The 72,089-nt window shown below is 35.0% G+C and overlaps 4 protein-coding genes and 1 non-coding gene across 6 annotated transcripts; 3 read left to right on the top strand and 2 right to left on the bottom strand.

The window, feature by feature from the left end:
* Positions 1 to 9,058: 9,058 nt before the first annotated feature.
* Positions 9,059 to 9,165, bottom strand: LOC139845877 (small nucleolar RNA R71). The gene has a single exon (XR_011758631.1). It is a non-coding gene; the product is annotated as a small nucleolar RNA R71 (small nucleolar RNA).
* A 21,525-nt stretch (positions 9,166 to 30,690) lies between these two features.
* On the top strand, positions 30,691 to 39,604 carry LOC139844090 (serine/threonine-protein kinase BRI1-like 2). 2 transcript variants are annotated; one of them, XM_071834305.1, is made up of 2 exons: positions 30,691 to 30,736; positions 36,329 to 39,604. In XM_071834305.1, the coding sequence occupies exons 1-2, from the start codon at positions 30,700 to 30,702 to the stop codon at positions 39,541 to 39,543; spliced, it is 3,252 nt and encodes a 1,083-aa protein (XP_071690406.1). In that variant the 5' UTR covers positions 30,691 to 30,699; the 3' UTR covers positions 39,544 to 39,604. The 2 variants fall into 2 exon arrangements, with proteins under 2 accessions (XP_071690406.1, XP_071690405.1); XM_071834304.1 differs by lacking the exon at positions 30,691 to 30,736 and having other exon boundaries at positions 36,208 to 39,604.
* Positions 39,605 to 42,562: 2,958 nt separating this feature from the next.
* Positions 42,563 to 46,901, top strand: LOC139841755 (AUGMIN subunit 7-like). Its single transcript, XM_071831960.1, has 9 exons — positions 42,563 to 42,696; positions 42,786 to 42,871; positions 43,539 to 43,600; positions 44,657 to 44,748; positions 45,198 to 45,323; positions 45,766 to 45,856; positions 45,935 to 46,042; positions 46,229 to 46,327; positions 46,683 to 46,901. The coding sequence occupies exons 1-9, from the start codon at positions 42,563 to 42,565 to the stop codon at positions 46,899 to 46,901; spliced, it is 1,017 nt and encodes a 338-aa protein (XP_071688061.1).
* Positions 46,902 to 49,137: 2,236 nt separating this feature from the next.
* Positions 49,138 to 50,454, top strand: LOC139841754 (aspartic proteinase CDR1-like). The gene has a single exon (XM_071831959.1). The coding sequence runs from the start codon at positions 49,138 to 49,140 to the stop codon at positions 50,452 to 50,454; it is 1,317 nt and encodes a 438-aa protein (XP_071688060.1).
* A 369-nt stretch (positions 50,455 to 50,823) lies between these two features.
* On the bottom strand, positions 50,824 to 52,235 carry LOC139841753 (probable glutathione S-transferase). The gene is made up of 2 exons (XM_071831958.1): positions 51,921 to 52,235; positions 50,824 to 51,174 (listed from the first exon to the last, which is right to left on the bottom strand). Exons 1-2 carry the CDS (start codon positions 52,233 to 52,235, stop codon positions 50,824 to 50,826), a joined length of 666 nt encoding a protein of 221 aa, XP_071688059.1.
* Between the last annotated feature and the right edge of the window lie 19,854 nt (positions 52,236 to 72,089).

Here is a 72,089-nt window from a genome sequence, read left to right as displayed (position 1 = left end):
TGATTTCGATGAACGGATTAAAAGATATGGTCAACTGAATTATGGTTAACGTTAATTGAAATTGTGTTTGAAACTATGAATTAATATTTAAACAACTTGTCTATGAGATTGATAAATTAGATTTTTAGATATTACTAATCGAGTAAATGAATTTCTATATAAGGCACGTTTTGTTTTGTTGATCAATTGTCAAAGTTGACTGTCTTATCATGTTTTAAAGTTTTATAAACACTATAATCTGATTTTACAAGTATTGAAAAACTAGGTGAAATAGTAAAGTATGTTCGATTGCCATGATAATTCAAATATAACATAGCTCCTGAAATAAATAATATTTTGAATTTGATAAACTATAAATTCGTTCAATTATCAAGACTTATACTATGTTAATAGACATGTATAGATTTAAAGATCATATTGTGTCAGATTAACTTTTGAGATGACTTTTGTATGTCGGTCTCGAGCATTAAGATTGTGATACACTATGACCTGACCTAGCTTGTTAGACATGTATTGACCAACATATGTTCTCTAGGTTGAGATCTATGGTTACTGTGCATTCCGAGTTTCGGTCACATTTCAGTGAATGACCTTATGTGCTGCTAAGGTGAGTTTCATTTGCTCCCTTTTTAATTGCTTTTGCAATATATATTTTGGCCTGAGAATACATGCACTTTATTTTAAATGTAATGGATATAAGTACATACTAAATTCTACACCGAGTTTGAACCAAAAATCCCTTAGCTTTGGTAACTAGTAACTGCCAGTTATAAGAACTGGTGGGCGCGAGTAGTTATATATGGATCCATAGGGCTTGACATCCCCGTCTATTCCAGGTATAGAAACCCTAGCCTGAACTATAAAACAGACGTATGCTATTTGAGTTTAGTACACGATTGGTTTGCGTGTATTGTACATGTTGGTTGCATGTATGTTAAAACAGGGGTACTTATTATAACGTTAAAGCTTAGTTACCAGGGTGCTCAATTTTGTAGAATATTTTGATAAACGTTTCTGGATGAAACAACTAAAATCTTGTGATCCACCTTTATATACAGATTATGCGCAACATTAAAACTATGAACTCACCAACCTTTGTGTTGACACTTTTAAGCATGTTTATTCTCAGGTTTCTAGAAGTCTTCCGCTGTTTGCTTATACGTTATACAAGCTATGTGCATGGATTCATACATGCTTTATTCAAGAAAACTTTGCATTCACAAAATCATCACCATGTATCTTATTTTGACTGCATTATCAACGGATGTAGTATTGTAAACTATTATATACGGTGATTGTCTATACATAGAAATCATCAGACGTTGAAAACCTTGGATTTATATATTCATTTATGGTGTGCCTTTTCAAAAGAATGCAATTTTTACAAAACGTATCATATAGAGGTCAAAACCTCACTATGAAATCGATGAATGATGTATCCGTCCAAAGGGATTTGGAAGGATCATCACATTTGGTATCATAGCTTGAGGTCATAGGAAACCAGAATTTGCATTAGTGTGTTTAACTGGTAATTGTTAGGATGCATTGGTGAGTCTGGACTATAACCGTATCTGTTTTTACCGAGTTTTACTTATCATTTCTTGTCGGAAATTAACTGCTTATCATTCCTAAGTCTAGACACGTCTTACTGCATTTACTGCATAGATAGTGTACCGACAAAATTCATATCTTAGCATGTCTGTTACTGTAAACTTTTCCTGACATCTTCCGAAAATTTCTCCGTAATTTACGGGATTTTGGTATTATATATACATATGTAAATTATGTATTGAAGAGTACCAATCTAAATTCTATAATCTATTTCATATCAAAAATTATCTCTCTAATTATACAAGATGGATCCCGTATCTAGTTCAAATTCCTTAAACTCCGACAGCTATTCCGATATGGATATTCACCTGAACTCCGAAGACAGTGTAACCGGAATGGATCAACCAATCAGCCATCACCTATTCTGGATGAATTGAGGATGGGTTCATAGCATACTTAATCATTGGAGACAAGAAGAAGGCGATCCCTTCCATCCACCACATTGCCCTCTTGGCGAAGAACCTGAAGCACTTACCGGCGAACCTATTCGTAATACCATTTTCTCTCTCATCTCCAGAGTATCTCATCATGATTATATACTCTCTCAAATTCTAGATCTTATTCATCCGCTCGTCCGAACCGCCAATCATCCCGATGTAGTAGAAGAAGTCAACGAGCTTCACGCTCGAGTATTGGCTTTAGAGAATATGATGCAGAACTTACAAGCATCACAGGCCCCACAACCACCAACTGCACCACCAGCATCAACACCAGCAGTACCATTACCACCACCAACAACATCCGCACCGCAAGCCTCAACATCACAATCTGTACCTCGAGCATCAACGTCATAAGCACCATAGATACCAAGGAGTACCAACAACAAACGATGAAGTATCGATTCATAACTTCATTGAAGAAATATTCTACGACGATTATGTAATCTCCAAAGTCTTAGAGATTATATGCTCTAACCTTAACCATTAATCAAATGGATGAACCAAAATGATAGAAGGAAGAATAGAAACCCTGACAAGAATGGTGCGTGATTTACAAGTTAGACTTGTTTTACCAGCAGCATCAACAGTACCGTTAGCATCACCAACACCGTCAGTACCGTCAGCATCATCAGCACTAGCAGCACCTATAACATCACAAGCACTGTCAGTTCAAGAATCACCGTGGACATCATTACGAATCGATAACGCGTATAGTGTATCAACGAGTTATGAAGTATTAACTCATTCCCTCTGAAGAAATTATGTGTATATTTTATATATATATATATATATATATATATATATATATATATATATATATATATATATATATATATATATATATATATATATATATATATATAAATTTTGAGATCAAAATAAATCTTTTCGTACTAAGCTATTATGTATGGATCTTAACTACTCGGTTAATTCATATTACTAATATGCAATGATGTACATCCTTCGTTAACGATTTTACCATTGTTAACTACAACCTCTTTTCCAAACTCAATGAATTCCAATTTATAATAATCAAGTGTATTAATCAATTACATGTTTGATTTTACACTTTCATTTTCGATGTACTCGAAACTTCCTAGAAACATCATTCATACCATGTGAAATCCACAAGAATCCCACGAACACCAACATCATTCACCAAGTAAATATCAATAAAAATGAATAATGAAGTATTGATTCATAATTTCATTTACGTTGAAGTAATAATCCACGAAGATTACGAAATTTCTAAAGTTTTAGAGATTATTCATTTCTAGTTCCAGCCGAAAAATCAAATGAGTTTAATTTAATATTAACTCATTAAATCTATGTTACATCTGAAGAAAATATATACATATATATATTTTTATAAAGACTGTAATAAAAATTCTTTTGTACAAAATATTAATTGTGAATTTTTTTTTAACGTGTAGGTAATACCCGAGAGATATATATAAATTCACAATTAATATGTCACATTCTCCGAATCTGATTCAGCAATCATCAAATATACTCACTACTTTCACAACAATATACATTCTTTCATAAAAATCAAAACAACCATTCTCATCCAAATTTAAGTACATATTCTGATTTTAACATATCAGAATCCAAGTCGAGATATAACTGATATCATCACTCTTAGATTCCTACATCTTTCAAAGCTGTACTTTGATTTCAAAATGTTGCTATAACATCATATGTATATTAACGATTACAATCGGTGTTCAACCCCTTCGAAATTCCTAAAGACACTTCAAATAATGAACAATCGAGATGATGATCCAACCACATGTTGCCCACAGTTATGTACCTGAAAAACTCTTGAAATCAAAGTCATAGTTTAACATGTATCCGTGTTTTATCCTTGTTAAACCCTTTGGCATTTATTAGCTAAAATAACTTTGCAATCCCTTTACAAAGTAGTCAGTTTTGTCACAGCTCCAGCAAGTCAACTTCGATTCTTCAGTCAAAACAGCCTTATTATAACCTTGATATATACGTTGCCCCTTTCGCTATCGTTACCGGGGAACCGTTTATGTTCCACCACATTAGCAATAAACTTACCAACAACTTCACTGATCTTTAACTTTTCGAAAAATTATTATATTTATTGAAACCCCATCATTTACTCATTTGCATCTTGTAACAAGAATTGTCTTGCTAATTACTGAGAATCAGTAATCAGTATTTTGAAATCTCGCAGCATGTCTACGCCAACAATTATATGTGTACATATAACATCTATCTCCTATACTTACGTACTTTGAATGTGAAGTTTCTGAAAAACACCCTAAAATGCGAACTAATTCTCGAAATTTTGAAAGATGCTGATGAAGCAGCAAAAACTGTAAACGACCTTAACAGTAAAAAATTTGATGATAAAGAAAAGTGTGTTGGCAAAGCTCAGAAAAGAGAAGGATTGGAACTGAAAAACAAATTGAGCAAAGTATGAAGGAGGCTGTGGACAAATCACAAAGACTAAACCTGCCTTCAAAGAATCCAAATGATTCAGTATCTGCTAAAGTCATTAAAGAAAACCTTGCTCCTGACTCTAAACCCTTGCGGACAATATTCTTCATCATCCTCTGATATTAGAAATTTTAAGATATCATCGTATCTTTCATTATAAATATCATCCATATTTCTGAAGATATTTTCATAATTATTCTTATCTGAAATCATTTATCTTTTCGCACCATCTGTATTATATCCTAAAAGAAACTATTTTAGTTTCTAAATTCGGAAACCTTCAGTTTAAAATATGAATGTTTTTGAAGTAGTGTTGGGAACTGAAGCATGAGTTAGTATAATATAATGACACTTGATCAACGTGATTATATTACAGTAAGTCATGCTGAGTTTCTAAATGGGTCATGACGATTCACAGACCATACCGTCATCATGTGCCATGTTACACAACTCTTGTATTCTACTTAAACTCTAAACATATCAAGAAAATATTTTTCTTGATGATTCGGTCTTTTCTGAGGTATTCTGGTAATTTGACAAATCAAGATTTTGCTATTACAATTTCATTCTTAGAACATTAACCATGTTCATTCCAAATTTCATATCTACGAATTCTGGGCCATTACATGCAATGCTTAATGGCAAGAAGAGAAAACAAAAGAATGAAGCACCAAAATAGAAATTGGAGTATAAATCGCAGCAAATAGGAGAAAACATTAACTGTGGATGTCAATGATTATAGAAAAACAGAAGTAGAGACATCGAAATATAAGGGAAGATACAAAACCTAACAACAAACCAGAAATTACAAACCATATATATCGATGCATATAGCAATATAAAGACACGGGAGAACTAAGAATACAATAAAACCAAGAGTATAGTAGAAGTAAGCTTTAACGTTATAATAAGTACCCCTGTTTTAACATACATGCAACCAACATGTACAATACACGCAAACCAATCGTGTACTAAACTCAAATAGCATACGTCTGTTTTATAGTTCAGGCTAGGGTTTCTATACCTGGAACAGACGGGGATGTCAAGCCATATGGATCCATATATAACTACTCGCACCCACCAGTTCTTATAATCGGCAGTTACTAATTACCAAAGCTAAGGGATTTTTGGTTCAAACTCGGTGTAGAATTTAGTATGTACTTGTATCCATTGCATTTAAAATAAAGTGCATGTATTCTCAGCCCAAAATATATATTGCAAGTTATGTTCAACCTTTTTAAATTAATGTCTCATAGCTAAGTTATTATTATGCTTATTTAATGCCAAAGTAATCGTGATGTTGGGCTAAATATTAAAATTGGGTAATTGGGCTTTGTACCATAATTGGGGTTTGGATAAAAGAACGACACTTGTGGAAATTAGACTATGGGCTATTAATGGGTTTTATATTAACTTAACGATACCTCGTTAATTTAATATAAAGGTTATAATTTGACATATTTATATATAACCACATACGCTTGACTGGGTACGATGGGCGGGATATCTATAAATACCAACAATTGTTCATTTTACCGGACACGGGACTGGATTAATAGTTAATGGACTAGTTAAAATAGGGGTGGATTACATTCAAGGGTAATTGGTGTAATTGTTAACAAAGTATTAAAACCTTGGTTTACACGCAGTCGATAACCTGGTGTATTCATTAAACAAAGTAATAAAACCTTGTTACAGTTCGAATCCCCAATTAGTTAAAATATTTGACTTCGAAAATAAGAATAATTTGACGAAGACTTCCGCACTTTATGATTATGACTGATGGACTATTATGGACAAATCCGTATGGACATATCGAAGAAATCCAGGACAAAGGACAATTAATCCATGGGAATAAACTAAAATCAACACGTCAAACATCATGATTACGGAAGTTTAAATAAGCATAATTTATATATTTCATATTTAATTGCACTTTTAATTATCGCACTTTTATTTACTGTCATTGTATTTAATTGAACTTTTAATTATCGTACTTTCTAATTATCGCACTTTATTTATTGTCATTTTATTTATCGCAATTCCATTATCGTTATTTACTTTACGCTTTAAATTAAGTTGTATTTATTTTTAATATTTTACATTAGGTTTTAACTACGACTAAAGTTTTAAAATCGACAAACCGGTCGTTAAACGGTAAAAACCCCCTTTTATAATAATAATACTACTTATATATATATATTTATATATTTACAAATATAGTTTTAAAAATATAGCGTTAGGCTTGGCTAAGATCCCTGTGGAACGAACCGGACTTACTAAAAATTACACTACTGTACGATTAGGTGCACTGCCTATAAGTGTTGTAGCAAGGTTTAGGTATATCCACTCTAAAAATAAATAAATAACTTGTGTAAAATTGTATCGTATTTAATAGTATTCCCTTTTAAAAATATAACTATTTTGTATACACCTCTACGCACATCAAGTATTTTTGGCGCCGCTGCCGGGGAGTTACAACGCCGAAAGCGCAACGCTATAAAAAAAAGATTTTTATTAAGTTCCTTTTTTTGTAAAAATATACGTTTTATATATTAAAAATACAAAAATATAAAAAGAAAAATAACAATATATATATATATATATATATATATATATATATATATATATATATATATATATATATATATATATATATATATATATATATATATATTTAAGAGTTTGTTAAATATATATACAAAACTATAAAGTTTCTTTATTTTTATTTTTAGTTTGTAAAAATATAAGTTTTTATTTAATAAATATTTTATATAAATATTAAAATAGAAAACAGAAAAAAAAAAGCTATCGGCCTACTACTGTAGCAGCCCAGGTTTTGGCCCGAATTCGCAGACCATGCGACCGCATGGTATTACAACGGTCAGGTCATGCGATCGCATGACCTGATTTGACTTGTCTGGTAACCTAGTCCGACCAGTTATGGTTTAATTATAATTATAATTATTATTAATTAAAACCCTAATTAGGGTTTAGTTTTTCATTATTTAGTTTTAGTTATTTATTTAATTTGTATTATTTAGTTTAATTAGTTTTGATAAATTATAAAATTAATACTTTTATAAAATAAATAATATAAAAATAATATTTTTATAAAAATTGTACTTTTTACAACTTTAAGTTTATTTTTATATTTTGTATCTTTTTATTTGTTTTAGCGTAGTATTTGTATTTTTCGTTCGTATTTATTTTTAAGTCATAATTTTTGCCATAGTTATTTTCATTTCTAGATTCTTAGGCTTTTCCGTAAAATCCCTTAAGTACTTTTTCTTTAGACTAAGATTTAGGTGCTTTAGAATTTTGCGACGCCGTTTTTATATTTTAGTACCTTTTTAAGTTATTGCCATTTGGGATATAGTATTTCTTGTAAGCTTTAATATTTTTAGACGCAACTTTTAATTCTTAGTTTTTAGACTTTTAAGTTTCGACGCGCTACTTTCTTATTTTTATTTTTCGACGCCTATTATTTTTCGACCTTTTATTTTTCGACGTTTTTCGAAGCGCTCTTTTTCTTTCTTATTTCTCGACACTCTAGTTTTTAGGACTTAGATTTTTTTCTATTTCTTCTCTAAATTTCATTTAAATTTCAACGAAAAATTATTTTAAGTAGTTAAATTGATAGACATCCAAAATTTTCTGGTTCGTAGTAATAGTTGGATTTGTTAGTGGCGAGTTGTGGACTTCCGATTTAAAGGGTCCTGGCTACCTGCTACATCTATTGGCTATTCGAAACGTGGGCAAAATCAGAAACGTCTATTAATTTGATAACTTATATAATTTTTATCTTTTATAACTAATAGGATATTCAGTGAATGCACCGAGCAAAACGTTCACCACCTTTTGTACGTTCACCACCTGTAACCAGATCAAGACATCTAGCCAATATTATCGCCGTTAATTTTTCTTTAGAATCGTCATCCAGTCGACCAAGTACTCCAATTCAAATTTCCGATAATCCATTTTTTGAACCCGACCTCACAATTGAGAATCCGGAGGATATTCAGGGACAATTCAGAGATCCTGAACCACTAATCTTTCCTCCGGAACCACCAATCATTCAAACGGAGATTGTCGAGGAATAACCCATTAAATCAGAATCCTCTAGTGATTCAGATTCAACAGATTCAATCATGGAAAATCTGGAACCTCTAAGTATGGAATATCGAATGAGAGCTAAACGCACTGGCCAAGGTCACGCCATTATTAAGCCAGACATTAATGCGCTAGATTATGGAATCAAAGGACAAATCCTACACATGGTAACTAATCATTGCCAATATAGTGGTACGCCAAAAGAAGATCCAAACGAACATCTTCGAACCTTTAATAGGATTTGTACTCTATTTAAAATCAGAGAAGTTGAGGATGAACAGATCTATCTCATGTTGTTTCCCTGGACTTTAAAGGGAGAAGCCAAAGATTGGTTAGAATCGTTACCTGAAGGGGCGATTGACACATGGGATGTCTTAGTTGAAAATTTTCTTAAAAGATTCTTTCCGGCAGCTAAAGCCGTGAGACTTCAAGGAGAAATTGTTACGTTCACGCAAAAGCCAAATGAAATGTTATATGAGGCATGGACAAGATTCGGAAGGTTGTTAAGAGGATGTCCTCAACACGGTCTAGATACTTTTCAAATAGTACAAATCTTCTATAAAGGCGTCGACGTCGCCACACGAAAAGACATCGACACAGCAGCTGGTGGTTCCATTATGAAGAAAACCGCAACCGAAGCTCACAAGATCATTGATAACACAGCATCCCACTCTCATGAGTAGCATCAGAAAAAAGACATTTTTCATTCATCTAAAGCGGCTAGAGCCGATTCTAGCCATAACTTTGATTTTGTTTCCGCAAAAATAGATGTTTTCGAGAGACGAATGGAAAAGATGAATAAAGATATTCACGCAATACGAATCAGTTGTGAGCAATGCGGCGGACCACACTTAACGAAAGATTGTCACATTGAACAAACGATGAAACAACGTGAGAATGTTTCCTACATGAACCAAAGGCCGGGAAATAATTATCAAAATAATTATCAACCGCCAAGGCTAAACTTTAATCGAAATCAAAACATTCTTTACAATCCAAATGGACCCAACAATAACTCATATAACCAATAAGGTCCGAATAACCAACCAACTCAAAACAACACTTTCAATCAACAAAGACCTGGCTTGTATAAACCACCACAACAAATCGAAGAGAAAAAGTCAAATCTGGAAGAAATTGTACAAAAGCTAGTTGAATCTCAAACACAATTTATTACAACTCAAACCCAAACGAATGAGAGGTTTGATCAGTCATTTAGAACTCAACAAGCTTCCATTTTGAATCTATAAAAACAAGTAGGTACTCTTGCTAGATTGATGAGTGAAAGGGAACAAGGAAAGCTACCGAGTAATACTGAAGTAAATCCTCGGAATGAAAATGTTAACATGGTTTCAACGAATTCTGAAAAACCAACACCAGAAGATGGGAAGGTTTTAGATGTGAGTAACAATGAAGAAGTTACACCACCACCACCACCCGATTATGTAAAGCCAGTGGTGGCACCATACAAACCACCCATCCTGTTTCCAAGAAAAGGAGTTGAGTATGAGAAAGTAATAGGTAATAAAGTTTGTGATACCTCTGGAAAGAAGAAGAAGAATAAGAAAGTACAAGAAACTAAAACCGTAAAGATAAACCCGGTGAAGACAGTTCCACCAAAACCTCCACCCAGGGTGGGTGATCCGGGTGAATTTATTGTTCCTTGTCTACTTAGTGATTGTGTCATGTATGATGCACTAGCAGATTTAGGTGCAAGTGTGAGTGTAATGCCTCTTTCATTATATAAGAGATTAGGAGTAGGTGAGTTAAGTCCAACGGAAATGAGTGTTCGACTCTTTGATCAAACCATTAGGCACCCAGTTGGAATTGCTGACAACTTACCCATTCAAGTAGGTAATTTAACATTTCTAGTCGAATTTATTGTCATTGACATAGAAGAGGACTCAAACATTCCTCTAATTTTAGGTCGACCATTCATAGCGTCCACCGGGGCGTTATTTGATGTAAGAGAGGGTAGAATGACACTTAGTAATGATGAAAAATCGATCACCTTTGTGAGTCGAAAGTCTAAATCTCCACCAACCAAAACCGTTGAACCAATAAAAACGATTGGTAAGAAACATATTGTGTTACCAACTCCAACGGTAGTGCTTAACAATAATAAAACACCTAAGTGTGGGGAAAATGAAGTAACACCTAATGATGACCTGATAACAAAGAACCCCATAGTTGATACGAAATTAAATGATCCCGTTATTAATAGTTCAATGAAGAAACTTATTAAACGGATTCGCGATGCTAGAACCAAGGGGAACTTTAAGTTATGTAACCGGTTAGTATCCAATCTATCACCTAAATAAAAGGAGAAACTAGTTGAATTTGTGGATATTACACAGGAATTCGACCAATGGCTTATAGCAAAAGTCACGAATATGCAAGTTGATTATGGTCCAAAAGAAATTGACGATGAAGTTAATCACAATTTCGACACCACGGCTACCTAAGTGTGGGGAGATTCAAATGTTCTAAGAAATAATGCTGTCTAAAGTTATTTGTTCTGTTCTCGTGTAGTTTCGAGAATGGAATCCGATTGGTCTTTTCCACTAGCAGACATTCAAGAACTAGTTTTCTCCCCCCATTCTGAGTTTTTGTTTTTTAGGTTTTATATGAAATTAATATGCCTTTTAAATTTAAGTTTTCTGTGAATTTAAAAACAAAATTTACTTTATTTCATTAAGTATGAAAAAATGATTTCTAAAATTCGTCATGAGTTAAACACTAGGTCGTTGAACCGAAATTGCTTTACCCGAGGGCGGGACAACAAATTTTGTTATCATTATTTTTAATATTATTGATCTAAAGTATGCCAAAAAAAAAATATATGAACGTGGGGTAATATACCCAACTTCAAAAATATGTATATATGTTTGTATTTTATCATGTACACAACAGGGTGAAACAGCGCACTTTCAAAGACCACCATTAAGTTGAGCAAAAGCTACTGATTTTGATGACAAGATGCAAAATATCAAATGTGATATAACAACTGCAGGAATGAGAAAATGATATGCACCATTTATCATTCGAACAAACAATATGTTTGCAAACTCGATAATTTTAATCATTTTTCTACACTGATCACCCTCATGAATTTAAATTTTTACCGATTTCTTGCAAATGAGGGCATTGCATGATCTCAATTGTGGGGAAGGGTTATAAATTCTCTCAGGTTTACACTTGGTTTAATTGCCAAATTTTGTGAAAATTTAAAAATTTTGAACTAAATGAATTAAAAATCATGTTTATACATATTTATAAACGATAAAACTAGGTGTTAATACCGAAATTATTGTTGCCTCGGAAAGGACATAAATTGAGAAACAACCCAAAACGCATGAATTCATTTAAAATGGAATAGAAAAGAATAAAAAGGCAAAGAAAAGAATAAATAAAAGCTAAGTGTGGGAAGAATTTACCAAGTTCTTTAAAACATATATCACATATTTTGTACAAGATTATTGCAGGTACTTTTGTTTTGGACGATACTAATCAGTTTTACCCGATTTATTGTAATACATTTGAAAGAAAGATGGATCTACACGATGAATCAATTCCATCATTAAAAGGAAGTAAAGTCTTCCGAAAAATACACGCGCTTCTTAATTTAGGTCAGGAAGTTGTCGTCCAGACCAGCTGTAGGTTGACGAAAAATCAAGAAAAGTCATCTCTAAAATCAGCAGGAAATCCACGGACCTCAGCATCAAACAGGGTCGCCAAGTGGTCAGACTTATCCTAACCATGAGAGGATCTGTCTCGTAAAATGGGGAGGGCGCCGTGTGAATTAACTTGATTAGACTAATGAATCAGACCCCCAGAAAGGATAATCTCCTTAAAGATTAAAAATCATCTTTTAAGCCTGATATTACTCAATCCTTGAGATTGACCTTAAAGATTGAGAATTACAAACTCATGGAATTCAATGATATCTAAACTCGAGCTTGAACGAGAAAATATTTTGATCAAATTACAAACCGATTTGTTTTTCGAAAATCCTATTTTTAATGCATTCATTACCATTGAATGTAAAATCCTAGGAATTCACCTGGAATTCATTAGGTCACCTGAACCAAATCGGGTGTCAACCGTAAGAACGGTGGTTGCATAGCATGGTCGAAGACAGGACCTTGTGCCAGACCAAAAAACTATAGGGTGATCTTTACTATTGCTCCTACTAGGATAGTAATTGCATCCGACACGATATAGACCAGAATTATCAGCATGTCACGGGACATTGCCTTAACAGTTGCTTGTTCAACGCTTTCCTTTACAACTGGACGGTAGTTTACCGAAAGGTAATATGCGGAGCAAGTAAACTGGACGTGTTGCTCTCCCAATACAAGGTTAGCAAGTGGGTGACACAAAACCATAAGTTTTGAGCTAAAATTTTCAAATCTGAAACCCACAGAAACAATTTGCAAACACCAGTGAAGGGTTATTCCGAAAAACTTATCTAGGGTGAAAGCTAGATTGAATTTTCAAAAGATCAAATATTTTCATAAAGATCCAATTTCCCTAAAGGATCTAAATTTTTATAAGTAATGTGGGACTGTAAACCACATCGTTACTATCATTGTTTATACCACCATATTAAAATCACTGTTGTACAAAGTGTGAGAATAAAAAAAGTGATTCGAGTGAAGTGTGATTTAATTACAAGTTCTATATTGCTTGAGGACAAGCAACGCTCAAGTGTGAGAATATTTGATAATGCTAAAAAAGAACATATATTTCATAGCATTATCCCTCAAGAAAGACAAGCTTTTAGTTGCAATTGTTCTATTTACAAGTGATATTCGTTTAAATAATAAAAGGTGAAGACAAAAGACAGATTCGATAAATTGAAGACGCAAATGACCAAAAAGCTAAAAAGTACAAAGTACAATCCAAGTGGTTCAAATTATTGATGAGAAACGTCTAAAAATTACAAGAGGACAAGCTGTGAAACACAAAGTACAAGATATTAAATCGTACGAAAAGGCGTTCGAAAATCCGGAACCGAGACATGAACCAACTTTTAGCGCGCGACGAAACGGACCAAAAATTACAAGTCAACTATGCACAAGAATATAATATAATATGTAATTAATTATATATATTATTATATATTATAATTATACGCAGCCCACGTTTTGGATTTAGTCTATGAGCTGAAATCCAGACCTCCGCACTCGCGGAGCTGTGAAGCACAAAAGCTCCGCACTCGCGGAGCTGTACAGTGAAACATGGGCCTATAAAAGGCCGCGCATTCTGATCGATTTCAACATCTTTTTCTTTTCCTTTCTCATATCATATACGATATATATATATATATATATATATATATATATATATATATATATATATATATATATATATATTATAATTTTAATTTTAATTTAAGTTTAATAATAATAAGGTTATAGTGGCAAATGTTTTAAGTTTGTAAGTCGAAATTCTGCCCGTGTAACGCTACGCGATTAATACTCATTGTAAGTTATGTTCAACCTTTTTAAATTAATGTCTCGTAGCTAAGTTATTATTATGCTTAATTAAATCGAAGTAATCATGATGTTGGACTAAATATTAAAGACGGGGTTATTGGGCTTTGTACCATAATTGGGGTTTGGACAAAAGACCGACACTTGTGGAAATTGGACTATGGACTATTAATGGGCTTTATATTTGTTTAACTGAATGATAGTTCGTTAATTTAATATAGAGATTTACAATTTGACGTATCTATAAATAACCATATACACTCGATCGGACACGATGGGCGGGATATTTATAAATACTAATAATCGTTCATTTAACCGGACACGGGAATGGATTAATAGTCAATGGACTCATTAAAACAGGGGTGAATTATGTACAAGGACACTTGGCGTAATTGTTAACAAAGTATTAAAACCTTGGGTTACACGCAGTCGATATCCTGGTGTAATTATTAAATAAAGTATTAAGACCTTGTTACAGTTTAAGTCCCCAATTAGTTGGAATATTTGACTTCGGATATAAGGATAATTTGACGAGGACACTCGCACTTTATATTTATGACTGTTGGACTGTTATGGACAAAAACCAGATGGACATATCAAATAATCCAGGACAAAGGACAATTAACCCATGGTAATAAATTAAAATCAACACGTCAAACATCATGATTACGGAAGTTTAAATAAGCATAATTCCTTTATTTTATATCTTATCGCATTTTTAATTATCGTACTTTTTAATTATTGCACTTTTAATTTATTTTCATTTTATTTATCGCACTTTAATTTATCGCACTTTAATTATCGTTATTTATTTTACGCTTTAAATTAAGCTACATTTATTTTTAATATTTTACATTAGGTTTTAACTGCGACTAAAGTTTTAAAATTGACAAACCGGTCATTAAACGGTAAAACCCCCTTTTTATAATAATAATACTACTTATATATATATATATATATATATATATATATATATATATATATTTATACAACTATAGTTTAAAAATATAGCGTTAAACTTGGCTAGCTCCCTGCGGAATGAACCGGACTTACTAAAAACTACACTACTGTACGATTAGGTACATTGCCTATAGTGTTGTAGCAAGGTTTAGGTATATCCACTCTATAAATAAATAAATAACTTGTGTAAAATTGTATCGTAATTAATAGTATTTCGCAATAAAAATATAACTATTTCGTATACTACCCTGCACACATCAGATCTCCACCCAAACGTCCTTGGCGAAGTGGCTGAATACGCTTGATGCGAGTTTGCTGAGTGCGTCGGTCTTTTTGTTCAAGGATCGCGACACTTGCGTTATTGAGAAACGCTCGAATTTGTTGGCCATTTCTTCTACCAATGCCAAATAGTTTTGCATAGCCGGATCTCTAGCTTCAAACATCCCGTTCATCTGATTCGCCATGAGTTGGGAATCAACCTACACCTTTAGGTATTTAATTCCCATCTTTTCAGCCATTCTCAAACCAGACAGCAATGCCTCATATTCCGCTTCATTATCGGAGGCGGAAAACTCGAAACGCAATGCGTAGGTATGTTCCTCTCCGTCAGGGCCAATTAAAATTAGACCTGCACCCGCTCTGTCAGAACTCGATGCTCCATCAGTGAATAGTTCCTACGTGACGATATTTGGTACTTCTTCGACGACCGGCTCTGGTGGCGCGGCGTATATGAATTCAACCATAAAATCTGCCATAATCTGGCCTTTGACAGCGGTACAGGGGGCGTAATGGATTTCATGTTCGCCCAGTTAAATTGCCCACTTGGCTAGCCTGCCAGAAACCTCCGGTTAGCTCAATACCTACATGAAAAAACTTGTTAGAATAAATTTCCTCCAAGGTGCTCCAGTCCCAATCGCCGTACCGTACCTGTTTAATAGGTGAATCAGTTAGCACCAGCATTGGGTGCGCTTGAAAGTACCGTCTCAACCGTCTTGCGGTGTGGACCAACGCGAAAATAAGCTTCTCAATCGGTTTGTAGTTTACTTCGCCATGTTGTAGCACTTTGCTCACAAAATAAACTGGCATCTGTGTGCCGCTACGTTCCGTGACGAGCACCGAGCTAATAGCCTCAGTTCCCGCCGCCAAGTAAATTGTCAAAGTTTCGCCTGAGAACTCTGAACATGTTAGCGTCACAATATTTATAAATTCGTAGAAAATTATTACAGAACGGTTACTTTACCCGGTACAGGTTCCGTCAACGTCGGCAACGTCCTTATCAAAGCCTTCATTTTCTGGAAAGCATGATCCGCTTAAGGAGTCCAATCAAAGTTCCATCCCACGTTGTCTTTCAACACTTTGAAAAATGGAAGTGACCGTTCTGTCGCCTTTGACAGGAATCTGGACAACGCTGCCAACTTGCCGTTCAGACTTTGAACCTTCTTTCTCGTTCGCGGTGTTGCCATTTCATCAGTAGCTTGAATTTTCTTAGGGTTTGCCCGTATACCACGTGTTGTGACGACGTGCCCCAAGAACTTTCCCTTCTCGAATCCAAAACTACACTTCTCCGGATTCAGCTTCATGTTGATTTTTCGTAGAGAGTCGAACGTTTCCTGAATGTCCTTCAAAAGGTCCGTTTTAGCGTGACTTTTGATTACTATGTTGTCGACGTATGCTTCCATGTTTCGACCGATCTGTTCTTTGAACGCAGCGTCGATGACCCGTTGGTTTGTTGCGCTGGCGTTTTTCAAACCAAAGGGCATCTTTTTGTAATAGAAAATGCCCTGATCTGTGTGGAACGCGGTTTTGTCTTCGTCGCGTTCCGCCATCTGGATCTGGTGATAGCCTTTGTAAGCATCAAGGAAACATTTGAAACGAAAGCCCGCCAACGACTCTACCTTCCAGTCTATCTCTGGTAACGGATAATTGCCTTTGGAACAAGCCTTATTGATGTCTTTGAAATCAACACACATCCGCCACGAGCCATTCGCTTTTTTGACCAGTACCAGTTTAGCAACCCATGTTTGGTACTTAACCTCTCGTAGTATGTCTGCTTGTACTAACTTTTCCACTTCATTCCTTAGGAAGGCGCTACGTTCTGGAGCCATGCCCTGTTTCTTTTATCTTACGGGAGTTGATGTGTGCGAGGTGATGTATAAAATAGTTTATATTTTTACAAGTAAATACTATTAAATATGATACAATTTTACACAAGTTATTTATTTATTTATAGAGTGGATATATACCTAAACCTTGCTATAACACTTATAGGCAGTGTACCTAATCGTACAGTAGTGTAGTTTTTAGTAAGTCCGGTTCGTCCACAGGGAACTTTAGCCAAGCTTAACGCTATATTTTTAACTTATAATTGTAAAAATACAAAAATATATATAAGTAGTATTATTATTATAAAAGGGGGTTTTTACCGTTTAATGACCGGTTTGTCGATTTTAAAACTTTAGTCGCAGTTAAAACCTAATGTAAAATATTAGAAATAAATATAACTTAATTTAAAGCGTAAAGTAAATAACGATAATGAAATTGCGATAAATAAAAGTGCGATAAAATAAAATTGCGATAATTAAAGAGAACGATAATTAAAAGTGCAATTAAATAAAATGACAATAAATAAAAGTGAGATAATTAGAAGTGCAATTAAATATGAAAATAAAGGAATTATGCTTATTTAAACTTCCGTAATCATGATGTTTTGACGTGTTGATTTTAGTTTATTACCATGGGTTAATTGTCCTTTGTCCTGGATTATTTAATATGTCCGTCTAGTTTTTGTCCATAACAGTCCATCAGTCATAAATATAAAGTGCGAGTGTCCTCGTCAAATTATCCTTATATCCGAAGTCAAATATTCCAACTAATTGGGGATTTAAACTGTAACAAGGTCTTAATACTTTGTTTAATAATTACACCAGAATATCGACTGCGTGTAACCCAAGTTTTTAATACTTTGTTAACAATTACGCCAAGTGTCCTTGTACATAATTCAACCCTGTTTTAATAAGTCTATTAACTATTAATCCATTCCCGTGTCCGGTTAAATGAACGATTATTCGTACATATAAATATCCCACCCATCGTGTCCGATCGAGTGTATGTGGTTATTTATAGGTACGTCCAATTGTAAATCTTTATATTAAATTAACAAATTATCATTTAATTAAACAAATATAAAGCCCATTAATAGCCCATAGTCTAATTTCCACAAGTGTCGTTCTTTTGTCCAAACCCCAATTATGGTACAAAGCCCAATTACCCCGTTTTAATATTTTAGCCCAACATCATGATTACTTCGTCTTAAATAAGCATAATAATAACTTAGCTACGATACATTAATTTAAAAAGGTTGAACATAACTTACAATGATTAATAATAGCGTAGCGTTACACGGACAGAATTTCGACTTACACCCTTACAACATTCGCTAACATACCCTTATTATTAGAATTTAAAATTAAAATTAAAATTATAATATATATATATATATATATATATATATATATATATATATATATATTACGAGTGAGAGATAGATAGATTGAATTAGAAAATGGTGCAGAATTCGAGCAGAATGCATGGCCTTTTATAGGCCCACAAACTCCGCGAGTGTAGAGTTTTTATGCCTTCAAACTCCGCGAGTGCAGAGCCTCCAATTTCAGCTAACATTCTTGGATCCTTTTGACTGCCGACGGTTTTAATTATATAAATATAATATATATATATAATTTATATAATTAATTATATATTATATTATATTTATATACATAATTAATTTGTAACTTTCGGTCCGTTGCGTCGAGCGTTGAGAGTTGGTTCATGTCTTGGTTCCGGATTTTCGAACGTCCTTGCGTACAATTTAATATCTTGTACTTTGCGTTTTGCTTTTTGTACTCTTGTAATTTTGAGACGTTTCTTATCAATAATTGGAATCACTTTGATTGTACTTTGTACTTTTGAGCTTTTTGGTTGTTTGCGTCTTCAATTCGTCGAATCTGTCTTTTGTCTTCACCTTTTATTATTTAAACGAATATCACTTGTAAATAGAATAATTGCAACTAAAAGCTTGTCTTTCTTGAGGGATAATGCTATGAAATATATGTTCGTTTTCAGCATTATCACGAGTCATACTCGGGTTGGCGTTTAAACGATGTTTTGCGACGGTACGAGGTACTCCCGTCATATTTGACTCTTTCCATGCAAACACGTCGGCGTTGTTTGCTAAGAGTTCACATAACGCACTTTTTGTTGCGTTAGATAGTGTTTGCCCAATCTGTATTGCCTTCTCGTGAAAGGAATGGTTGATGATAACGCTTCCCCCTTGCTCAATCGGTGCCGCCTGATGTAGCGGCTGTTCGACCTGACCCACAATCGGGACCCGATCGGAGAGAACAGTTGCAATGCCTAACGGGGTTGGGAATTTCATCATGCCATGCACAGTTGTTTCCCGTCCCATGATAATGTGATACTTCCCGTCCCATGATAATGTGATACTTCGACTGGCTTCTGACAACGACGAAATTTAAAGCTACCGTTCGACATTTCGCCTTTTCCTCTAACGTAACGTCAATACTTACTCGACCCAGAGGCCAAGTTGTTTCACCTGTGAATCCGGCGACGGGATGAAGTGACGGTTTTAATTTATCCTGCACATCTTGTGGTAGCTGTAAGAAGCAATGTTCGTATAAGACATCAACATCACTTCCCGTGTCTACATAAATTCTGGAGACCTTGCACCGTCCTACCGTTGCGATTATCGTCACGGGCAAGTCAGTAGGGCAAACTCTCTAAAAAGCAGGAAACGTGATAGGGGCACATTCCCATTCCTCCAAAACTTTTACCTTACGAACGTGACCCGCGTGCCACATTTGTACCATATGGATGTGCTTTTCTGGAGCTTTTTCTTTTCCCCGTTGCCTGGCAAATTTCTTCGTCCCGGGGACTTTGACACGCGATGGTTTTAGATGGTCAAGTTCTCCCAGTTTTAGCCGTTCAACTATCACCTTCTTTAGTTCCCTGCAGTCGTCCACGTCCTGACCTTTATCTTCATGAAAAATACATCATTTACTTTCATCTACAGCGAAACGTGGCTGCATCGGCTTTGGTGGCGGGAAATCTTTACTTATCTCTTCCGTTGTCAAAATTTCTTTAGGAGTTTTTGACAATGACTTCACCAAACTTTCCTCTTCTGGTGACAACCTCTTCGCAACGTACCGTTCATATGGACGGTAGTTGTTACGATGGTCAGACTTATGACTGGAGCGTCCGTAGCCCTTGCTTCCTGCTACCGCTTCCTTTATACTTATTACCTGTATGTCCTTTGCCGTTACCCTTGTCTTCTTTATAGTTTCTGTCCGTTGTGCCGTAATTCCCAACGGCAGCGTCAGTGAACTCCTCGGAATGTACGTAGTCCTTTACCATTTTTACCGCTTCGACGTACGTTTTCGGCAGCTTACGCCGCATCGCTTTAACCAGCGACAAATGACGAGTTTGACAGATTCCCATGATGTATGCGGAGATTTGTTGCGATTCAGGCAAATCAGGAATCTTTTGGCGCTCCGCTGTGAAGAGGGACGTAAAATTCATCAGGGATTCATGCGGCCTCATTTTGATGTTATGTGCATCCAAGTGAGTCAGTTCGTTGCGCTTAAAGTTCTGAAAACGCTGCACGAACTTAGTTCTGAGGTCCGTGAAGCTGGTTATGCTCAAAGCAGGTAACTTGGCAAACCATTCCCTCGTGACTGCTTGGAGCTGTCCCGGGAACATGTGGCACGCTGTGGGGTTATCCCACTACTGCGTCTTGACAACATGTTCAAATTGTTGCAGGAAATCTTCCAGATCCGTGATGCCGTCATACATCCCTAGCGTGAGGGGAGTAGTGAGGACCGCAGGCAACGGATGGGTGGCTATCTCCCGATTAAACTTCTCTGATGTTGCCGAAACCTCAAACGTCCGTTTAACATTGTCTCCCATTATAGCGTACTAGTTATTCAACATGTTGTCCGCAACGTCGGGCTGCTCAACCTGAGTGCTCATGGACTCTGGCGCGGCCAGAATCAAGTTCTCAATCAGGTCCTTTCGCGCCTCCTCTCGGGTTTTGCCAGAACTCTTGCCAGTGTTAGTCATTGAGCGCGTTGCGCCCCGGGTCGGAGCTTTCGACATGACCGTAGGCTTCTCGCCCCCTTTTTGTCATGAGCAAAGGCAAGACAAAACCTCCCTTGGCCAGGAAGCGTATGGCTTCTTCGCCGTTGATGGGCTTGAGTTGACTAATGTGGCCCTCTTGGGTTTCTGTCTCCTCTGTGTCTCGTTGGTCAGACTAATCCCAATCAGCGTCAAATCGCAGTCTGACGCCTTTGATAGTTTCGTTAGGGGTTTCATGAGTGTTATCGTCGTTAGGCTTGAAAGGGTCGTACGGTTCTTTGCCAGAATTGACAGTTGGTGATGGATTGGAAACGCCTGTCATTTTGTGCTAAGATGTTGATCAAACGGTCCCACGGATGGCGCCAAATGATCAAGCCAAAATTGACCTGAGTGCAATTAATTGAAATGACTAACCTTCGGAAGGGTTTCCTCCGGTTAACGTGATGAGTATGAGGGGTGTGGTGGTTGACTTTTGCTGAGCCTCCAAGGTGAGCTTAGAAGAGTGATCAGCGGTGGTAAGTGCAATTGTTGATCGTCCTTTAAATGTGTGATTATGAGTAGTATTTATAGGCATATAATGACGGTTAACCAAGGATAACCACCATTAACCCACTAACCCACGATTACCACTCCTGGAATCCTCTAATCATGCCCACTACCTACTCCACGTTCTCCTAATTTTTCGGACGGGCAAGCAGCCGAGCAAACCAAGTCAAATGATTACCGGTACGCTACGGGTGGCGTAGCGCAGAGACAATCGTGGCTTGAGGTTAAAAGCTGACTTAGCAGTAATCTAGCCAGGAGCTGAAGACACGTGTCCAGCTAGGAGATACGCCATGCGTCGCACGTGACAGTCATGGCGGGACGTACGTCATTATATTCATAAATAATCTTTCAGTTATTTTAAACGTTCGTAGAACAACATGCTTCAAACCTAGCAATTATCGAAGAAGATAAAAGTAGTTAAAGGTAGTTATGATATGATGAATGTGTTGCAAATTAACGAGTTATGGTTTGCATCATATATGATAATAATGCATGCTTACGAAGAATGATAAGACAATGTATGATTTACATCTTTCACATATGAACTATCATCTTTTACTTTTAAGTACTCATTTATTAGTGTTATTATAATTGATTATTTATTTACAATTGCAAAATTATATATTTTACAACTTTCGTCCAACGGACGGGCTCATAAACTAGTAAATAAATAAAGTGTGTGAATCTATATTCGACATACTATTAAATTTTACTGAGTAATATATAATTTCACTTCTCATCTCATCTCATCTCAACCGGGTATCTCAACTTCTCATCTCATTACATCCTATCTTAGGGATGTCAATTAACATCTGATCCAATATATTTTCATCGCATCTGATTCGCTTGAGACATATATGGATAATTTAAATAGACAAATATTGGATATAAATATGGATATGAATATTTATTGAATAAAATATAGATGACAATTTGTAATCAATGAATGAATCCGAACTCACCTCAAATGTGTTATATATATATATATATATATATATATATATATATATATATATATATATATATATATATATATATATATATATATAATCAAGAGGGTAGAACTTTTTGGGGGGAAAGTAATTTTTTTTTAAATTTTGGTTTTTTTGAATTTTTTTTCAGACTTCAAAATTAGATAAAAATATGAACATTTAAAAAAACCACTTTGTGACGAAAAAAATGTTTTGAATGCATTGAATGTTTTGATTCTGAGTTTATTCACATCGTTTTGTTTTCATCTTGTGTGAAATGTTTTTTCGAAATTTAGCCCGATTTAGAGTTTAGGGTTTAGTCCCTAAACCCAAAACCCTAAACCCTAAACTCTAAACTCTAAACCGTTCGTGTTAAAATATTCAATCTAAACCCTAATTTCTAAACTCCAAACCCTAATTTCTAAACCCAAAACCCTAATTTCTAAACCCTAACAGCTAAACCCTAATTTTTAACCCCCTAATTTCTAAACCCTAATTTCTAACTCCTTAAAAAAAAACTCAGAATCAAAACATTCAATACATTGAATGTTTTCAATTTTTCTTCGAGCGTTTTACAGTCAAAATACATTCTTCACAAAGTATCTTTTTTAAATGTTCATATTTTCATGTGATCTTGATGCCTGAAAAAAAAAACGAAAAAAATTACTTCCCCCCATTTTCCCCCCAAAAAAGTGCTTCCCTCTTGATTATATATATATATATATATATATATATATATATATATATATATATATATATATATATATATATATATATATATATATATATAGTGGTAGGATCAAGAGGGAAGTAATCAATCGGGGGGAAGCGTGGGGAAGCAAAATCTTTTTTTTTCATTTTTTGAAAAAACTTTGTTCACTAACATTATAGATTAGATGAAAATATGAACATTTAATAAAGACACTTTGTGATAAATGTTTTTATTCTGGTGGGAAAACGCTCGAAGAGCTAATATATAACAAATATCGTGTTTTTCGAGCGTATGTTGATGTTTTAGATATTAGGGTTTATACGGTTTATATATTAGGGTTTAGATTTAGGATTTAGATTGAGTTTTTAACACGAATGGTTTAGAGTTTAGGGATTAGGGTTTAGAGTTTAGGGTTTGGTGTTTTGGGTTTATGGAATGTAACACCCCGTTTTTTTCCGTACATATTTAAAGGTACAAACTTAATTATTAGCTCGATTATATCTTGTTTGTTTATGTGATTAAATAAGCCAAAGTGTTAGTTTATGAGTGGGTGCATGTATGTGAGTGTATATATATATGTATATATATATATATATATATATATATATATATATATATATATATATATATATATATATATATATATATATATATATATTTGAGAATACATGTGTGGAAGTGTAGATGTACTTGTCGCGTTGGAGTTGAGTCGTGCGGGACTTAAGGTTGAAGCTTAGGCGTGCATAGGAAGAGTGAATGAGGTGTGCTAGTTGTTTGAACCATCGTTTTGTGTTAAATGGTCGAAGTGACCATGCTCAGGCAAACGCCGCGCCGCAATGGGCGGGACCGCGCCGCAACAAACAAAGCAAACCTGGATCAGAGATTGGGTTAAGAAGGGCCTATTTTCCCTTTTTGTGTCGCGCCGCGACGATTAAGGCCGCGCCGCGATAGTTCTGCTGAACTGGTGTCGGACTTAGTTCATTTTAAGGGATTTTAAGGGGCAAAATGGTAAATTGACATATGGATCTGATGGGGGCATTAACTCTCTACCACATATCCATTTAATTCATTTTCCTTTTCTCTTTTCTTCCCATTTTCTCTCCCAAAACACAAAACCCACTTAGTTTAATCTTGAGATTTGAAGGTGAAGATTTGTGAATCAAACCTAGGAGCAAGAATTAAAGTTGTTCCTTGTGTCGCTAGCTACGCGTTGATAGTTTCGGTAAGTTCTAACTCTAAGTTTTTGAGTTTTAATTGGTTAATGGCTAGGGTTTTGGTTACTAGAGATTTGTAAGACCCAATTGGTGGTAAAATGGGTGAGTTTGGGTTATGTTGTTGTAATGAAACCCTAAAAGCCACAATCTAGGGTTTTGGCCTTGTGATTTGAGGTTGTAAGTGTCAATTGGTGTTGTTAGTCACTAATACACTTTAAGATTTATGAAAGAAGTGTTAATGGGTAAGTTTGACTTGATTGTGAGTTTAAGTGATATAAAATGGGTCAAAATGTACTAGTTGACCTAATTAGATGAAATGGGTATGGATTACCCTAAGTTTTGTGTTAATTGAAGTTAATAGACTTTAATTCACTAGTCTTAGTGATTAAAGTCGAGTCTTGGCCATTTATGGGCGGGTGTGAGTAGTTGAGTCATTTAATGCAAATTGGGTCATTAAATGCTCAAGTGGGAGTATTGTGGTTAATCCCACTAGTTGTGAAATTGAATGTGCACTTAATGATTTAGGTACATTGCGTTGAAGCTCGAAAGTGCTAAATCATCATCCTTGTGACAAGGTGAGTGGAATAATTATGCGTTCATGTATATGGCGTGTTTATTTGTGAATGTTATGGTATGAACCACGTGCCGATATTGCCATAACATGTGTGGGATGGGATGTGAACCACTAGCCGGTAGCATCGAGTGTGAACCACGAGCCGGTAGCACTATAAACTAAGATGTGAACCACGAGCCGGTAGCATCAAGTGTGAACCACGAGCCGGTAGCACTATAAACGAGTATGACTCAAAAGCGTACGGTGTGAACCACGAGCCGGTAGCACCATAGCGTTATTGGTTAATCATATTGAGGTTGTTGTTTTGTTTAGCATATTATATACATATTGAGTTGAGTATATGCTAATGTATGGTGTGATAATGTACGACCTGTTAGTGTTACGGGTATGTTGACATGCTATTTGAGTCACAAGTTCGTATGAGGTATTTGGTAATGTGATTACAAATGGATAGGTTTTATATATGTATGTATAATTGTTGCACTCACTAAGCATTGCTTACCCTCTTGTTGTTTACCATTTTATAGGTTCCGGCTTGGACAAGGGTAAGGGCATACGTTTGGACTAGTGGTCTCCGCTTATGTTGTCGGGGGGTGCTTTTGGTGTTAGCTCTTTGAAGTTGGCCTAACGTTTTGGGTAGTTTAGCCCCAAACCATGCTCGAGTGTCGTTTGGATTATAAACTATCATTGTAGTGGGTCAAAATTATATTAAATATATTTAATAGCCTGCGTGCCTTTTGTAAACATTTAAATTGTTGTACGTTTAAATGGAACTTGTGGAATGGTTTACATATTTAATTGGCGCGTAATTGTGTATTATATAAAAAAAAATTATCGTATGGAATACGGGTTGGGTTGTTTCAAGTGGTATTAGAGCATGGTCTAAGGGATTTAGGCGACTCGAGATAGGTGCCTAGACTTAGACTTTATTGTGTGAGCGCTTTATGCGGGACTTGTAGGACTTCAGGTATAATCGGAAATTGTTAGTGCTTTGGTTTATGTGAACTAACCTTGTGCTAATTGTTTTGTGTTGTGTTTATCAATCATCAAGCAAGACGGACGTTGTACTAGCGAGTTAATGCGACGTGCTCGCGTAACAACAATTAGCTACCGTTGTTACGGGTGCAAATCGTGTCAAACGAGTAATGTAAGACGATTGTTGAGCAAGATGGAGTAGTGTGGTGCGCATGTATATACTTACGTGTTATGCCTTTTCGCTCATGATTTAACCTTTTCCGTTTTATAGAATGAAGACGAGAAACGGACACGATAATGATATCGGCGGTACAAGCGAGGACCCCGATTTCGCGGCCAAAGTTGAGGCCATATTGAAGAACTACAAGGAGGACTTCCTTGTTAGCGTGAGAAAGGTTTTCAAGGAATCGGTTGACGAGCAAATAACCGATTTAATTAATGAACGAATGAAGGCCACCGTCGATGAGGCTTTTGACGCTAGAAACATTTATCCTCGGGTTGAAGGAGGTGAAGGAAGGCGGGACTTCCACTACAAAAATTTCAAGGATACTCAACCTCCGATGTTTAATGGGGTGAGGGATCCATTGAAAAGCACTTGTTGGATCTCCGATATCGAGGGGGCGTTCTGTACCGCGGAGTGTCCTCCCGAGAAGAAGACGAGGTATGGGTCTAGCATGTTACATGAAGAAGGCAAGTTGTGGTGGGATAAAATCAATTTATATGGTGAAGAGCAATGTATGAGCTTGACATGGGAGGAGTTTAAGAAGGAATTTTTCCAAGAATATCGAACTTCTTCCGACCTTGATAGAATCCGGGACGAGTTGCATCATTTGCAACAAGGTTCAATGGACTTGGTTACTCTCAAGTCTACCTTTTTGGCAAAGACTCATTTTTGCCCGGAATATGATGGTGACGATCACAAGCTAATGAAAGATTTCTACCGTACCTTGAACGATGAGTTAAAGGGTAAGATTAGTCGGGGAATGGCTAAGACTTTTGAAGATCTATTCGAGTTGGCTCGGGGTTTTGAGCCGAAAGTTCCAAGGAAAAGCGATTTCACTTTTTCTAAAAGAAAGTTTGAAGGTTCGAGTCATTCGAACTTTTCCAATAAAAAGAACAAGAAAGGCTCCGAAATCGTTAATAGTGTGAAGAAGGGTGCTTCCGAGGGTTTCGGACCCATGTGTTATAATTGTAACCAAAGAGGGCACATGGCCCGTGATTGCACCAAGGCGTCGACCAAAATCACTTGTTTTAATTGTGGTAAAGAGGGGCACAAGAGGCTGGAATGCCCCGATTTGAATAATGATAATGTTAAAAGGCTAGAGAAGGCGGCGGGTACGGCTCGAGGGCGAAACTATTTGATGACTAACGACGAAGCCAAGCAATCCAACGAAGTTGTCTCAGGTACTTTCCTGGTTAATTCTAATCCGGCAAGGATTCTTTTTGATAGCGGTGCAAATTTGTCGTTTGTGTCTCCAAAATTTGTGCCTAAACTTGATAGACCGTTAGCTAAGTTAAGTCGTCTGGTAGAAGTCAAAATAGCGGACGACAAGATGGTGCTAGTGGTTGATGTGTGTAGAAATTGTGACGTTGTGTTTGGTGCCGAGAACTTTAAAATTGATCTTATCCCAATGACGTTGGGCGACTTTGATATCGTTGTTGGTATGGATTGGCTCGACCGAAATAGAGCTGATATTGCATGCCATGAGAAATTTATCCGTGTGAAGACCCCAAGTGGGGGAGAGTTAATTATTCACGACGATAAACGAAGAAGACTTGTGCCGATATGTTCTTTTGCACGGGCACGTCGTTTTCTTGTTAGTGGTGGCATGGCTTTTCTTGCCCATGTTGTTGATACTCGCGATGAGTCACCACCCATCCGTGAAATTCCGGTGGTTAGTGAATTCGAAGACGTTTTTCCGGACGAGTTACCGGGTGTTCCGGCGAAAAGACAAGTAGAATTTCGCATTGAGTTGGTTCCGGGAGCTACTCCTACTACTAAAACTCCTTATCGTTTAGCACCAACGGAAATGCAAGAGTTGTTAAATCAAACCCACGAGCTACTTGAAAAGGGTTTTATCTGACCGAGTGCTTCGCCATGGGGCGCTCCGGTTTTATTTGTGAAGAAGAAGGATGGTAGTATGCTGATGTGCATCGATTATCGGGAGTTGAATAAAGTGACGATCAAAAATCGTTATCCATTGCCTAGGATTGACGATTTGTTTGACCAACTCTAAGGTGCGACGTATTTCTCTAAGATTGACCTACGTTCCGGCTATCACCAAATGTGGGTCCGTGAGGAAGATATTGAGAAAACGGCTTTTCGAACACGTTATGGGCATTTTGAGTTCGTAGTTATGCCTTTTGGTCTTACGAATGCACCGGCGGTATTCATGGATCTTATGAACCGAGTGTGCCAACCTATGTTGGACAAGTCGGTAATTGTGTTCATTGACGACATACTTGTTTATTCAAAGAGTATGAACGAACATGAAGGTCATTTGCGTGAAGTATTAAAGACGTTACGAAAGGAGAAGTTGTATGCTAAGTTCTCCAAATGTGAATTTTGGCTAAGGAAAGTTCAATTCCTTGGTCATATTGTGAACAAGGAGGGTATTCAAGTGGATCCGGGGAAGATAGAGACGGTGAAGAGTTGGAGACAACCGACTACGCCTACGGAGGTCCGAAGTTTTCTCGGATTGGCCGGTTATTATCGTCGGTTTATCCAAGACTTTTCTAAGATCGCTTCTTCATTGACGAAATTGACGAGGAAGAACGCGAGGTTTGTTTGGGAGAACGAGCAAGAAATTGCTTTTCAATTGTTAAAGGAAAAGTTATGTCAAGCTCCGGTGTTAGTTTTGCCGGAAGGTGTGGAAGACATGACGGTTTATTGTGATGCTTCGTTAAATGGGCTCGGGTGTGTTCTAATGCAAAGAGGTAAAGTCATCGCTTATGCCTCTCGACAATTAAAGGAACACGAGACGAGATATCCGACTCATGATCTTGAGTTGGCGGCGGTTGTGCATGCGTTGAAAATTTGGCGCCACTACTTGTATGGTGTCAAGAGTTCGATTTATTCGGATCATAAGAGTTTGAAACATCTCTTTAATCAACGAGATTTGAATTATCGTCAACGTAGGTGGATGGATGTGGTGAAAGATTATGATTGTGAAATACTTTATCATCCGGGCAAGGAGAATGTGGTCGCGGATGCGTTAAGTCGAAAGAGTCATCACCCGGCGTTACGATTTGGATTGTTACGTATGATTATTACTAACGATTTTCTTGAAAAACTCGGTGTGATTCAAATAGAGGCTTACGTTCACAACAAGCATGCGAAGCGAATTGTGGGACAATCGGAGTTCATTACTATGGGCTCGCGTGGTTTGTTGTCTTTTCAAGGAAGAGTGTGGGTGCCTAAGATGGGTGATTACGGACAAGTGCTACTCGATGAAGCACATAAGTCAAAATATTCCATTCATCTGGGCGCGACGAAAATGTATCTTGATTTAAGGAAAGATTATTGGTGGCCGGGCATGAAACGTGATGTTGTGAAGTATGTTGAGCAATGCGTCACGTGTTTGCAAGTTAAGGCCGAGCACCAAAAGCCGTATGGTATGTTACAACCGTTAGAAATCCCGAAATGGAAATGGGAGCACATTACCATGGATTTCATCACAAAGTTACCTAAAATGGCGAGAACCCAATTTGATTCGATTTGGGTTATAGTTGATCGACTGACAAAGAGTGCTTTGTTTCTTCCCATTAAGGAAGCGATATCGTCGGAGACCTTGGCTAAGTTGTTTATCAAGGAAGTAATCTCTTGACATGGAGTTCCTATATCTATTATTTCGGATCGAGATACTCGTTTTACATCTCGGTTTTGGGAAAAGTTTCATGAAGATATGGGTACGCAATTGAAATGAGCACGGCGTATCATCCTCAAACAGACGGTCAAACCGAACGTACGAATCAAACTTTGGAAGATATGCTACGAGCGTGCATTATTGATTTCGGTGGTAGTTGGGATGAGCATTTGCCTTTGGTGGAATTCTCGTACAATAATAGTTATCATACTAGTATTGGGATGCCACCTTATGAGATGCTTTATGGGCGTAGGTGTCGAACCCCGATTTGTTGGGGTGAAGTGGGACAAAAGGAAATCGGGAGTACCGATTTGGTTTTAGAGACGAATAGCAAGATTGATGTGATTCGAGAGCATTTGAAAAAGGCTCAAGATAGGCAAAAGTCGTATGCCGACAAACATAGACGAACGATCGAATTTCAAGAAGGTGACATGGTGATGCTTAAGGTTTCGCCATGGAAAGGTATTATTCGATTCCAGAAACGAGGAAAGTTAGCTCCTCGGTTTATTGGGCCGTTTAAGGTTTTAGCTCGTGTTGGTGAAGTCGCGTATCGTTTGGAATTACCTGAAGAGCTTGCGGGGATCCATAATACATTTCATGTTTCTCATCTCCGTAAGTGTCTTGCGGATGATTCATCTTGGGTGCCATTAGACGAGATTGAGCTAAATAATAAGTTAGAGTATATCGAGGAACCGATTGCCATACTCGATGAGAAGGTCAAAAGGTTGAGACATAAAGAGGTTAGGACTTTTAAAGTTCAATGGCGTCATAGTAAGGGTTCTGAGTTTACTTGGGAGCCGAAGAGTTTGTGTTGATTTATCTTCCCTCTTGTCATGCGGCTTGGATCGCGAGGACGAGCTCCGATTCAAGTGGGGGAGAGTTGTAACACCCAATTTTTTCCCGTACATATTTAAAGGTACAAACTTAATTATTAGCACGATTATATCTTGTTCGTTTATGTGATTAAATGAGCCAAAGTGTTAGTTTATGAGTGGGTGCATGTATGTGAGTGTATATATATATGTATATGTATGTATATATATATATATATATATATATATATATATATATATATATATATATATATATATATATATATATATATATATTTGAGAATACATGTGTGGACGTGTATATGTACGTGTCGCGTTGGAGTTGAGTCGTGCGGGACTTAAGGTTGAAGCTTAGGCGTGCATAGGAAGAGTGAATGAGGTGTGCTAGTTGTTTGAACCATCGTTTTGTGTTAAATGGTCGAAGTGACCAGGCTCAGGCAAACGCCGCGCCGCGACGGGAGGGACAGCGCCGCGACAAACAAAGCAAACCTGGATCAGAGATTGGGTTAAGAAGGGCCTATTTTCCCTTTATTTGTCGCGCCACGAAGATTAAGGCCGCGCCGCGACAGTTCTGCTGAACTGGTGTCGGACTTAGCTCATTTTAAGGGATTTTAAGGGGCAAAATGGTAAATTGACATATGGATCTGATGGGGGCATTAACTCTCCACCACATATCCATTTAATTCATTTTCCTTTTCTCTTTTCTTCCCATTTTCTCTCCCAAAACACAAAACCCACTTAGTTTAATCTTGATATTTGAAGGTGAAGATTTGTGAATCAAACCTAGGAGCAAGAATTAAAGTTGTTCCTTGTGTCTCTAGCTATGCGTTGATAGTTTCGGTAAGTTCTAACTCTAAGTTTTTGAGTTTTAATTGGTTAATGGCTAGGGTTTTGGTTACTAGAGATTTGTAAGACCCAATTGGTGGTAAAATGGGTGAGTTTGGGTTATGTTGTTGTAATGAAACCCTAGTAGCCACAATCTAGGGTTTTGGCCTTGTGACTTGAGATTGTAAGTGTCAATTGGTGTTGTTAGTCACTAATACACTTTAAGATTTATGAAAGAAGTGTTAATGGGTAAGTTTGACTTGATTGTGAGTTTAAGTGATATAAAATGGGTCAAAATGTACTAGTTGACCTAATTAGATGAAATGGGTATGGATTACCCTAAGTTTTGTGTTAATTGAAGTTAATAGACTTTAATTCACTAGTCTTAGTGATTAAAGTCGAGTCTTAGCCATTTATGGGCGGTTGTGAGTAGTTGAGTCATTTAATGCAAATTGGGTCATTAAATGCTCAAGTGGGAGTATTGTGGTTAATCTCAGTAGTTGTGAAATTGAATGTGCACTTAATGATTTAGGTACATTGCGTTGAAGCTCGAAAGTGCTAAATCATCATCCTTGTGACAAGGTGAGTGGAATAATTATGCGTTCATGTATATGGCGTGTTTATTTGTGAATGTTATGGTATGAACCACGTGCCGGTAGTGCCATAACATGTGTGGGATGGGATGTGAACCACTAGCCGGTAGCATCGAGTGTGAACCACGAGCCGGTAGCACTATAAACTAAGATGTGAACCACGAGCCGGTAGCATCGAGTGTGAACCACGAGCCGGTAGCACTATAAACGAGTATGACTCAAAAGCGTATGGTGTGAACCACGAGCCGGTAGCACCATAGCGTTATTGGTTAACCATATTGAGGTTGTTGTTTTGTTTAGCATATTATATACATATTGAGTTGAGTATATGCTAATGTATGGTGTGATAATGTACGACTTGTTAGTGTTACGGGTATGTTGACATGCTATTTGAGTCACAAGTTCGTATGAGGTATTTGGTAATGTGATTGCAAATGGATCGGTTATATATATGTATGTATAATTATTGCACTCACTAAGCATTGCTTACCCTCTCGTTGTTTACCATTTTATAGGTTCCGGCTTGGACAAGGGTAAGGGCATACGTTTGGACTAGTGGTCTCCGCTTATATTGTCGGGGGGTGCTTTTGGTGTTAGCTCTTTGAAGTTGGCCTAACGTTTTGGGTAGTTTAGCCCCAAACCATGCTCGAGTATCGTTTGGATTATAAACTATCATTGTAGTGGGTCAAACTTATATTAAATTTAATTAACGGCCTTCGTGCCTTTTGTAAACATTTAAATTGTTGTACGTTTAAATAGAACTTGTGGAATGGTTTACATATTTAATTGGCGCGTAAATGTGTATTATAAAAAAAAATTTATCGTATGGAATACGGGTTGGGTTGTTTCATGGAATAAATCCAAAACACCAAACCCTAAACCCTAAACTCTAAATCGGGCTAAATTTTACTTCACAAAACATGAAAAAAACGTTAACATTCTTCACGAACAATATTATCTTGAATGTTATTTTTGTCGATTGTTTTCCCGCCTAAATAATAATATTCATCACGAAGTGTCTTTTCTAAATGTTCATATTTTCGTGTGACCTTGATGCCTGAAAAAAAATTCCAAAAAAAAAAAAAAACGAAAAATAATTTTTTTTTTTGCTTCCCCCCGCTTCTCCCCGATTGGTTACTTCCCCATTGATCCTGCCTATATATATATATATATATATATATATATATATATATATATATATATATATATATATATATATATATATATATATATATATATATATATATATATATATATATATATATATAATATACAGATATCAATATATCATTATAATTATTCTCATTTAGATATAATATTATATTATAATCAAGGTTGCAAAATTCGCTATTCTGGGATTAATCGGTCGGGACTTTGGAAGAATTAATTGGTAATTCGGGGATTAATCGGATTGTACTGTATACATTTAAATATTAAATTTTAAAAATTATATGTGTAATATAGAAAAAAAACTATAAATATAAAGATAATTTTTAACATAATTGTCTAAAATTGTTCATTTTGCTTCAAAATTATAAAATTCTAGTTTAAATTCATGTTATAATGTTAACCATTTTTTACTTTGATTGACTTTGATTACCAAATTCGATTTTGATCCATCAATTGACGTTGACTGTTTAATTAAACGAATTTTTGAAAATCGGAACGCATTGCTCCTAAAAATGATTAATCGGGGATTAATCGGCGAGTAATCAGTTTTTTACCACACTAATTATAATTATACATAATCCTTTCGCCTTTTTATTGCATTACATTTTTAATCTCTCTTATTTTTAACGCTGAGATATTTCCCGTCATATATAATCGATATTTTGATCAATGTACCCTTAGGGATAATTATATTTTAATATATATGTTGTATATTTGTTGATATTAGATCGTATATTTTTTTATATACACAAGTTACGATAAACTAGTCAAGTATGTTATTTAGAACATTAAGGTTATACGTTACGACTGTTACTAAGTAATTACATAATTTTATAATAAGCTATGACTTTTAATAGTATCATATTAAGTTAGTAAAAAATACCCCTTGTTGAAAATCCATTAAACTGATGGATTAACCGGATATGGAAATGGGTGAATGAATTAAAATTTAATGAATATAGATATAGATATGGATGAAACTTTGGTTAATGGATATGAATGTGGATGTGAATATGACATAATCCGATGCATATCCGATCCATTGACATTCATAATCCCATCCCACTTGTATATAAAAAGAAAGTGATAATTCCGTCATCATTTTTGAAAATATTGAATCTTGACCATCAAATAGGTTTCAACTACTAATTCGAACCATTTTGTTGATGAAGATATCAAAATAATTTCTCTTCTCATATCAACCATTTATTTGTTTACTCAAATTTCAACCATTATTTTTAACAAACTCAATTATTTCACAACCACCACTACTACCAACACCACCCACTCACCACCGAACAACCGAACCACCACCCACCACCACCACCACCTATAACCACCCATCGGCCACCACCGGACAATTGAACCACCATAAGTCCACCATTGGACCACTACTGAACCAATAGACAACCACCGAACCATCGGACCACCACCGAATCATCAGACCACCATCGAATCACCAGACCACCAACAAACCACCACCTGACCACCATCAAACAAACGGACCACCGCAGAAAAATCGAACCACCGACAACCACCGGACCACCACCGGACAACCGGAAAACCGAACAACCACCGGACCATCGAACCACCACCGGACCAACGGACCATCACTGGCTAGTTGTCCACTAGACCACTGGACCACCACCTAATCTCCGGACCACCACCAGACAACCGAACCACCACTGGACCATCACACTACCACTGAACCACCAATGTGCCACCGGGCAACCGAACAACCACAAGACCACCACTAGGCCACCGAACCACCACTGGCCACCGGACCACCACCGGACAACAAAACAACCACCGGACCATTGAACCACCACCGGACCAACGGACCACCACTAGGCCATTAAACCACTAAACCGTCGGACCACCACCTGATCTCCGGACCACCACCAGAAAAATCGAACCAGCACTGGACCATCGCAATACCAGCGGATCAACGGACTACCACTGGGCCACCGGACCGCCATTGTACCACCGGAGCCCCAGACCACCTAACCACCACACGAGCACCGGACCATCGGACCACTAGCTCCTCCAGTTCGAGTATGATTCTTGATTTGACTTATTATAAAAACAACTCACTGTTCAAATGAAAGAAGATCAATTATCTACCCAAGAACGTAGAGAGGACCGCCATATTATATAATTACTTCTATCATTTATAATTATGAATATTAATTCTACAAAAAAACGCTGTTATAAGTTGATTTTTGTAAATCACTTGTATTTACTGGTTAAAACTAGTAAATCAAAGGTAAAATAAAATTAACAAAATAACAAAAACTGTGAGAAAATTTGAATTATAATGATTTTTCTAAGTGACTAGATTTGATTACAGCTGAAATATAAATAGCATTTTTAAAAAGAGAATGTTTGACTTAGAAACTCAAAACATTACGACATAATCAAGGTGATTTTAATGTCATGTCATCCTCCACTTCACTTGTCAATAAAATGAGATGGTATTTGATGCGAAATCTTAAATCTTATTTATATCCTTCTAATCATACAAATACAAATGTAATGTAATAGATACTCCGTAATAGATAGACTAGTTGTTTAGTTTTATATTTACATATAATATATACTTTTATTTTATAACCTTTTATATATCACCTTTTGTCTCTCTTTATTTGTCAACAAGCACAAGTTTACTACAACTCATTTCTCAAATGGAAATTAACTTGGTACATCTCTCCTTCTTTACATCCATATTCCTCACCTCCTTACTCAAAGCTTCCACTACTTTAAATCCAACTTCCATACATAAACCAAACCCTTATTTATCTTCAACCGCCATTAAAACCGATTCAAACGCTTTATTCGAGTTCAAAGACATGATAGATGACCCGGATGAAGTCCTCTCAAGCTGGAAACTCAACAAGACACCATGCAAATGGCATGGTGTCACATGCACCAATGATCGAGTTACACAACTCGACCTAAGCGATTCAAATCTACAGGGTTTTGTCTCTTTCGACCCTTTTTCATCTTTAGACATGTTAACTATCTTGAATTTATCAGAAAACCCACACTTGTTCATCAACTCCACTTCTTTATTTCAACTTCCATCAGGGTTGGAACAAATTATATTATCCAATTCTGGAATTACAGGGCCAATTTATAATAACTTTTTGGTCAAATTCAAGAATCTTGTTGTCATCAATCTTTCTAAAAATAATTTAACCGGTCTAATTCCTGAAAGCCTTGTTTCGAATCATGATTCAATTCAAGTTCTCGATCTATCTTCAAATAACATCTTTGGCAACATTCCTATTGCGATTTTAAATTATACCAATCTCAAAAACTTGAATCTTTCGTATAATTCTATCACCGGTGAGCTACCGAAGTCATTAACGAACCTAAAAAGCTTACAAATTTTAGGCTTTTCACACAATCTACTCACTGGCTTGATTCCTAATGACTTGGGTGATCTTTGTGAATCATTGTTGGAACTCGATCTCTCGAATAATAATTTTACGGGTTCGATTCCTGATTCTTTTTCTTCGTGTTCTTGGCTTCGTGTTTTTGATCTTTCCAACAATAATTTAACTGGTCCATTGCCTGATTCCTTTTTGCAAAAGATGGGTTCGTTAGAGCGGTTAATTTTAAGCAATAACAGACTTTCTGGACCATTTCCAGCGTCGATTTCTTCGTGCCACAAGATAAAAATTGTGGACTTGAGCTCAAATATGTTTTCAGGAACGATCCCATCTGGGATATGTTCTAAAGATTCTTCATTGGAAGAACTTCGAGTACCGGATAATTTAATTTCTGGCCAAATTCCAGACGATATATTGCAATGTTGGAAGCTAAAGACGATTGATTTGAGCTTTAATTACCTCAATGGTACAATCCCGGCTGCAATCGGAAATCTAGAAAATCTAGAGCAATTTATTGCTTGGTACAACGGGTTGGAAGGAAATATTCCGGTAGAAATTGGAAAATTGAAGAATTTGAAGGATCTAATTGTAAATAACAATCATCTCTCTGGTGGAATACCAGTTGAATTGCTGAATTGTAGTAATCTTGAATGGATTTCACTCACAAGCAATTCACTTTCTGGTGAAATCCCACCTGAATTTGGTTTGTTATCGAGGCTTGCAGTGTTACAATTAGCAAATAATAGTTTAAGTGGCGAGATCCCGAAAGAATTAGGAAATTGTAGCAGCCTTGTTTGGTTAGATTTGAATAGTAATAAACTAGTTGGTGAAATTCCACCTAGAATTGGAAGGCGTGTTGGATCACAACCTTTGATTGGTATTCTATCAGGAAATACGATCGTTTTCGTTAGGAATATTGGCAATTCATGCAAAAGAATTGGCGGTTTGCTCGAATTTGCAGGAATACGGCCTGAAAGACTATTACAAGTTCCAACGTTGAGAACTTGTGACTTTACAAGAATGTATTCGGGTGCTATTTTGAGTTTGTTTACGCAATATCAAACTCTAGAGTATCTTGATCTTTCGTATAATGATCTTAGTGGGAAAATTCCGGACGAATTTGGTGAAATGATTGCTTTACAAGTTCTTGTGTTGTCGCATAATCAATTATCGGGTGAGATTCCTGATACGTTTGGTCATTTAAAGAACATGGGTGTTTTTGATGCATCTCATAATAGACTACAAGGTCATATTCCTGAAGCGTTTTCGAATCTATCATTTTTGGTTCAAATTGATCTTTCTAACAATGAGTTAACGGGGCAGATTCCGGCAAGAGGGCAGCTTAGTACGCTACCCGAGAGCCAATATGCAAATAATTCAGGCCTTTGTGGTGTCCCATTGCCTGAATGCCGCACAATGAGTAATCCGATAGTGGATGATGGTGGAAGATATGATGGTCGTGGTGGTAGGCGGTCGTCGGCTAAAACTTGGGCTAACAACGTTATAATGGGAATACTCATTTTAGTTGCGATAGCTTGTTTGTTAGTCGTTTGGGTTGTAGCTATGCGAGTGAAAAGAAAGGTGGTTGAAGAGCAAAAATTGTTAGAGAGATTACAAGCTTCTCGTTCGGCTACAACATGGAAGATTGAAAAAGAGAAAGAGCCATTGAGTATTAACGTTGCCACATTTCAAAGACAACTGCGGAAACTTAAGTTTTCGCAGTTGATTGAGGCAACCAATGGGTTCTCTTCAGAGAGCCTCATTGGTTCCGGTGGCTTTGGAGAAGTTTTTAGAGCAAAACTAAAAGACGGATCAAGTGTAGCGATCAAGAAACTCGTTCGTTTGAGTTGTCAAGGTGATCGTGAGTTCATGGCCGAAATGGAAACTCTAGGAAAAATCAACCACAAAAATCTAGTACCACTATTAGGATATTGCAAGATTGGCGAAGAACGACTTCTAGTGTATAAATTCATGGAGTTTGGTAGTCTTGATGAAATGTTACATCGGCGATCCATAAAAGGTGCATCCAACTACATGATTTTGGGTTGGGAAGAAAGAAAAAAGATAGCGAGAGGTGCGGCAAAAGGACTATGTTTTTTACACCACAATTGTGTTCCTCACATTATCCATCGGGATATGAAATCAAGCAATGTGTTACTAAACCATGAAATGGAGGCTCATGTTTCGGATTTTGGTATGGCAAGGCTAATTAATGCACTCGATACACATCTTAGTGTTAGTACACTTGCTGGTACTCCCGGATACGTCCCACCTGAATACTACCAAAGCTTTAGGTGCACCGCAAAGGGAGATGTGTATTCATTAGGAGTCGTATTCTTGGAACTTTTGTCAGGGAAAAGACCAACGGATAAAGATGATTTTGGTGACACAAATTTAGTCGGATGGACTAAAATGAAGGTCCGCGAAGGGAAATCGAGAGAAGTGATTGATCAAGAACTGTTATCGAATGTTGACGAACAAGAAAGGGGAGATGTGAAGGAGATAGCAAGGTTTTTGGAAATAACATTGCAATGTGTTGATGATTTTCCTTCAAGAAGGCCAAATATGTTACAAGTTGTGACATTGTTACGAGATCTAGATGTGCCTAGAAATCCTGTTACTTGATATTTTCTTCTTGATACACATGAAACCTAGTAAATTTGGTTTGTCTAGTACTTTTTTTTATTTCGAGTTTTTGCATGTAATACTTGTTTTAATTAGGAGTAAATTAAATGTGGTTAAATGTGTGCATTACATGCTTATTTAGTTAAATAAGAGTTTAGTTTTGACTTTATGAGTATCAAAGGGGAGAGAAAGCAAAAGTTGTTTGCACGCCAAGCCAATGTATAATAATGAAGTGATTTAATGATTTGAAGGGACAATAAGATCGAATGTAATGGTAATAAGTGGTTCGCAAAGGCATGCTGTAGACTGCAGTTTGTCTCCAATATACATTATACCCCACCGTCCATCTATATCCATTTTTATATAAAAAAAAAAGGCACAATTTGAATTTTGTTTTGCATTCAAAATGTTTTTTTTTTTTTTTCATTTCATATTTTTAGTCGATCAGTTGCAATTCACTCGGTATCAGGTCTCGCGCTCGAGAAGCTCTATTACCCGATGTTTTACCTTCTATAGGGGAGCCAATGTGCTCGTTCATAAGAGGCTTTACTCGCTTAAAAAGAATAAATTATATTCACTTTGCTTAAGTTCACAACTTAATAGATCATGTTTAATTTTTGAAAAACTTAGATAATAGAGGTCATATATGTTCACTTCTCTCAAAATAAAAATAAAAATAATGATTAATCAATCAAATACCTAAAGTTTAATCTAATTAATTAATCAAATATCGATGGTCAGCATAACTATGTTACATTTTCTTACAATCACTTGATCTGTTTGTTTTTATAAAACATGATAATTGAACTTACATGTATTTTACATGTGCAACGACCTCGACTCATTTTCGAAAAAATAACAACCAACTTTCTTTTTTATCAGCGTTGATGCGATGCAACACATCATCAGATTTCTATCCACCTTCGGTCATTTTGAAACTTTGACCCAAATCTAATGACCCAACTTGACACTATCATACATAATTTAATTACAACATGTTTTAACTTCAAATAAACTTCAAAATGTTTAATCGTTTACATACAACAATGTTTAATCGTTTACATACAACATGTTTTAGTATCCTACTTCCATTTAGTACTCCGTATCATTTACTTTTTATTTTACTACAGTTCCGAATTAATTTTCAAGTTCAAGAATTAGGATAGTTTCAATATCAAGGGTGTATTGTTCGTGATTAAGGGTATTATTGTTCGAGTGCAAGAGTGTTGTTATTGTAATTTTCTACCATTTGAAGTTAATGAAAGTGAAGATTTTTGTAAGTTTATTCTATTAAAATTATTGTTATCATCTTTTATCATTATCATTATTGTTATCATTATGTTTGTATATTTATATTTTTATGTTCATCCTGTTATAATGAGTAGCTAAATACCTATAGTGTTTGCTTAGATGTAGAGCCCTAGTGAAATAGATTGTTATCATTTGTAAATATTAAAATGTAATCTAGGTATTTTTAACATTGTGTCTAGCTAAAAGAACCATTGTTATACGATTAGATATTTAATCCTTATCACTTAATTTGTTAGATATAAATAGCGAATGTTATTTCTATTAATATAAATTAAGCTTTAACACTAAAAGTGGTTTAGACGAACTTATGGATAAGTTACTAACACCAATTTAGAAATAAGGTTCGGTGGTTTGGGTAATATCATTAGTTATATAATCATGAAATTGTAAAAAGGGAAACCGTTACGATTTAGGTTTTGGTGAAAGTCAAAACTAGGTTAGGTCTCAATTTAAATACTTGGGGGTATAGTTAACTATCTAAATAAGATCCGATGAAAATTAGATTTAATTTAGTTAGTTAAAACTTTATAATTTCGAAAGAAAATATAAGTTATATATAAAAACATTTTAATCGGGCTTAATCTCAAAACAATCCATGAATCTAGAGGCAAAACATTTAAGTAAACACTCTCATTTAATTATAAGTTATTTTTTTTACTTATTACCATTCAACAATATAATTGTATTATCATAAACAGTGTAATTTCATTTAATTCACTTTTAATTTAATGATTATAAATCTTGTAACCTTGTAATTTTGATTATCAAGTAAGTTAGTTTAATTAAGTTATTTTTTATTGTTATATTATATTATAAAATTCCTAATCCAAAACCTCCCTTAAATTAGTTTAACATCAAAGACTATTAAAAAACCATTAAACACTCCATCACCCTGTGGAACGAATCAGATTTACCTATAAAACTAAACTACGCGGATAGGACTAGTTGCCTATATATGTGTGAAATCAACCCGAATTCATTAAAACACCATATATACAATAAATCAATTCGTGTAACAAAACAACTCAAATCCGTTCATAAATAAAGGTTACAATTTAGCAAATCAGGTACCGATTTCGGTATTCGGTTCTTGATTTTCCTTACTTTCGGTATCGGTATGGTACGGTACGGTACGGTACGGTACCTGTACCGATCTCATCCCTACCTGGAGTGACGAATTTTGACGAAATTTTAAACATTCGTTAATGATTTGGACTCCCCGTGGAAATATGACATACTACCGGAATTCCTCACTTAATACGGGAACGAAATTGGGATTAAAAATGTCACTAGAGACCAAATTGTGAGGCCGCCATTTTTTTTTGTTTAGTTACAATAAATTGGGATTAACTTGCGTATTTTTTGTTTAGTTACAATAAAATTTTGGACCGACGGAGTAACCCTCATTTGCCCGTGATGCCGCGACTCAACCACGCCATTTTTTTTGTTTAGTTACAATAAATTGGGATTAACTTGCGTATTTTTTGTTTAGTTACAATAAAATTTTGGACCGACGGAGTAACCCTCATTTGCCCGTGATGCCGCGACTCAACCATTTTTAAACATTTGATTACCCGGCCCGTCCATCTTATAGTTACCCACATTTTTTATGTTCAGTCAACATAGCCACCAAAACCACTACGGACTTCGATTCAATTTGATTTTTCGCCCAAACTGAAATTAAACTCAATTCATTAATAACATAAAAATGGCAGCAAAGCAAATGGAAGAAATACAAAGGAAATTAACATTATTATCTTACCCTAGGGCAAATGCACCTTCTCAATCTCTACTTTTTGCCGGCATGGAACGTTATTCACTTCTCGAATGGCTCTTTTTCAAGTAAATATTTTACATATATATATATCTACATTAATATCCATAGATTCATGTTGTTCTGTGAATTGTAGTTGATGCTTGATTAATTGCAGGTTATTAGGTGATAAATCCCCATTTTCTCAACAGAATTTGCAAGGTGATGCAATGGTTCGAGATGAAGAAACTTCACGGATTCAATGTAAGTAATTGTCTTTTAAATGTTGATTTACTATTATACTCCGTATTATTTTTAGCGTAGTTAAGATGTAACTGCTAATTACTAGTGGCAATGTGACTTAGAAAGTAGGATAAGTGTGCTAATTTGATTGACATAATGTGTGTCATCTCACTTGCTGTGCATAACCCGCCCCCAACTACCTACTGCCTTGGAGGAAATCCGGACCAATCCGAGGGCGTGACCGGTAAAACACCCCCCCTCCCCCTTCCCCACTACCCTCGCACTAAGCAAAAGACGACCTGGGTGGATAATTCAGGTCAGGGATAATATTGAGTGCAATGTTGTAGTCTAGCGGAGTCGAACTCCCGACATCTCGCTAAGAGAGGCAGGCTACTACCAGCTGAGCTACAACTCAATGTTAAACCTAAGAAAATCTTCAGACTGAAGAAGAACGTGTATTTGTGTACATTATTAAGAAGAAACATTAGCTAGTACTTAGTTACTTAGCTATTGATGTGATAGTCCCAATAGAAGAGGTTATATGTAAAACAATATCATGCCCTAATTTCAAGTTGAGATTTTCTTTTAAGGAGATAGACAAGTGAATTACATCGAACTACTGAAATTTAGCCTATTTATTTCAATTTTTGTACACTTACATAACCTAGAATTTGTTTCTTTTGTACAGATTTGGCAGAGATTGCAAAGTTTCTTGGCATAACCACTAGCATAGATACGGAAGCTATTCAAGTGAGTAGTTTTTAACTTGGATGTGATTTTATGGATGGTTTTAGTACATCAAAGTTATGATTTGTGATTGTATTTGGTTGCTTACTATGTAAACTATTCATATTCATAATAATGGTGAATATGTTTGTCAATCTTAAAAGGAAAATGTTTCAAACCTTAAAGACTTAACTATATAAAGCTGATGTAAATGTATCTGTGTAGTGTGTATCTATATGTTTGGTTTTACTGCCTTATAAAAGTCAAACTATACTCTTCCTAGTTTCTAGATTGATGTTCATGTTTTGTATTTTCCTAAAAACTGAACGACTTGGAATATGTCAGCATCCATGAAAGCAATACCTAAGCCGAGTGTGTGTCACTATGCCACTCTCAAATCCTAAGTGATAAAATAAGACAACTGATTTGAGATTTTTGCTATAGACATTGAGTACTGCAAATTTCGTATTGGGCCGGCATGAAAGATGTAGTAGTTATGATTTGTCCATATAAGTTGATGGATGTTTGTACAGGTTTACGTACTCTTCAGCGTACTCACGACTGACGACATTAATTGGATCAGTTTTACAATCTCACTTGTTACTAAAATGTCACTTTAATAGAAAATTGAATATAATATTGAGGCGGTTTTAAAAAGTTCAAGCTCGATCTGAAGATGTAAAACCAAGCTCAAAATACATAATGAGCTGAGCTCTTTTCGATCTCTTAGCTCTTTATATATTTTGAGGTTTGTTTTAACACTTGAATTTGAACTCGATAGCAAGTCGACTTGACTGACCTCAAGTTGGTCGATGAAAGATCAACTCATATGTTGCCCTTAGTCGTTCAGGACTGTGTACTTTGTGCGTATGTGATGACGCAGCATAACTTTAGGCCCGCATAAACAAAGTAAGACTGAAAAAATGGCAATAGGTCTACACCATATTTCTTCTCTAGTAGATTTAGTTTCTCGAGTTTAGACCTTCCCATACAACATTCTGGCCCATTTTTGTATATTGTACTGGTAATCGGAGACACGGGTTTCTTTGAACTCCATTTAAATTTAATCATTGGCTATAGGGAAGAGGAAGTTATGAGGAACGAACTGAGATGCTTTGTCTGATTGTAGATCTTGTCGAAGCTAGCATATATGCTGATAATCCCGAGTGGAGGTTCGTATCACTTTTCTCAATGTCCTTTTACTTAAAGTTACAAGTTACTATGGGTGGTAATTTTGACTCATATGCTCCACCCACTCACAGATGATAGAGTCGGGTTATGTTTTATCTTTGATGGGTCAAATGGGTCAATTCAAAAATTAGCTTAACCAGATATTGGTTAAATTGGTTGAATGGGTAGATGGTTGCCAATGTCAGTCTTTAACTCATAAACTTCCTAGACCATCATATTAAAAAACTTAGATAATGTTTGTAAACATTGTTGACCCACTAATTATAAAAATTCTGGATGGTATTGACTAAAAGTGTTTTTGGGTCAACCCACCAACCTGACTTGACGCATACAAAATCACCCATTTTGACCGATTTTCTGATCCACCCGAACCACCTTTTTTCACCTCTACAACTTACCTATGATATCTGAACCCGTTGTCTCTTTGTAGTGTTGATGAACAGGTAGCAAAGGACATACAACTCATAGATTCTATTGCTGAAAAACAAGCTCAAATTTTCTCGGATGAATGCAAACTGTTCCCGGCTGATGTGCAAATTCAATCCATATATCCATTGTAAGATTCTTTTGACCCTTACTTGTTATTCTCATCAGAAACTACCTGTCACCATTTCTTTTAAAATTATATTTAAAAATAGTTGGAGTTTTCTGTGAGAGGCGCATAGTGCTTTCATTACATTCATGTATAATAAAATTTATGTCAGATCCTTGTTGAGGCTGCAGAGCTTAACACAATAGAGCATTTGAATCTTATAAACATAAATGATAAATTCATATGCAGCACTAAGGATCATATATATGTGTGTGTGTGTGTGTGTCGTAAGTTAAGAATGGTAGTCTGATGGAAATCATTTCATCTTTTTTCAACTTTGATTATGCTCTGGAATTTTATGCAACTACTTTTTTCAAATGATTTTGACCTCACAATTACACCACTATTTCTCTAGAGTTCGCCTTAAATTGGAAATAATTTATCTAAAAGGAAAATGTATTTGCAGGCCAGACATATCAGATTTGGAGAAACAACTCGCTACTCAATCTAGTAGACTATCAAGTCTGCAAGAGATGGTTGATGATTTAGCATCAAAGGTTAATTTCAGCTCCTTACTACGTGAAACATTGGAATAGGGAGTCAATTTAACCCATTTGTGTGTGATTTAAATCCAGCATTCGTACAACCCTGATGAGGATTATGCTGAGGTGGATATGAAGCTGAGGGCACATCTAGAATCTTTTTTAGATACTGCAAGATCCTTCAACACAATTTACACCAAGGTTGATTTTTTTCTGATTTGATCTATTAATCTCCCTACTTCAGTCATGATTAAGCTTATTTATTTATTTTAATCTTGATTGATTGTTGAAAAACTGAACGTTTCCGATACAGAAACCAAGAATGTGTGCATATTTAGATTGTATATCAGACATAATAATATTTGTTTTTATACATATTTCTTCTAGGAAATACGACCTTGGACACATATGATGGAGGTACCACAGTTGCATGGCTTTGGACCAGCTGCAAACCGGTTACTAGACGCATACAAGATGCTCTTGAAGGTAAAGTTATTTGAAACCTGTTAGAGATCTTTTTTTTTTTCAAATGTTTTGTTTTATTTTTTATTACTTTTGATGTTTATCTAGCTTTCTTACTTATCTTGATTCTTGTCTTTATTAAATATGGGAGTTTTACTTGTCAATATGTATATCTTGCTTTGGGCCATTTACCTTTCAAATGGTCGATTTGGATGATGTGTTACCACTAAGGGGTCAAACTGGTTATGTTATATAACATAACATTTAACGACAGAGAAAAAGATTAATTAAATTATGTTGTAGTATATTTTTCTGTTTCAAGCTTACATCCTTTATTGTCTTCACTCACTTGTATGTAGATTTGTGTTTTGTATGGCAGTTCTTAGGGAACTTGAGAAATCTACGTGACTCACATGCTGCGGTGGCCGTTGGATCATCTGAAACAATATCTGGTCAACCGTCTTCCGTTGCAAGAATTATATCCGAGTGTGAATCTGCTTTGACATTTTTAAATCATGATCTTGGAATACTTTCAGCCTCTATAGCTCGTGATGAAGCAAAGAAAACAGGTTCAAATATGGGCCAAAACAATCTGTAGAATCAAAAGTCAACATCCCAAACAATTTGCAGACTCAAACGTCTTAATTTTGGTCAGTTAAGCTCTGCATAGTTATTAACCAATTTAAAGTATTTTGAAAACAATACTTCTAAGAGACCGAAATTGACGTTTCTCGGATGAGACCTGTAAGAAGAGGTAATTGCATGGTTGGTCCTTTTAGTTTACACACATTCGCAGCGTTAAGATATACATGAATGACCAAATACCTTATACTTTTTCTTGAACATAGTTATTAAAATATAAATTTTGTATAAAAATAAAGCGTGTTTTGATTGCTTCAATAACGGTAGTAATGTAATTAATGGAACGAGAGACTCAACGCACAGTAGCTTTTGGACTACCAATGCAAAAAACAAAGTACAAAGACGAATGATTTGGAAATATGTATACCACAAGGACCAACCAATGCAATTATTCTTACATCGACTGAAGAGGCAATTAATTTGTTTAGCGATATCAAGCCGACCATAATCGTTAGGTCTTGAGCTCATATCCCCCTTAAGGTAAACATATATACACATCTGTGAACAATTCTTTAAGGTAAACATATCTACACATATGTGAACAATTCTATAATCTGTGATAGTTTGTGTGTTTATTAATAAATATAAAGAAAAGTGGATATATATGTAGTATATATATCATCACTCTCTCATATATGATTGACCAAGTGTTCAGAATTAACAAGAATTTATTACATACAGTTAAACATGAGAATAAATTAATATTTTGTTGCAAAAAGCTGTTAGTTAAAGGAGAAGATATGAGCAAGAAGCTAGGTAGTAATAACAAAATGAAGTGAACTCCTGAACAAACTACGGTAACATTTCTTTAATATAAATACTCTTTGAACCATAACTCACTTCACGTACGTTCTCCAAAAATGCAGCCTACATTATTGTAGTTGATAGCATTATTGTGCATAAGTTAACAACATATATATATATATATATATATATATATATATATATATATATATATATATATATATATATATATATATATATATATATATATATATATATATAGGATCAAGAGGGAAGTAACCAATCGGGGGGAAGCAAAAACTTTTTTTTCTTTTTCGTTTTTTGAAAAAACTTTGTTCACGAACATTATAGATGGGATGAAAATATGAACATTTAGTAGAGACACTTTATGATAAATGTTTTTATTTTGGCAGGAAAACGCTCGAAGAAGTAATATATAACAATTATCGTGTTTTTAGAGCGTATGAGGTTTTAGCTATTGGGGTTTAGATATTAGGGTTTAGATATTAGGGTTTATAGGGTTTAGATATTAGGGTTTAGAAATTTAGGGTTTAGATTTAGGATTTAGATTGAGTTTTTAACACGAACGGTTTAGAGTTTAGGGTTTAGGGTTTAGGGTTTGGTGTTTTGGGTTTATGGAATAAACCCAAAACACCAAACCCTAAACCCTAAACCCTAAACCCTAAACTCTAAATCGGGCTAAATTTTACTTCACAAAACATGAAGAAAAAAACGTTCATATTCTTCACGAACAATATTATCTTGAATGTTATTTTTGTCGGTCGTTTTCCCGCCTAAATAATAACATTCATCACGAAGTGACTCTTCTAAATGTTCATATTTTCGTGTGATCTTGATGCCGGAAAAAAAAATTCCAAAAAACAAAATTTGTTTCCCCCCGCTTCCCCCCGATTGGTTACTTCCCCATTGATCCTGCCCATATATATATATATATATATATATATATATATATATATATATATATATATATATATATATATATAATCTTAATTTCATAAACCTGAAATATTCATGCTATTATTTTGAGTTGACCTATACATATGAACCAATGTAAAAAAATATTAGTGAGTGAATATGATATTCAGTTGATAAAGATTGTAGCTATTAAAGATTCCTAAAACTATAATCTAAGTCGAAGGAGTGGTTGGTAAAGAAAAGGACTAAAAAGATCAATTTATACCATGAAAGTATCATCAATTACTAACGAAACTAAAGAACTCTATGCACATTGCTAGAAACATTTAATTAACGTTGCCGTGCATTCATCATCCACTATATGGTAGGTACTAAAGCTTTGTTTCTGCTATTCAAAAGAACAGGGGATAATACCCAAAAAATGAAAGAAAAGAAGTTCAACTATAAATCACGCTTTCTTAACATAAATGTGTATGAATCAAAATCATATCTTCTTCAACACAAAACAAATAATGTTCTCTGTTAAAACGTTTTTGATAAACTCGTCGTACATCTTATGTTTACTTACACTCGTACGATCAGATAGCACTAGGGTAAGCTTTACGACAGAACTCATTCATCGCGACTCACCAACATCTCCTTTTTATGATCCTTCACTTACTCATTCACTACGAGTGGTTGCTACCATAAACCGCTCGTTTGATCGTGCTAGGCTTTTTAATACAATGCGTTCTTCTTCGGGTGTAACTAGTATTTATCCAAATCCCGAAATAGCTAATTATCTTATGAAGATATCAATTGGTACTCCACCTCAACAAGTTATAGGTGTTGCTGATACAGGAAGTGATATTATATGGACACAATGTGAACCATGTTCTTATTGTTACGATCAAACGCTTCCTATTTATAGACCTAACGTTTCGTCAACTTATAACACAACAACGTGTGATTCAACCACGTGTATGTTGGTTCCAACTAGATCTTGCTTCGATTTAGACAACACGTGTTTGTATCTAGTTGTGTATGGAGATTTATCGTTTAGTTCTGGTGAGCTGGCGACTGAAACGCTTACGATGAATTCTGCTAGTCCGAACGATTCATACGCTTTTAAAAATGTGGTTTTTGGTTGTGGGCATAGAAATGGTGGAATGTTTAGTGATTATCAAAGTGGGATTATTGGGTTAGGAAGGGGGCCTTTTTCACTCATTACCCAAATGGGACCTTCTATTAATGGAAAGTTTTCGTATTGTCTTGTGCAAATGTTTTCTCAAGTGGAAAAATCGAGTAAAATGTATTTTGGTGACGTGGCAAATGTTTCTGGAGATGGGGTCGTTTCGACCCCAATTTTTTCAGGAGCCCCCGACACGTTTTACTACCTAAATCTCGAAGGCATAACGGTTGGAAATCAACGTGTTGAATTTTACATGACAAAACCTAATTCTATTGAGGGTAACATAATCATCGATTCAGGAACTTCACTAACATTGATTCCTGAAAGTTTCTACAACGAGTTACAGCTGGCAGTTAGACGTTCGATGAATAATACCCAACCAATTAGCCCGGATGTAGAAAATAATTTAAACTTGTGTTACAACACGTCAGAAGTTAAGGATCTTCCATTTATGGTGGTTCATTTTAATGGGGCGGATTTGGAGTTGGACCCAATGAACACATTTGTTCGATTGAGTAATGATTCGATCTGCTTAGCGTTTGCACCTGTAGATGGTGTTGTCATCTTTGGGAATTTGGCACAGATGAACTTTTTAATAGGTTATGATCTGAATAAGAACACTGTTTCATTTAAACGTACAGACTGTACCAAGTTATAATCTTTTTATGTTCTTATTGTTAACTTCACGAAATAAAACTATACTACATGTAAACGGAGTATTTCTATAATCACATTGAGTACATTTTATGTCTTATTCAAATTCAGTTTAAACATAAACAATTTTTAGATTTGGACACTGTAAGATACGGCTTAAAGTATTGCAACAAAAAATATAAGAAGGATAATGATAGTTACACTCATGAAATTGATAAATCCACTCATCTCATGCATTAAACATTTGTACTGTACATACATGTTATGCATAATTATTAGTGGATTTATCAATTTCATGAGTGGAAATATCAGCTCCCAAGAACGAACTGTTTGTTGGCGTTATTATCATAATCATAACATGATCATGAGACGTTTATTGGGATAAGATGTACCCGCGCATGTACCGGTACTTGGTAATCAGCATATCTCGATTTGGCTTGTTTTCTTTAACGATCGGGATATCAGAAAATCTATCCTTCCATGCCGAAATTAGTGGAAACTTTTCTTCATCTAAGAGTTTTACACCACTTGTTTCTTCGACTATTTCAAGATGATTTGCGATCCATCCAAACACGATGTCTAGGAATCCAAGTGTTTCGCCACTGAAGAATTTCTTTCCGATTAGCCGTTTTTCAACAATGTTTAGGTTCTCTAAGGCAGGGGCCTTTGCCTTTTCTTGCTCTATCCCTTCGCTGACATAAATATTGAGTACTGATGGCATCACCTACATTGGTTAAAGTTACGTGTAATGATTTTTATAAGGTTTATATACAGCTATCTATGTATCAATGTAACACAGAAGCATCGGTATTTGGTTGCTCAATGATATCGTATACAGATAAAGTTTTTCATCTTCAAGCTACCGGGGGACGGGGAGTATATGTGGCCTAATTAGGCTATCTGGTGTCCCGTTTCTGAGCCACAAGATATATTGTTAGCGAAGTTTGAACACGTGACCTCTTGTGAGGAATTCATGGCGTCAAAGATAGGTTATATCGTTTGCTATATAGTTAAAAAAAGTTAATTGCTTTTAAAATAATTAGAACAATCATCTAATATATTTATCAAATCTTCGCCATGTGTTAGTTATAAGGCGTTTTGATCGGTGGCGATTCTAGGATCAAAATTCAATGAGATCCTATACAATTTGAGTTAAACTTTGTAAAATAAATTTCTAAAGAATAACTATTTACTTCCATAAAATTACTAATTATAAGAATATATGGGTTCTGTTTAGTAAATTTGGTGTTGTGCTATACAATTTTAGTAGTATTTTATTTAACTTTTTTTTTAATTAATTTTGGTCGAAGGACTCGGTTACTACTTGCTACATTCGCCACTGGTTTTGATATCTCACATGTTCGAACAACCCTGTATAAATATCTTGGGGTGGCAAAGAAAATGGTCGAAAATGGCCACTAAAGCACCCCACTTTAGCTTACAATAGCGAAATATAACGAGGTAATTTACCTGCTCATCATTAAACTTAGCCCAAAACCGTGCGTTGGATCTGGCAAGTGGATCATCAGGTAAGAGACGATGAGTACTTGTGTTCCATGTCTCATCAATGTACTCAATAATCACAAGTGATTCACATATTGGTGTTCCATTGTGAATCAACACAGGCACTTTCTTGTGAATAGGGTTGTATTCTAGTAGCAAAGAACTCTTGTTTTCAAGATCTTCATAGATTAGCTCATAGTCAATATCTTTTAGTTTGAGTGCCCAAACAATCCTCTGAGCAAATGGGCTTGACCATGTCCAGAAAAGCTTCACCTCACCCATTTTGTTATGTACCTTTATTTGCATAAACGTTCAATTAGAAGCTTTCCCTTTTATAGGAGGTATAGTACTATTCGAAACTGTTGAGCATCAATACAATAACCACTATAATTGGTTTTGGGATAATATGATTCGGCCTTCTAATTACAATTAATGGGTAAACATATGCTTATTTCGCGATTGTTTTTTACCATGGTCACTCAAGATATGCTTCTAATAAGACTTAACCATGAAACCTATTGTAAAAATATCAAAAGATCAACCATTTTCTGGATTACAATTTTTTCTGAAAAGCAAATTATTATATTACTACTTGTTTTTTTTCTGAAAAGCAAACTATTATATTACTACTTGTAAAGTATTTTCTGGATTACAATTAGATTATGTCAGATATAATTGGTTAAGATTTCTCTTTTACATATTGAAAAACTATCATTATAGTAAATAGTATCTTATAGAAGAAACAATGTTAAGACAAATCCCAACAAATGCTCGTTGATTTAACCGTTGTTTAGCACAAGACACATCTATGCTGGCCTCTATTAAGCATCAATGAGCCCTACTTGTTGTGTTGCCAACGGCATATATAAGCCGGCTTAAAGGTATAAACTAAATATATTAGGTGACATTCTACAAGGTTGTAATTGTTAAAATTATAGCTCTATTATAAATTATACTCCGTAAATAAAAATAAATTACATTATAAGATAGTTATACTATACTATGTAAGAAACTGGGGTTATAATTGACAATATGTGAAATGACCAGTCCTAATTCATCTGGACGAATACATTACATTTGGTTATATCGCGAGGTACTTGATCTCTATATGATACATTTTACAAACATTGCATTCGTTTTTAAAAGACAAACTTTCTTCACATCGAAAGTTAACGGCATGAATACCATTTCATAATATATCCAACTATAATTGACTTAATAATAATCTTGATGAACTCAACGACTCGAATGCAACGTCTTTTGAAATATGTCATGAATGACTCCAAGTAATATCTCTAAAATGAGCAAATGCACAGGGGAAGATTTCTTTCATACCTGAGAATAAACATGCTTTAAAGTGTCAACCAAAAGGTTGGTGAGTTCATTAGTTTATCATAAACAATCATTTCCAATAATATAATAGACCACAAGATTTCATTTCCATTTCTCATAAATATACGTCCCATACATAGAGACAAAAATCATTCATATGGATTGAACACCTGGTAATCGACATTAACAAGATGCATATAGAATATCCCCATCATTCCGGGACTCCCTTCGGACATGATAAAATCGAAGTACTAAAGCAGTTCAAATTCTCTGACTGGGGCTTGTTAGTGCCCATAGATCTATCTTTAGGATTCGCGTCAATTAGGGTGTCTGTTCCCTAATTCTTAGATTACCAGACTAAAAGGGGCATATTCGGTTTCGATCATTCAACCATATAATGTAGTTTCAATTACTTGTTTCTATTTCGTCAAACATTTATAAAAGCGCATGTATTCTCAGTCCCAAAAATATATATTGCAAAAGCATTTAAAAAGGGAGCAAATGAAACTCACAATACAATATTTTGTAGTAAAAATATTCATACGACGATACTGAACAATGCAGGGTTGGCCTCGGATTCACGAACCTATATCATTTGTATATTTATTAATATACATAGTTGTAATCGAACATATATATATATATATATATATATATATAAATTTAGTAGTTATATTCTTTTTATATTAATAATATTAATATATATATATATATATATATATATATATATACATATATATATATATATGTATATATATATATATATGTATATATATATATATATATATATATATATATATATATATATATATATATATATATATATATATATATATATATGTTTCTTATGTTCATTTTGTTAGATAAAAATATTAATTTTCGTTATGTTATATGTATTATATATATATCATTTGTTTGTTAAAAATAGTTGTCATACCCCCAAATAGGGCCGGGAAAATATGACTTCACAATATCACAACACAAGTATGTATAAACGAAAACGACTCTATATGAGACGTTTTAATTAAAAACCGATGTATTATAAGCAGCGGAGAGTATTAAGTCATTACAAATGACTTCTTAAAATTTAAATGTAATCTAAAATGTTCTAATGCAATAATATGAATGATGATATGCGGACTCCAAAAGCAGCAAAGTCCAAATAGCAAATAATCTTTAGCAATCTTCACCTGAGACAAAACATGCTTAAAGTGTCAACCAAAATGGTTGAGTGAACAACATAGGTTTATCAATAATAACCAAGTTTTTAGAACACAAGATTTAATTATAAAGATTAATCAGTTCGGTAGTAGTGCTGGTGTATATGATATCGACACTAACCATAAGTTACCCTAAACACATCACGTTCATGTCGTGAATCATTATTATGTATCCATTGACCAATGGTCATCCGGATAGAGACGTCACTCTCAATAGCGCTATTCACAATAACAAAGCTTGCATTTATACGTAGCAATTAACGATATCATGGTAGGGATTTAACATGAATCAAAGCATGTTAGCACAGTTTGAACTAATCAAAATAAAGTTTTCAGGTACTCGTGTCTAAGCGTAAAACAGTTTGAAAGCAAGCATGTGTCTCACCCCAAAGTTCAAAATAAGTAATAGAAACAGTTAAAAAGTGGGGCTATGAAGTTCACCTTAACAGCAGACAGATATTCCACGCAAGTTATATGATTGGAGTGTTGAACACGGAGATCTCAACCTAGAGATATTATGTTCGATTAGTTAATGTCTAATAGACATAAAGTTTGTTTATTAATATAGCAAACTATATTAACAGTGACCGTTCTCGAGAAAAGTTATATTTATATAAGTGATAATATACTTAGTGTAATTAAGTGTTACCATATAAATAAGTGTATAAGTTATACTAATAATAGTATTATTAGTCTTTAATTATTCAACTATTATGTATCTTATCATTATATGTTACATATATAATTATACTTATGTGATACATACATATATATTCTTTATTATTATTATACATGTATGTGTTTATAACTATATGGTATATATATATTAGGTGTAGGTGTTACATATATATATATATAAGTGTAAGATGATACATATATATATATACACTTATTACTTTTATTATTAAGTTTACTAACTTATATAACTTACATAATACACATTCATACATACATACACACGTACATATACATACATATATACACATACATATAAACGTATGTATATATTTACATATACACACACATATATATGTACAATGTATACATGCACATACGCACGTATGCATGCATGCACGTACACCATAATCATAATTACTTTACTAATCCATTATCATAACCTTTTATCATAATCTTAAACTAATAACTTTAACATAAAATCATAAGTTTTTAATTACAACCTTCATACTAAACTTGTAACCCTTATTCACTACTTCATGTATAACCATAATCATATTTCAATTCTTCTAACCCTAATCATATTAATCATAATCAATACATGACATTCATTACTAGTTCATACTCTAAGTCATATTCATAACCTAAACTTTTTAATCATACTTATTCATCTTCATAATCTATATCATAATTCATACTTGATTTTATAACATTACAACATGATCTTAATAATCATGATCATACTTAATGTAATACTTATATAATTATTCATACATGATATTCATAATCATACTTTTATCCTTTTTTCATTAATTCACAAACTAATCATGTTCATTATGTTTATTCATTCACATTCATAATTCATTAATAATACTTAAACATAATGCTTGATATCATCTTAAAAGTAATAGATTAAAACAAGATTAAACTAGGGTTTAGGACTACCTTTAGAAGGTTAAGCCTAAGGATTGATAATGATGGTGATGCGAGACAGAACAGAAACCAGCAGCAGCAGCAAGGACGACCCAAAACAGATGGTTTCTTGGATTGTTTTGACTCAACAGAAAACAGCACGTACAGCAGCAACAAGTCAGAAGAAAATGCAGCAACCAGGGACCACTGTGCAGGCTGTTTGAGGGTCACGAACTCCAACAGAAAATAGAAACAAATCGAACAAGTACAAGGCTGTTTATGTGGCGAATGGGGGCTGAATAGCAGCAAGAAACAGGCTGCAGAAGATGGCAGATTGCAGACTATTTTGGTGGGTTATTTGTCAACTGCAGGTAGGGGTTTTTGATGGATGTTGTCGACATAAAATAGAGGGAATGCAGGAGGATACCAGTCGACTATTTCAGCAGGAATTTGTAGGTTTAATTGTGGTTATTATCTTGGAAATCATGATGCCTTTTATAGTTTCAATTTGTTTCATAATTGCACTCAACTTACTTGGAGATCAAGAACACAATTTGTGTTGGGCTAGGATTAAACAAGCTTAGAAATTAAGTTTACATTCCCCTAATTTCTAAAACAATCTAAAACAGCCGATTATTCTTGCTACATATTATTTATTTATTTTTTTTTAAACGACATTATGTAATTATTTATGTTTTTTATATATTATTATTATTATTATTATTATTATTATTATTATTATTATTATTATTATTATTATTATTATTATTATTATTATTATTATTATCATTATTATTATTATCATTATTATTATCATCATTATTATTATTATTATTATTATTATTATTATTATTATTATTATTATTATTATTATTATTATTATTATTATTAAGGTTACATTTATTTAATTACATTTTATTTATTTATTAGTCCCTAACTTTTACAAATTTTACTAAGTTCATATGAGTTCTTATAAATTTTAATTCATATAAATGTTACATTTAGTTTATGACATATTATTTATATTATTTATTTAGGATTAGGGTTAGGGTTTAATATTTAATATTAAATGGGATTAGGGTTTAGTAGTTAATAGGTAGGGTTAGGTTTAGGGTTTTAAATTATATTAGGGTTTAAATAATAAATGTGATAATTTAATGCAAGCATAAATTTTAGCTCATTGGTCGAAATGGATAACAACCCTAAATTTATTACTCAGAGGAACAGATGAAAAACTTTAAGGGTATTTTGGTAATTTCAGAACGAAAATGTGAGGGTTGTTATAGTACCTCCCCGTTAGTTTAAACTTCGTCCCGAAGTTTCAGTAAGACTTCTCGGATGCATCAACGTTTAAGAAAATATGAGGATATTTCTGCTTCATCTGGTCTTCACGTTCCCAGGTATACTCTGGGCCTTTTCGTGAATTCCAACGGATCTTAACAACAAGAATAGAGATTTGTTTCAAACGTTTAACCTCACGATCCAGAACTTCTATAGGTTTTTCGGTGAAGTGCAATTAATGCGAAGATCATTCAAGGAAATAACGGATATGTCATCAACAAGACACTTTTTAAGATTCGAAGTGTGAAATGTATGAACTTTGATTAACAGGAAGTGTTGACTAAAAATATTACCATTCGGTCAACATTTTGTTAAAGCAAAGTTTACACTTAATTAAGTGGAGATCTACTTGAGTGAGAGCTAATATTGTATGAAATTTTAGCCAAAAGAGCCTAGGTGATTAGAATATCTAGTCTTATGGACTTCCTTCATGACTAGTTTTTGAAAATTTCTAATTAATGGTGATTTTTATAGGATCGACATGTATTCCTTCACTATTAACTACATGCCTAAGGAATTGTACGATTTGTAGCCAAAGTTCACACTTGGAAAAACTGGGCATACAGTTGTTCCTTCTTTAAGAGCTCTAGAATCAATTGCAGATGTTGCTCATGCTCTTTCTCGCTCTTGGAATAGATTAAGATGTCATCAATGAAAACGATTACGAATTTATCAAGATAAAGTTTGCATACACGGTTCATAAGATCCATGAATACAGCAGGAGTATTGGTTATACCAAAAGGTATGACAAGAAACTCATAGTGTCTACAACCAGTTCGGATAGTAGTTTAGAAACATCGGTTTCCTTGACTCTCAATTGATGATAACCCGACCTAAGATCAAGTTTCGAATAGATACTTGATCCTTGCAGTAGGTCATCAATAAGCGGGAATGGATAACGATTCTTGAGGGTTAGCTTGTTGAGTTCTCGGTAAATAATACACATCCTCAACGTGCCATCTTTCTTCTTAACAAATAGAATGGGTGCTCCTCACGGAGGCAAGCTAAGACGAATGAAACCTTTTTCCAAAAGTTCTTTGGGATTGGCTGGGTAATTCCTTCATTTCGGATGGAGCTAAACGGTATGATACCTATGCAATAGGTACAGCACCGGGCGTGGATAATTGACAAGTGAAGGATATCTAATATCTAGGGTTGATATTTTTAGTTGACAATATAGTGATAAGGAGTATGTAATGGTACACAATGGTCCTAAGGTTGATTAAATCTTATTCCCATCATGATCCATTAGGATTTCTGTATGACTTATCATAATATAATTACGTTGATCAAGTGTCATTATATTATTCTAAATCATACTTTTATCACTCCATAAGGTTACTACTATGTCATCTAGTCAATATGCATCTTCTTCGAGGCGAATAATTCAATGGAAAATGAAAGGAAAGAAAATAACATCATTCATTCATTTAAAATAAAATAACCAGAGTATTACAGAAACTTAACGAAATCTTCCAAACTATAGAAGTACTAAACGGTAACATAAAGAATACTAAGAAAATGAGAAATTTAAATATCTCTAGTGGTTTCCAAAAACTCTTCATTGTGCCTCTTCGTTCTTCTTCTTATTCGAACATTTATTTCTGAAATGCCCTACTCCTCCGCACTTATAACAAGTAGGAACAGTTGCATTTGCCTTTGTGGCTGGAGTTTTGGTTGATGGAATAACAACTCTACAATTCTTGGCTACGTGACCCACCTTCTTGCACTTGGTGCACTTGGCCTTACACCATCCTTCATGATGTCTCTCACATCTTTTGCAATAAGGACGTTTTCCCTTATACAACTTGTTGAATTTTCCCTTATAAAGCTTGTTGAATTTGCTTTTAGAATTTTCTTGCCCCATTCCTTCTCTCTTCCTTTTTGCACCTTCTTTCTCCTTATGTTTGTCGATGAAATAGTTTGCCATGCAAGCAGCTTCTTGTATGGTGTCTGGGTTTGTCAAGATAACATCTCTCTGGACTTCCTCAGGTAACCCATTGATGTAGCATTGGATTCCTAAATACTCGGGAGTAGCCATGAGAGCAAATTCTTGAAATCGGTTGGTGTAGCTCATGAGATCAGCATTCACCATTTCTATATTACTGAGCCCAGGTCTTTCAGTACTCTTGTATGTAGGGGCGGGTAGTTTATAACACTTTGATGAGAACATATAGGAGGAAGGTTTCGCGGTGCGCCGTTGTTGCCATTGCCTTGCGCCGCAGCCAACAGTTGTTGAAATTGTGCGGGAGTCAAAGTGACATTTGGAAGAGCGTTAGCGCCACGAGTTGGTTGAGCCATTCACCTTCAACACATACAACAGTATTAGTCGAGGAGTTATGGTGCTAGTAAGTTATAAGTTTGTTTAATGATGCATAAATTTCACACAACATATATTAGGAAAATAGATAGGAGAAATAACGAGATGTTTTAAAAACACTTGAATTTCATTAAACATCACAAAGATAACTAACATCTTTTATTACACACGAAATGAAACTAGAATAAACACGAAACGAAACTAAGATAGTAGGTTTAGGCAAAGCCTTTACAATGAACGAAAACTAATACGGAAATAGAAAAGAAATCCTAAGATCAAATTCTTAGGTGATGGGGGTTGGGTCTTGAAAATGTTCCCACAGAAGATCCTTGAGAAACTGCACCTCCTTCTCTAGTTCCTCAATCCTTTGATCTTGAAGCTCAATCTCTCTATCATGTCTCCTAGCAGTCTTTCTAAAGATGTTATACACATCACACGAGTATTTTGACAATTCCTCTTGTTGATCTTCAAGCGTACTAAATTGTCCATCAAGAAGTTCCTTTATCTTACCAAATTCTATCTTCACTTCTTGTAAATCACTCTTTACCTTAGCATGTTCAACAGAGTTCGTGCAAAGCACGGGTACAGTGGTAAGACGGGGTTCTTTAGATGAACTTGAACTCTCGGTTCTTGATGTTTCGGGTTCCTTTCTTTTTAAAGAATGAGGTAAGGCAACAGAGGGCTCGGACTTGGATTCTTCCTCGGGTTCTTCCTTAGAAGGCTCCTCTTCCACTTCTTCTTCAATCATCTCTTCCACAAACTCTTCCTCCTCGTCATTCCCATCATAGTTAGCATTAGTGTGGGATTCTTCCAAATGAGGAGAGTGTGGTGGACTAGCAGGGATATAATTTGGGTGAGTTGGTGAAAATGGCAGGGAAACGGGTCCACAAGCCGGTGTGCGGACAGATCTTTCAGAGTAGGATCCCTCGGAGTCAGAAATGACGATCGGGTTAAGGCGAGACATCCTAAATGAAAAGAAAGAGAGATAATTAGGTAGGTTCTAAGGATGACGCAAAAGCACGAATAAAATGTAAGGGGAAAAAGTACTAGAACTAAAACAGGAAATGTTATAGTCCTATAGATTGCTAAGACACCTAACTAACACATAAGGCACACATATAATGCAATCCTGGTTCTCTATAACAACCTGGATCTGATACCACTCTGTCATACCCCCAAATAGGGCAGGGGAAATATGACTTCACAATATAACACAAGTATGTATAAACGAGAACGACTCTATATGAGACGTTTTAATTAAAAACCAATGTATTATAAGCAGCGGAAAGTATGAAGTCATTACAAATGACTCCTTAAAATTTAAATGTAATCTAAAATGTTCTAATGCAATAATATGAATGATGATATGCGGACTCCAAAAGCAGCAAAGTCCAAATAGCAAATAATCTTTAGCAATCTTCACCTGAGACAAAACATGCTAAAAGTGTCAACCAAAATGGTTGAGTGAACAACATAGGTTTATCAATAATAACCAAGTTTTTAGACCACAAGATTTAATTATAAAGATTAATCAGTTCGGTAGTAGTGCTAGTGTATATGATATCGCCTTACACATCACGTTCGTGTCATGAATCATTATTATGTATACATTGACCAACGGTCATCCGGATAGAGACGTCACTCTCAATAGCGCTATTCACAATAACTAAGCTTGCCTTTATACGTAGCAATTAACGATATCATGGTAGGGATTTAGCATGAATCAAAGCATGTTAGCACAGTTTGAACTAATCAAAATAAAGTTTTCAGGTACTCGTGTCTAAGCGTAAAACAGTTTGAAAGCAAGCATGTGTCTCACCCCAAAGTTCAAAATAAGTAATAGAAACAGTTAAAAAGTGGGGCTATGAAGTTCACCTTAACAGCAGACAGATATTCCACGCACGTTATATGATCGGAGTGTTGAACACGGAGATCTCAACCTAGAGATATTATGTTCGATTAGTTAATGTCTAATAGACATAAAGTTTGTTTATTAATATAGCAAACTATATTAACAGTGACCGTTCTCAAGAAAAGTTATATTTATATAAGTGATAATATACTTAGTGTAATTAAGTGTTACCATATAAATAAGTGTATAAGTTATACTAATAATAGTATTATTAGTCTTTAATTATTCAACTATTATGTATCTTATCATTATATGTTACATATATAATTATACTTATGTGATACATACATATATATTATTTATTATTATTATACATGTATGTGTTCATAACTATATGGTATATATATATTAGGTGTAGATGTTACATATATATATATATATATATATATATATATATATATATATATATATATATATATATATATATATATAAGTGTAAGATGATACATATATATTGTTGGGATTTAACAAGTTCATAATACATAAAACATTTTAAGAATCAAACTTATAGCGGAAGCATGTAATTACCATTTTGTAACTTGTTATACTTTAACCAATTAAAGTTAAATCCCAATTAGGATCAAGTTGTGAAACATACTTACAAACTACAAGCAAGAAAAGGATTATACCTACTCCAAGCTTGTTGGTAAATGATGAAGATGATGATGATGAATGGAGCTCCAAAAGTATGAAACCTCAAGTTGTTATACCCCAAACTTATGCACCAACACCCTTGCTTTTAGTTAGGATTTTGTTTAACACTTGAATGAGCTTGCAAAAACCAAATGAAGAACCCTTTATCCTCCCCTAAAGGCCACAGTTTCAGCAGCAGAATATAGGAGAGAATTGCAGTTTTTTTGATGTGTTTTAGATGTATTTGCATGTATGTGTAGTCTCCAACATGTCTAGGTAAATATGCTTAAGGCATGGGAAGTAACTAATAAACAAATGCATGCTTACTTCAACTCCCATGCCACTTCCATGTAATAATATAAAATAGTTTTTATAAAACTAAATTTTATAAAAACTAGTTTTTATAAAATTACATTTTTATAAACTTGCATATTAATTATGTACATTTTATATAAAACTAATTATAAAATGTAACATAACATTATTAATTATTTAACCTATAAATAATTAAATCCATATTATATAAATTATTCCATAATTTATATATATATATATATATATATATATATATATATATATATATATATATATATATATATACACATCAAGTAATATCTCAGAAAACCATTTTTCTTAAAGTTCAAGTGTCGCGTATTTAATCAATGATCCAATCGTTAAGATCAAATACGAATAAGGTGTCGGTAAGCTTGTTATTGGGTATGACCCAACTTGGATCAAAATATATTAGCCACGTTAATTTAATATGTCTCTCGGGCATACGAAATACCTTCAATCTCCAACTTGCACGAGAAACATAAGAAATTAATGCAAGTGATGGATACCACCTAACGACCGTCCATCACCCCCAATATGTTATGACTTTGTGCCATTCAATAACATCATCCCTTTCGAGTTCCCATCTCGAATATGAATAGGTGAATCTTTCATTTTATCCTTTCGTCCTAGATGTCATGTTAAATCCAAGAGATACAGAGTGATCACTCTCTTTTAGATTTAACTTTATCAGGCCTTAGACATCTGACTCTCAACGAATAAGAGGGACAAATTCCATCTTGACTACATATGTCCTAAATATATACCTAGCATTATACCTGAGCTCCTCCTTATGAACTACCATATTTCAGAATAGCGAAGGAAAGAATCAAGGCACAATACTTGGTAAATATCTGAATCCAATATGTATCTCAGGTTAGAAGATACAATGATATTCGCCTTTACTCAAGATTAACCACAAAGGCTCCATTTTGTAAATCTTGAGGGTGGGTCTTCCAATATTTGTATCCCACAAATATCTATGAACCTTGGTTGCAACCTTGCCCCACATTCATCCCGTGAATGTATACCAATACAAGTTCATAATAGTCTAAACCTCACACTTGTTCCCACAAATATGATCGACTACGGAATTTAGAATAATTACTTATTCATGGATAAAATATACAAAATAGGAACTTGACTCAAAATAAATTAATACCATAATTATATTAATGAGTTTGAACAATTTCGTTCCGTTACAATACTTAAAACAGATCACAACCAATCACTAGAATATCGAAGCCCTAATGCACTAACATGCCCTTGATGTTTTGCACCATGTAAGAGTTTCGTGAGTGGATCCGCTATATTAAGATCTGTGTGAACTTTGCGAATACATATCTTTCCCTTTTCAACTTCATCTCTTATGTAGTTGAATCTCCGCTCAATGTGACGGGTCTTTTGGTGAGCACGAGGTTCCTTGATTTGAGCAATCGCACCCTCATTGTCACAAAATATCTCAAGAGGGTAATGAATGGAAGGAACTACTCCTAAGTCATCGATGAATTTCTTCATCCATGCAGCTTCCTGAGCTGCCAATGAGGCGGCAATGTATTCTGACTCTGTAGTGGATAGTGCAACAACATCCTGTTTTGAACTTTTCCAAGAGACCGCACCTCCATTTAACGTGAAGACATAACCGGATTGTGATCGAGAATCATCTCGATCAGTTTGGAAACTTGCGTCCACGTAACCTTTTACAGAGAGTTCCTCCTCACTAGACCCATATATTAGAAACATATCCTTAGTCCTCCTAAGGTATTTCAATATACTTTTGACAGCAATCCAATGACTGTCTCCTGGGTTATTCTGGTATCTACTTGTCAGGCTAAGAGCGCATGACACATCCGGTCTAGTGCATATCATTGCATACATGATTGACCCAATAGCAGATGCGTACGGGACTTTCTTCATTCTCTCTTGTTCATCTTTCGTGGTAGGACACTGGGATGAACTGAGAAGCGTTCCTCTTTGAATAGGTACCAAACCTTTCTTAGAGTTTTCCATCTTGAACCTTTTCAAGATCTTTTCAATGTATGCACTTTGATTCAAACCTATCAGTTTCTTGGATCTATCCTTGTAGATCCCAATCCCCAAAATGTATTGTGCTTCTCCAAGATCCTTAATGGAGAAGCATTTACTTAACCAAGTTTTAACACCTTGCATTGCTAAATATCGTTCCCAAATAATAATATATCATCCACACATAATACAAGGAACATGATAGTGCTCTCACTAGCTTTCTTGTATACACAAGCTTCATCACCATTTTTAATGAAGCCAAATTTCTTGGCCTCCTCATTAAAACGATGATTCCACATTCTAGATGCTTGTTTCAATCCATAGATTGACTTCTTTAACTTGCATACATTTTTAGGACACTTCGGATCAACAAAACCTTCAGGCTGAACCATATAGACATCTTCCTCAAGATGTCCATTTAGGAAAGCAGTCTTGACATCCATTTGCCATATTTCATAATCATAATGAGCAGCAATGGAAAGTAATATCCTAATAGACTTTAGCATTGCCACAGGCAAAAAAGTTTCATCATAGTCAACCCCTTGAGTTTGAGTGAAACCTTTTGCTACAAGTTTAGCTTTATATGTATCCAAGTTTCCATGTATGTCAGTTTTTCATTTTGAAAAGCCATTTACAATCAACTAGCCTTGAGCCAGTAGGTTGTTCAACAAGTTCCCAAACTTGGTTGTCATACATGGATTGCTTCTCAGCGTTCATGGCTTCCTGCCATTTATCCTTATCAATCCTTGATAAAGCATCTTGGTAGTTTGTTGGTTCATTCAAATCAACCACATAGCAACCATCCATGAGAAACCCATATCTCTCAGGAGGATTACTAATCCTACCAGATCTGCAAACGTCTTGTATATTTTGATCATCCATTTGATCACTCTCAACATTTTCATGTTGAGTGCTATTGTCAACCAATTGTGTATCATCATTGATCTTGAACCTCTTCAAGATCTATCTTCCTTTCACTATTTCCTTCCATTAGGAACTTAGTTTCAAGGAATTCAGCCTTTCGAGCAACAAATACATTTTGCTCGGTTGGATCTTAGAAATAGTATCTCATATCATCCTTGGGACATCCTATGAAGATACACTTCGTGGATCGAGCATTCAACTTATTAGGGACGTAACGCTTAGGAGAAGCTTCACATCCCCATACCTTTAAGTATGATAGAGATGGAGGTTTTCCAAACCACATCTCATGAGGAGTTCGTTCCACTTTATTGGTTGGGGCCATATTTAGAATACGAGCTGCGGAGCATAGACAATAACCCCAAAATGATAGAGGAAATGAGCTTCTAGCCATCATAGATCGAACCATATCCATTAGGGTTCGGTTCCTCCTTTCAGAAACTCCATTAAGTTGGGGTGTTCCAGGAGGAGTGAGTTGCGAGATAATCCCACAACTTTTAAGATGATCTTGGAAAGCATCGCTTAGGTATTCACCTCCTCTATCGGTACGAAGTACCTTGATTGTCTTATTGAGTTGATTTTATACTTCGTTTTGATATTCCTTGAATGGTTCAAAAGTTTCGTCCTTGTGTCTTAATAAGTAGACATATCCGAAACGACTAAAGTCATCAATGAAAGTAACGAAGTATTTTCACCATTCCTAGTTATGGGCTTAAAGGGTCCACATACATCCGAATGTATTAATCCCAATAAGTCTTTAGCCTTTTCATAGGTCCCTTTGAAAGGTGCTTTAGTCATTTTGCCTTGTAAACAAGATTCACATACATCAAATGAGTCTAGTTCATTTGATTTCAAAAGTCCATTCTTTTGAAGTGTATGCATTCGATTCTTGTTTATGTGACCAAGGCGACAATGCCATAAGTAGGAATCACTCAAATCCCTTTTGAGTTTCTTGGTGTTTGCATGGTATATTGAGCTATTGTATGATGTGTCATCATGAACCAATTCATAAATACCATTCAAAGGCGAAGCCTTAAAATAGAACACATTATCTAAAGAAACATGGATATCATCATTAATGAAATTAAGAATAAAATCACATTGTTTCAAACGGGATACAGAAATAATGTTTCGAGATAAATCGGGTGCATACAAAACATTTTTCAAAATAAGCTCCAAACCACTTGGAAGCTTTAAAATAAAGTCTCCTTGAGCTACTACGTGCACCTTAGCTCCATTTCCTATGTAGAGACTTGATGTTCCCGCTTCTTGTTTACTTCTTTTGAACCCCTGCATAGAATTGCAAATGTGAGTTCCACATCCTGTGTCTAATACACATGTATTAGAAGAAGTAATACTAAGCTCAATGTATACCATATATACATTACCTGAGGTTTGCCCTGCATCCCTCTTCTCTTTCAACTCCTTCAGGTAGACCGGGCAGTTGCGTTTCCAGTGACCCATCTCACCGCAACCAAAGAACGGATCTTCCTTGGGGTTTGCTTTACATCAACCTTTTGCTTCTTATTGTTGTTGGTTGGGGTAACCATCTTCCCCTTTCCCTTGCCCTTGCCTTGGTAGCCGGGTCCTTTCCTCTTAGCCATCTTTGGCTTAGAAGTGTTATTGGTTTTGGACCCACCTTCATTGATCATAAACATGGGTGAAGCCCTTTTACCCATGCTCACTTCGGCCGTCTTAAGCATGGCATGTAATTCGCCAATGCTCTTATCTCATCCATTCATGTTGTAATTCATTACAAATGTGTCAAACCTCTTTGACAGGGAATTAAGGATAAGGTCTGTGGCTAATTCATTAGACACGTTGCAGTTCAGACGGTTCGCTCGATCAATAAGGCTTTTCATCTTAAGGACATAAGATGAAACGGATTGGGAGTCGTCCATCCGACATGCATGAAGCGCTCGAACCATTTCGAAGCGCTTGACACAAGCTTGTTGAAGGAACATCTCCTTCAATTGTGTGATCATGTCATATGCACTATGATGCTCGAAATCCTTTTTGAGTTCTGGTATCATAGTCCCAAGCATGAGGCAAGAAACTTGCACCGAATCGGTGCAATATTTCTCCCAATAAGCCATGCCTTCCGTATCATCCTCGTCCGGTTGATCGGGAATGGGGTCTTCCAACACATACGCCCTATCCTCTAGTTTAAGGACTATTCTTAGATTGCGAAACCAATCCATGAAGTTCGTATGGTTAAGTTTTTCCTTTTCAAGGATTGACCTCAACGATAGGTTGTTAAAGTTGATTGGTGCATTTGGAATGTTGTTGTTATTTGCGGCCATCTACAAAATTTAACAAAGTTGTTTAAGTATTAATTTTAATTTAACAATCAATACCCTTTAAATCCAATTTGATATTTATTAAATTTTAGAATCCAACGGTAAACCAAATTTCAGTTAGGTGACCTTTATCCCGTCATTTGATTTAGCTAGGTAGTCAATATATGACAATTGAAATCCTTTTGCAACTTCTAAGTTATGGGATCATGCAATCCTTTTGCATGGCATATTTATCCCATCAACGCCTATTTGTTCCTCATGCTTCGGTGACCCTAAGTTCATGATTCCCAAATCAAGTCGTCCTACTTGTGTAAACGTGTAAATTTAACATACAAGTGGTTTGGTGACCTTTATCCCACAAGTGTGCGAAATTCACCTTAATCATATTAGTTTGCTCATAATAGTTAGGTGACCTTTATCCCATTATGAGTTCCCTAATTATTTTTAAGCGTCACACAAAAGGATGGCGTTTAACTTGTTTGCCTTGTTAATAAGGGATTTTAAGTTTTCATTATTTCTAGTTTAATAAAACTATTATACCATACACCAACATGCATTTAGTGTATGGTTTATTTGAAAATCCATTTTTCAAGTTATGTAATAAAGCCAATTTCATTACATTTATATAAACCATTTTATATGTGTTTTAATAACCAATTATTATAATTCATTTAGCCATTTTTAATTTAACCAATTAAATTATCGTTTTGCATGTCGTTAATAATGTCTAATTTAACCAATTAAATTGTCATTTTTCTTGTTGTTAACTTGTGTGATTAACTTGTAGCATACAAACATACAATCCACAATTATACAATAAACAACCAAGCATGCAAAACAATATGTTCACCATCAAGCCTATTTGGTAGACATTTGTTTAGCCGAAAACAAATGCCACCGGTTTAGGGGTTATAACACAAAGTAGGAGATTTTAAATCTCCCACTTAATCTTGCATCTAAATGCTTCTTCTTGTGTTCTTCAAGTCTTCATCATCTTCATCATTTTTTTTTACAAAATATATCCTAATACATTTTTCTCCAAAAAATGAAATTACAACCTAATCTATTTTACATACCAAATATAAAATAAATTACATAACCAAATGAATAAATAAATTACATGCCAAAAGAATAATTAATATTACATACCAAATGAATAATTAATCAACCAAACAAGCATGCAACCAAACACAAGGTCAAAGCAAGATTGTGAACTTTAACATACAACAAAATGACCAAATGGCAAGTTCCAAAACCCATTTGGAACCTCCTAAAATTTGGCCAATCAACAAACCCACCCAAACATATAATATTTTTGCATTTTACTTTCATGCATGTGCATAAAATGCAAAATATATAGTGAGTTTAATAACCATCTCGAAGCATATTTCAACAACTTCGGCTCTAGATACCATTGTTGGGATTTAACAAGTTCATAATACATAAAACATTTTAAGAATCAAACTTATAGCAGAAGCATGTAATTACCATTTTGTAACTTGTTATACTTTAACCAATTAAAGTTAAATCCCAATTAGGATCAAGTTGTGAAACAGACTTACATACTACAAGCAAGAAAAGGATTATACCTACTCCAAGCTTGTTGGTAAATGATGAAGATGATGATGATGAATGGAGCTCCTAAAGTATGAAACCTCAAGTTGTTATACCCCAAAATTATGCACCAACACCCTTGCTTTTAGTTAGGATTTTGTTTAACACTTGAATGAGCTTGCAAAAACCAAATGAAGAACCCTTTCTCCTCCCCTAAAGGCCACGGTTTCAGCAGCAGAATATAGGAGAGAATTGCAGTTTTTTTGATGTGTTTTAGATGTATTTGCATGTGTGTGTAGTCTCCAACATGTCTAGGTAAATATGCTTAAGGCATGGGAAGTAACTAATAAACAAATGCATGCTTACTTCAACTCCCATGCCACTTCCATGTAATAATATAAAATAGTTTTTATAAAACTAAATTTTATAAAAACTAGTTTTTATAAAATTACATTTTTATAAACTTGCATATTAATTATGTACATTTTATATAAAACCAATTATAAAATGTAACATAACATTATTAATTATTTAACCTATAAATAATTAAATCCATATTATATAAATTATTCCATAATCTATATATATATATATATATATATATATATATATATATATATATATATATATATATATATATATATATATATATATATATACACATCAAGTAATATCTCAGAAAACTATTTTTCTTAAAGTTCAAGTGTCGCGTATTTAATCAATGATCCAATCGTTAAGATCAAATACGAATAAGGTATCGGTAAGCTTGTTATTGGGTATGACCCGACTTGGATCAAAACATATTAGCCACGTTAATTTAATATGTCTCTCGGGCATACGAAATACCTTCATATATACACTTATTACTTTTATTATTAAGTTTACTAACTTATATAACTTACATAATACACATTCATACATACATACACACGTACATATACATACATATATACATATACATATACACGTATGTATATATTTACATATATGCACACATATATATGTACAGTGTATACATGCTGATATGTCCGAAATAGACGGTTTTATTTTCGCGGTGTCGTTAGGCCGCGGCACGTCAGAATCAGCTACCACAAGGAGGAGTAGTGGTTTGTTTTATTATTTATATTTAGCTGGGGTTCCAAGCTATAACTCACCTACTTGTCTTCCTTTTAACGAGTAAGTGGTAAATATAACTCAGGTACGTATTTTTGTATGTTTATTCAGTAATGTGGGACAAAAGTGCCTATATAGTTAACCCTAGTGACAAGAGGTGATAGATTAAGATTAACTAGATAAAATAGTAATTAAACAATAAAAGTAAAGATAGGTATGAAGAATAGAATTCTGAAGGGGAATTATCGCAAGAGTTCAACTTCCTAGGATAAACACTAAACCTCAATCAACTGGCTGTGAACCTAACTGATTTGTCACTAAAAGTTTAGGCTTTGAAGATTCTGGCTAAGACAGGTATCCCTACTCCCAACGCTAACCTGAAAGGTCTAAACGACCTTATGGATAGAATCCTAGGTACATGAACAAAGTGGTTTACCCAATAAAGGAACGTCTCAGCTTTTCTTAATCCTAGTTGGTCTAACTAAAGCAATATCCTACCACTAAATCACTATGCTATGCCTTAACATTAACAGATGTGCAATCTTAGATATTCTAAGGTACTGCTAATTGGGATAGAAGTCTCTCTTTTGTGATCACTTATTCAACCCCGGATCATCTTATAATATCTCAAGAACATTGCTTCTGACACGAATCATGCTTCTGAGTAAGCTAGTGTTCACTGAACTTTCTATTGCTAACTCTAACCACAATCTAAATGGGCAGCTCTTCTATGATGAACAAATGGTTATTCATACGTAGGTACTATATCCCTATTGTGACGTTAAGCACACATAACTACTTACCTTGTATCCTAGGGTTGATCAGGTCCTAATACTAGGTTATAGCCACGTGAATAAGCGGAAAGGGTGATCCGTAAATTAAACCTCTAAACCATCAAGGTTTCAGCATAACAAAATGATAAGTTTCAGATAAAATATTCAACACGTAATAAACAATTGTAACAGATAGATAATCATGCAAGATGAAAGCAACTCAAGATAATAACTTTATGAAATTAAGGAAAGCGTTCACCGTTTACAGACGAGATCTGGACCATTACAAGTGCTGACAACCTCTAGCCCGCTCCTATTACAATCTTCGGCGTTCGCCTCCGGGTACTTAATTTCCCGCTCGGAGGTGAGAAGGCTTTGAAAGCTCTAGTGGGAGAAAGTGTATTGTAGTGAGAGAGTGAAGAGAGGTGTGTGTTGGAATGGATGACAAAGACCCTTTAAATAGACTTGAAAATTGCCAAATACGCCTGGCAGGCCGTTTAGCAGGCAGTATGGCAGGCTGTATTTGGCAGGCCATTTTTCTGGTAGGTCGTTTGGCAGGTCGTGTGGTGGCACGTATCTGGAAGGCCGTTTCCATAATGGCAGGCCGTATGGCAGGCCGTTTGGCTTGCTGGTCTGCCTTGATTTCCTGGATCGTAACTTGATTTCTTATCTTTCACCGTTTTCGCTCCAGAATCTTCGTTTTAGCTCCGTTTCTCTTGATTCTTTTTGCATTGTCTTTGTAATTACTTTACCTACAAGTTTAACCAAAAAA

Source organism: Rutidosis leptorrhynchoides, chromosome 4 (genome assembly GCF_046630445.1).
Source record: "Rutidosis leptorrhynchoides isolate AG116_Rl617_1_P2 chromosome 4, CSIRO_AGI_Rlap_v1, whole genome shotgun sequence".
In the NCBI taxonomy this organism is placed as follows: Eukaryota; Viridiplantae; Streptophyta; class Magnoliopsida; order Asterales; family Asteraceae; genus Rutidosis; species Rutidosis leptorrhynchoides.
Note: the sequence above shows the minus strand (reverse complement) of the source record. Positions and strands in the feature narration are given on the sequence as shown.

Bases quoted from the DNA above. Each gene is read 5' to 3' on its own strand.
- LOC139844090 (XM_071834304.1), top strand. From the start codon at position 36,208: ATGGAAATTAACTTGGTACATCTCTCCTTCTTTACATCCATATTCCTC.
- LOC139841755 (XM_071831960.1), top strand. From the start codon at position 42,563: ATGGCAGCAAAGCAAATGGAAGAAATACAAAGGAAATTAACATTATTA. The intron at 42,872-43,538 runs GTAAGTAATTGT...TCTTTTGTACAG, and splicing joins AGAAACTTCACGGATTCAAT to ATTTGGCAGAGATTGCAAAG. The intron at 45,324-45,765 runs GTAAGATTCTTT...ATGTATTTGCAG, and splicing joins ATTCAATCCATATATCCATT to GCCAGACATATCAGATTTGG.
- LOC139841754 (XM_071831959.1), top strand. From the start codon at position 49,138: ATGTTCTCTGTTAAAACGTTTTTGATAAACTCGTCGTACATCTTATGT.
- LOC139841753 (XM_071831958.1), bottom strand. From the start codon at position 52,235: ATGGGTGAGGTGAAGCTTTTCTGGACATGGTCAAGCCCATTTGCTCAG. The intron at 51,175-51,920 runs GTAAATTACCTC...TAACCAATGTAG, and splicing joins CTAAGTTTAATGATGAGCAG to GTGATGCCATCAGTACTCAA.